Below are 72,089 nucleotides of genomic sequence, written 5' to 3' on the forward strand. Positions count from 1 at the left end.
TGTTCAATTCATAAGAAAAATACCACTAACAAGAAAATTGACAAGGTCAGCGTACCACGGGATTGCTGTGGCATATAAAATTTTCTCATCAGGGAAATTTTCTTTAATATAAAATATATCATGGCATTCTGAAATGTTCTCTACCCTAGATAAATGATATGCAACCTGATTCTCAGTACCTTTCCTATCGATTACCTCTAAGTCAAATTCCTGCAGCAATAATATCTACCTAATAAGTCTAGGCTTGGCATCTTTCTTGTTCACTAAGTATTTTATAGCTGAGTGATCAGTGTGAATTATGACTTTGGTACCTATCAAGTATGACCTAAACTTGTCAAATGCAAATACCACAGCAAGTAATTCTTTCTCAGTGGTAGTATAGTTCAGTTGTGCCTCATTCAAGGTACGACTAGCATAATATATAACATGGAAAATTTTACCTCTACGTTGCCCAAGCACAGCTCACACAGCAAAATCACTTGCATCACACATTAACTAGAACGATGATGTCCAAACTAGGGGAACCACGATCGGTACAGAGATAAGTCTTCACTTCAGCTCATTGAATATGCCATGGCCTTTCTGATCGAACACGAATGGTTGGTTCTGTTGCAGTAGGGTGTACAATGGCTTGGATATCGTGGAGAAGTCCATGATGATTCGTCTATAAAACCCGACATGTCTAAGGAAACTCCGAATGCCCTTGACAGAAGTTGGTGGGGGTAGCTTCTCGATCACCTCGATCTTGTCTTTGTCAACCTCACTACCATTTCCATAAATTTTATGGCCTACAACAATGCTTTCGGTCACCATGAAGTGGTAATTTTCCCAGTTCAGCACGAGATCGGCCTCCTCGAATCGCTTCAGTACCTTTGCCAAATTGCTGAGGCATTTTTGAAAGTCATATCGAGAAATAGAGAAATCATCTATAAAAATTTCCAGAAAATCCTCAACCATGTCTGAAAATATGGCTTGCATGCAGCGCTGAAAAGTTATCGGGGCATTTCAGAGTCCAAAAGGCATTCTTCGAAAAGCATAAGTGTCATAGGGACACATGAATGTTTTCTTCTCTTGGTCATCTGGTGCGATGACAATTTGATTATACCCCGAGTATCAGTCCAAGAAATAATAAAATGCCTTTCCAGCAAGTCGATCCAACATTTGATCGATGAACGGTAAAGGGAAGTGATCCTTCTTGGTAGCCTTGTTGAGTTTGCGGTAGTCCATGCATATTCGCCACCCGGTGACAATGTGTGTTGGTAGCAACTCGTTGTCTCCACTTGTCACCACCCAAGAACTATCAGAAATGGGGTAAATCACTCCAACGTCAAGCCACTTGAGAATATCTTTCATCATAACTTGCTTCATGTTTGGGTTTAATCTTCGCTATGGCTCGATGGATTTTCCATGACATTCTTCTAGTAGGATTTTGTGCATGCAAATAGTTGGACTTATTCCCTTCAGATTTGTCATCGTCCATCCTAATGCTCTTTTATGTTGTGACAAAACACTTAAAAAATTAGATTCTTGGTTAGGAGTAAGGGAAGAGGAAATAATTACAGGTAAAGTTTCATTACTATCCAGATAAGCATATTTAAGATGTTATGGCAAATTTTTTAGCTCTAGGGTAGGTGCATGCTGTAATGAGGGCTTAGAAGGAATAAACTCTTTGAAATTAAGAGGTTCAAAACGCGTAGCCAGGCTAGCTTTGAGGAAGCTAGCATGTTGTTCCTCGGATGAAAAATCATTAGGCTCTCCATCCTTTACGTCTTCAAATAGCCTCTCATCAGGTTCCAGCTGAAGGAAATTGTCATGGTGAAATTGATATGCTTCTCTTGTGATTATTGTATCCACTTCTAAAATGCTCTGGTATTCTTCAGAATCATCCATATATTTGAGAGATCGGAAGACATTTACAGTGACACATTGGTCGGCCACTCTTATGGTCAGCTCACACTTCTCGCAGTCGATAAGAATACAACTGGTAGCTAGGAAAGGTCTCCCCAGAATTATGGGTGTTAAGGCATCGACCTCACAGTCCAGAATCAGAAAATCGACTGGAAAAATGAATTTGTCAACCCGTACAATGACATCTTCGATTCGCCCTTCGGGACAAACATGTGAACGATCATCTAATTGCAAGATGACAGAGGTAGGTCTCGCATTTCCTATCCCAAGCTTTACAAAAATCGACTTAGGCATCAAGTTCACATAGCGCATTCCCAACAAATTTGTCTCCTATCGAACATGGGATGATAAAACTGCCTGGATCATATCTCTTATGTGGCAGCTTGCTTAAAGTAGAGAAAAATTCTTTTGCCATGGCAATTGTCTCGTACTGCCCAACCTTTCTTTTCTTGGTAACAATTTCTTGGAGGAATTTAGCATATGTAGGCATTTGTTCCATAGCCTCCAGAAAAGGAACATTGATTTAAAGTTGACTCAGAATGTCAACAAACTTCTTGAATTGAATATCCTCGTTGTGCTTCTTCAGTCTTTACGGGAAAAGATGTGGGGGTTTGACTTCTTGTACTGACGGGGTGTGAATAGAATTTGCTATGGCATATTTGTTTGCCCATTAAGTCACTTATGTTTCCTTTTCTACTGGTGCTTCTTCCAGCACTTCTTGCTCAGCTTGAACGGTCACAGGGGGTGAATCAACCTTCAATATTCCCCCAAACTTGTCTTCTATATTAATTTGTGTACCACTCCGTAGAGTTAGTACACTGCATTGTTCTTTTCCATGAGGTTTTGTGACTTTAATGTCACTCGGCAAATGTCATGGTCGTTATTCTTGTAATGATGCGGCAATTTAACCAACCTGACTCTCCAATGCCCTCAGCGACGAACTGTGGCTCTGAAGCAGGGCTCCTTGATTTTTTATGGAGGTCACATGATCTTGTAGTATTGTCTTTATTGTTTCTATGAACTCTTGCATTGTAGCTTCCAAAGAACTGGTGTTAGATGAAGATGGTCCTCCCTTGTGAGAATTATGCCATGGCAGATTCGTTTGAAAACCTTGGGAGTCATTGAAATTCTGCTTCCGAACTGGTTGATGACCATTGATGGTTCCTTGATTTCCCCATGAAAAGTTTGGATGTTGACGCCATTTAGGATTATATGTGTTAGAATAGGGGTTGTTGTTACATCAATTGAAGTTACCTACATAATTGATGGATTCCTGATTGGTCGGGCAGTCACTCTCATTGTGATTGTTGTGGCATAATAAACATGTTGAATTGGCTGCCTTTACTTCTCTCATCTCACTTGACCTTTGCAAATTCTTCAACATATTGGTGATAGTAGCAAGTTGGGCAGACACCGTATCCTTAAAATCTAGCTCAAAAGCTCTATATGATTTTCGGCCAAGTCCAAACCTTGTAGAGGGAAATTGGTAATCGTTGGTGGCAATCCTATCCAAAATGTCAAATGCCTCTACTGGTGATTTGTCAAGTAATGTCCCATTAACTCCATTATAGAACATCACCACTTGCGTCCAATCTTGAAAACCATGATTCAAACATTTGCGAAGCAATCCTTTGTATCGATCCCAACATTCATACATTGATTCATCATCAGTTTGACGAAAAGAGGTGATGTCATTCCTCAGTTGGGTGTTCATGTTCGGAGGAATATACCGCATCAAATGTTTTTTGCACAGATCAGTCCATGACTCCATTGAACCCGATGGAATGCCACTCAACCAAGCCCTTGCTCGGTCACACAGAGAATATGGAAATAACTTTAACTTCAAGAATCTTCGTGCACTCCTTGTTGACGAAAAGAATCGTATACCTCCAAGAAGTTATGAATATGTTGCCTGGCATCTTCATTTGGCATGCCCTTAAATTACCTTATAGAATTCAGCATATTAAACATGACAGGTTTGAGCTCGAAGTGGGTTGCTTAAATTTCTAGTGCCACAATTTCAAGATTTAAGTCATTCAATATAGGGTTTAAGTGATCACGAATAGCACAAGGTCTGCCTGCATTCCCAGCATTTGGAATTGCTTCGGCATCCTGATCTTCCTCATTATCAATGCCTTTATTTCCGATTTGATACATATTTGCACGTTGAGCACGTCTTCTTCTCTTAAAAAGCCTCTCGATCTCAAGTTCTAGTGGTCGTGAGAGTGTCCTCTGGTCATACACTAAGAAAAACCTGAAAAAGATAAGAAAAATAAAAAGTAAAACTATATATAAAAGAAAAATAAACATGTAAAATTAAAATGCTATGACAAAACAAATTAACTTCCAGTTGTGAATCCCCGGTAACGACTCCAAAAACTTGTCTGCTCTGTATGAGTATTATATATGGGTGCAGAAATATGTGCAATTATACACAATCGAACAAGTAATACAGTGATAAGTGAGTATCGTCTCCTCAGGGATTGGAGGAAATTTAATAGGTTCGGTCAAAGCACTTTACTCTGTCACCTAAGTAAAGTTAGTGATGGTATGTACAAATGATAATATTGTGGCAAAATGAAGTAGATATTGTAGAAATAAAATGGTGGTAATATGGTAGTTGATGGATATACTGTGGTAAAGTGGATGAAAATGTCTTGGCAAATTAAACTATGTTGAGTGCAAACAAATGGAAATGCAACGGAAAAATAAAATGTAAATGTTGGATTTAATTCTAGGACTTTGTCTTTCTCACACGACAAGCTACTATAGGAATGAGTGATAGGAGTCACTAAGGAAAACCTGAGTCTACTTTTCTGAATGGTCTTACTTCTATGCCTTACCTTCCTAACAGAGTCTACTAGGGTGCCCTATGCCATCTCTAGTAAGGGACTCGACAGATTAAAGATGTCTTGGCAAAACCGATTGGCGTCAGCCCCTGCAGTGATCTTATTGGTCCAGATAACAGGATATGTCTCAGCAATACCTTTTTGCGGCATCATTAACATCTAACCTATCGTTCATGCACAACTCCTTTTAGTCGAATGAAATCCTAGCCTTATATCTAAGGTGGATTAGGCCTAGTTACTGTTTAGAACCCCTTGCCTATGTGGTTCCTTCTTAGTTTCTCTCGAACACTAAGGATGTGCTACCTAGATATTCTCTCAAACCCTAAGTAATCTCCTAAGGAATGGCTACTCTCGTAGCTCCTACAACCTTAAGGCACTAAGCTTCATAAACAAAACAGATTATAGCATAGAAAAATAATCATTCATTAAAGTAAAACATAAATATCCAAAATGAACTCCCACCAAATAGAATTAGTTCATGGTGGGGTTCGAAATAAACAAACACAAAGCAAGTTAATCCATTCCTTACAACCCAAATGATAAAATATGGAAGCAAAGAGCAAAGGGAAGGAGGAAAAGCCTTCGACATGCACTGCCAGAGCTTCCCTCGACCACCAGGAACTGCCCCCAGCGAACTAACACCTCTCGAACGCCTAGAACACCACTCCCTCTAGCTTGTCAATGGAGAAATGCCACGACAAATAGGATTGACGGAGAAATAAGAGACTTTTTCCCTCTGACTTTTAAGCTCAAAACGACATGGAACCAAAGTCTTTTTCATTGTGGCTTCATCCTCTATTTATAGGGGAAGATTAACCCTAGAACTTGGTATTGAAATTTCTAGGGTACCCTAAACCATGTTTAATTCAAGTGAGGATCAGGCAGAGCTGGCAGTGGTCCAGATGGGCGGTTGGCATTGATCCAGCCTAGGTTGTTGGCTGAGTACTCGGCATGATCCTGCTGTAAAAGCTCAAGAACAGAAAAGATCAGCAGTAGGGCAGCGTGGTCCAGCTAATCGGTTGTAGCAGCGCTGATCCCTCTAGGCAGATCCTCGAGGTGAATTTCTCACTTTTGGTCAGAGATCACGAGAAAGTAGGGACAGTTGGCCCCAAAAATATCTTCTTTCATTTTGTTCTCTCTCGAAATGCCAATCCAACTCGACATTTTCATTCTGCTTAGCAGTCTCCTTATGTCACGACATTTCCCTTTCTCTTTTCCTTGCTCTCAATTCCTGCACATCACTAAACAAACACCTTCCCAATAAAGCAGCACTATTTACAAAATAAAATGCCGCGATAAACAGAATTCCACCACATGCAATTATATGCTCCTAAATGCATCTATATGGTCCTAAATGGGCTCTTAGACATTCAATAACTTAAGTGAAAAGGTCCCAAAATGTGATCTTTTTACGGAGTTATCAACAATCATGGCGTTAAATACCATAAGTTCATCACCATATTTCGAAGGTGCATCTCAAAGTGGAGTGATGTTTAGTACATCTCCTCTTCAAAATGCAAACGAAGATGAAGACGAAGACGATCAATGCGAACGACCCCGACATACTCGACAAGCCTGGCGCCATTATCATTCGACGACTCCTTGACATCATCAAGAACTTAGAAAATATACAAAAAATTTATTATCCATTGTATTAATTTGTAATAAACTTATTTATTTAATTTTTTATTTAATTATTTATTTATTTTTTTTACACAATTTTTTCAAAATAAATCTGATGAAACTTATCACCTCAACGTGACGAGTTTCAACGGTTTATTTTTTAATCTCAAAAGATGTTCGTTGCACAATGGATACTTTTCTCAAAATTCTCACCAAATTCATCACGTTGAGGTGACAATTTTAAGGGTTTTTTTAAGTTTCAAATTATTCAATAAAGGTTAAAAATTTTAATTTTTAACTAGACTCATCAAGTAGAAGTGACGAGTTCAGTTGGAAATAATAAAATATTGGCCCACATGAGGCCACGTACCTAGGACCATTAAAAATTTATTTTCAACAAAACTCTCCACCTCGAGATGTCGAGTTCCAGGTTCATTATCACAAATGTCGTAGATCCCTAATTAAACATCAATATTCCCTATTGGGCTAAATAATTAAAGTTTTGACCCTATTGTGCCAAAAATCCCTTATCATCCTCTAACGACAGGGTCATATTTGGGCTTGGGCAGAAGGGACACCTGCCCAATATCCATAATTTTTATGATGCACTATATTTATAAAAAAATATTTTATATCTTTAATTTTTTCAATACTTGTTACTATAGGTCTATTTTTTTCAGTTATTTTCTATTAGGGGTATATTTTTAAAATTTATTTTTTAATATTTATTTATTATTGTGAATCTATTTTTTCAATTATTTTATTAAAGGTTTAATCTTTTTTTCAATAATTATTATTAAGAGTATATTCTTAAAATTTATTTTTTATTTATTATTAAAAAAAATTAATATTTTATGGAATTATCTTTATAATTTATTTTTTCCAATACTTATTATTAATAATAATTACTTAAACAACTGTATAGAACTACATCAATGACTATTATATAATGATAACGATATATTTCGAAATTACGATATCCACCAACTTTATGTTTACGATAACATACGTGAATAAAAGCCTACGTAGAAGAACGAAGAATTGAAAAAAAAGAATGAGATATAGGCACGTAAGGAGAACAGGTGTTTGCATGGCCAGCCCAACGTGTCAGGCATAGGAGAACCCACCCCTTCGGGTCTTTTGCCGCCTTCATTTCCTTCGAAAAATCGAAGATTCAAAAAGCTATTTTTCTTCATTGATCAAAGCAAAAATAGCAAGAGATTGAAGAAGTCGAACAACATGATGATGGAGAGGAAGCATCTTTCTTCTATTGCCAACCATGTTCTTCAACGAACAGCAGAGTAATATAAATCTATATATACACACTTTTTTCTTATATGATATCTGTGTTGTTCGTAGTGTTATCACACTGTCAGTTTGATCTTTTTGATAGTGTTATATTCTAAATTGCGGTCGTGGTTGTAATGTAACGTAATTTATTTTTTAAAAGTAATTATATTATGCTATGGTTTGTGGTATTCTGGTGGTTACCTTGAAAAATTTTACAATGCGGCCACAATTTAATACTATGCGCTGGATATGAACAAGTGTGTTTATATATGTGTGTGTTGTATGCATTTTATCATTTTTTTCCCTATATTTATTTGCTTGCTCAAACAAGTTGCATGTACAGCATAATCAAAGAGCTTTCAATAATCTAAATTTGCACAGGGAACTTGGTTCTTCAGTGGATCATTTGGTAAAAGAATTTGAAGCTAAATGGAAACCTGAAGCAGGCGATTATTCGAAGAAATTAGTGGAATTTTGCAGCTTAAAGGCCCTGATTAATTTGTCAAGATATGAAAGAAAAGATAAGCAATGGATCATATAGCCGGTTTACATATGATATGATGCTTGCTTGGGAGAAACCTAGAGCTGTCAACGAAGAGCCACAATTGGTGGGCATATATTAACCTCTCAATCATAGTCTAAATTGGAATTTTCTTCAATTTTTAGTTGCAATCTTTTTGCCTGAATAATCCATTTTGGAAGAAATTTGTTGTGAAATTATGGTTTTTTCATGTTCATTGTAATATTTGCTTTAAAGTTGATCAAATTTATCTGTTGGTAACTTTACCCACAAGCATAGTTTTGATATAATTATGTTGAGTTAGCAGGAGTACTCTGGGAAGGGGAAAGAAGATCGAGCTATACGAGTAAAAGAACCGACGGAACAAGATGATATCTCTCCTTTCTATTCAGACCCAGATGTCACTCCTGGTAAGAAAATTTACTTCCCATCATTCAATTGCTTTAATTTGTTCACCAAGAATCGATTGGATAAACTGTTGCTTGTGTTATGTTTATCAAGAGTGTTTTGTCATTGTTAGACAGTTGATTTGTGCACTTTTCTTGGTAGGTTAATCATGATCCGAGTGTCGAAGGAGATGCTTTTGTGTGGTCGAGTTCATTAGTTCCATTAGCTGCTGATATCACTAATGGGAGATTCACGTTTGAACCGCTTATCGCACCAACCGGAAATCGCCTCTTTTTCCCTGCATATGATAGGTTCCTAAAAGAAATTCACAAGTATGCAATCCAAACTCTACTCGAAAGAAATGCTGCTTTCTAAGGACTTATCATTGCGGGATTAACTTGATTATATTATTGTCATAGATGGCACTTTCGGTTGTCAGTTTGCTTTCATTTAGTTTTAATTTTATCTTATCTGCATAAACATCAATTATCATATAGTAATAAACCAACACTATCGGTGAGACTTAAACTAATTATCAGGGTTTCAAATCGCGGTCGCGTTTTCGGTTATTTCGGATTTACCGTGATTGCGGCCATCGCGGACGCTATTGCGGCCGTCGCGGGTAACTCGGACAACGGCGAAACCGCTATATCGCGGCCGAAATCGCTGTCGCAGACCGTTTTTTAAAACCCTGCTAATTATCACAACTCTGTTAAAAAGTATAACAAAATACTGGCAGTGGTAGAATTGAACAATTAATTTCAGTCGTTTTAACTGCAATACTGCAAGTGTTTAATATCCCTAATATGCAAACTGTCGATCAACAGTTGCATGAAGCATTTGCAGAAACAAGCGAAACCGAAGGGTGTAGAGTTGGCTGATGGTGAATTCATATTACATGTTGAGGGAACAGCTAGCTCACAAAGAGTAGTTCGCCATATAGGAGGCACAAGTTGGCCTGGTTAGTTTTCTGTTTCTTTTTCTATCAAATAAATGTTTCATCTTATTACAATTTAAGTGATTGTTACCTTGTAATTACTCACTATGAACGGCACTTTTCTAGGTAGGTTTACACTGACTAATTACGCTCTCTACTTTGAGGCTTCTGAGGCGATAAACTATGAAGATGCACTGAAGATTGATCTTTCGAGGAAGATTCATCAGTGTTAAACCAGTTGCACTAGGCCCGTGGGGTGCTCCACTTTTCGACAAAGCCATAGTCTACGAGTCCCGTGACTTGTAAGTTATTCTTGGTCTAGCTAAATGGTACTACCGAAATTTCAAAGTAATGTTTTACCTTGTACTGACAAATGTGAAGAACTAGTTACTTCTGACTTCAGCTTTTGAGTTTTTCTAGGCCAGAAGGAGTTCTGCTGGTGTTTCCCGAGATTACAAGCTCCACAAGGCACGACCATTGGCTAGCACTTACGAGAGAGATTCTGCTAATGCACAAATTTTTATCAGATTTTGAGATGGAATGTCCCATACAAGCATGGGAGATGCATGCAAGGACCATTTTGAGCATAATAAGGCTTCATGCAGCAAGAGAAATGCTAAGAATTTGTCCACCAAATCCAACAAGTTTCTTGATTTTTGCTTTGTATGAAGAGTTACCTAAAGGGGATTATGTACTCGAACAGCTTGCTCAGAGTCTAAAGGAGGTAGATAGTGTGCAACCATGTAGTGCAAGCTTGATATTGAGGAAACTGAACCTTCCAGAGCACATCATATCAAGAATTGAAGCGAAAAGAGTGAGTGAGGTGAGTAAAACTATTGCAGTTGGAAAAGATGATGATGATAAGATTTCACTCGAGACTGCCATTAATCAAGCGAGGAAGGAAGGAAGAGGAGTTGCCAAAGCTAGAGCCACGGTCGAGGGGCCGAAAGAGGAAGGGATCAGTGAAAGTGCTATCTTTCTTATGGTAATTACTCACTCTTTCCACTCGAATGTCCATCATTCCGTTTGCAGGGTGAGAATAACATGCACACTCTGAATCATGGTAACAGGGTACATATCATATCATGATCCGGGACCTTGTAGCTTTGCTTTCGATGAGCCAAACGAACTTTTCATGGTGATTAAGAACTTGAACTTATGGGTTGCAATTATTCTTTTGGCATATGTAGGAGCTACTAAAGCCACTTAGAAGTATGTTCCCTTGGTTTCGAGACATCTTTTCATGGGAAAAACCAGTAACTTCTCTTCTGGCATTTGCCATAGTTGCACTGTTAGTATACAAGTAAGTCAGTGTCGATCTTGCTTTCTCTTTTCCACCTAGTATATGTAAAAAAAAATTCATAATCTTGATGCAAATTCAAAGCCAAAGGATAGTAAAGAAACTAGGCATGATGTTGTTATTGTTGGGAATGGATTTGCAAGGCGATATGTTTTGGCTTGCTTCTGGTGGTAGCGAATATGGCAAGCAGGGATTCTGATCGCGGTCACAGTGTTTTTGGTCATATCGCATTTACCGCAATTGCGGCCATAGCAGGCGCTACCGCTATTTTTGCTGGCGCTATTGCGGTCGCGAACCTCTATTTAAAAACCTGGCACGAGCAAGACAAGAAAGGCTTAAAGATAAACAAAAGGAGATAGTTGTGTACACTGGCTCCGACCCTAGTGCAAGTATGAGAGAAAATATAGTTTCTTCTCAATACAGATTTTTTACCCTTCGGGAGACGATAAAGGAGGCGAATGTGACGATACTGAAATTGCATTCAGTTCTGGTTTCGAGGGCTCACAAGGTATTCATGCAATTACATATTCTTTTAGTGTGAGAACTTTAAGATTAAGCAAAAGTAAATGCATTCCTCCCCAAGATTTCTGGTGAGACTTCTTTTTTTTTTTTCTTCTTTTGGAGAAATCTTTGGTTGCATAAAAGTACTTCTAATATATTATCCATTTCAGCATGCAAATACGGTGATGCTCACAATGACCGGATTGGCGATGTTGTTTGCTCTGATTCCCTTAAAGTATATCATAATAGCTGTTGTGTTTCATGCCATGGTCACGACATCACCGGTAGGGAAGTATATCGGAAACAACCAAGAAGATCGAGATCGAGATCGGCGGATGAAAGAATGGTGGGACTCAATCCCACCTACTCCTATTCGGGTCATTGACGAGGCCCCTATTAACCCGGAATAGGCATGCTTCACACTTTACTGCGCCCAAAACATAGTTGAATGTTGGTTTGAAATATGCATATATTATCGTCACAGGTTAGATTTTCTTCTCTATAGGAATGACTGTACAGTGTAATTAGTATTTACAAATGATTATAGCAATAAAACGAAGGAAAGTGTTCTCAGAAGTCACCATGATGAGCACATATATGCATGCATGCTTGGCCAATATATATATGCTATACCTATACATTCAATGGCAGTTTATTCTAAGAAGTCAAGTTTTGAAGAGATGAAGTTTCAAATGTGTTGAGATATTTTTTTTCTTTGATTAAAATAAAGAAATATTACATTTTTTAAAAAAGATGGTAATATTTTCTATTATTCAAAGAAAATTAAAAAGAAGAAATGTTCAGTTATTACTAATTACAGAGAGACTTTCTAATGTATTAAGCCAACTCTTTCACTCTAATCGACATTATCCAAGGAAAATAATTCCTCACTAAGGTAAAGGTCACCAAGCAAACAGTGATAAATTTCAAATCGCGTCATTGTGTGACACTTCCATAATTAGAAGAGGGGATAAGTGTTATTCCCTTGTCAATTTGTAAGAGATTTACACTCTTAATGTAGCTCTTAGATATTTAAAATACATATGGTAGCTTTCCTAGGAGAAAAGAAGACTCTTTCTATAAGTTTACTCCCTTTCTCATAGTCATATTAAAGAAAGATTTTTAAGATAAATTATAATCGATTAATGACTCTCTATTCAAATTAAAAGAGATAAACCATCAATCTCGGACAAATTTCTCTGCTCTACTAGTCAGCCGTCATTCTACGTATTCCTCAACAATAATTAATTTATAAACCAAATAATTAGAGAGACTAAATTAATAAATACTAAATTAATAATTTGAAGAATACAAGAATTGCATACAAATTAGACTTAATTATTTTTAAATAATTTCTGAAGGATAGTGTCATCCACTAATATTTGCTTATTTTTTTAGCTTTAAACTACACTATTGATTAAAGAATGCTTTTATTTCAGTAACCCTAACGCTAATGTCTTTAAATTATTAATAGAATTTATTTATCATATCTAAGGTTGTTTTTTATTGCAGTAAAATGTTCATTAGTTTATTTTCGCATTTTACAGTATTTGGTACAAGTCAACGCTTTAGTCAACGCATTTATTTTCCCAGTCAAAGTTTTTTTTTTTTTTTTTACAAACTCAGCAAAGTGTTTTATCGTTTTATTCTCGGTAAAACACTACCATTCTCTCCAGCTATTCTTTGTGTGAAAAATAGCCGTACTTTATCTTCTTTCTAACCGGCACCTACATCAACTTTTTTCTATCCACGACCAGTAACGAAGGTAAAAACATCTTCCATTGTTCCAGATTTCTAGCATCTTTGACCATTCTCTGTACTTTATCATCTTTTAGGTATGTTTTCTTTTCTCCATTGTTACATAAAACTCTTCAAATTTCTTGCATAATTTGTTTGGGTTTTTCCAAATCATCCTTTATTATTTCAAATTTTTACATAAAATCTTGTTAATTATTAATAATTTCAAGATTTACCTCATTATTACATGCATGCGTATATTGTTTGCTCCAGTGGGATGTGAAGGTTAATGATGTCGAATTTACTTGGCCAAAATTCTTTTCTTTATTAGTATGTAAGTTGGTATTTATTTAGAGTTTAAATTATTGATAAGACAAATACCCTATATATAATTTGTTGATAATATATGCTAATTGATTATGTTATTGGAGATGGAGAAGAGAAGAGCTTCAGCAGTGGAGTGGCATGATCGAGTCTCGAAATGGCATACTGTGTTTGTCAACAATGTGAGTAAAAGGATTCACTCTGAAACCCTCAAGGAGACGTTTCAGGCGTATGGAGTTGTGACTGACGTTTTCATAGCGTATAGAAGTAGAAGGAGAGAAACAGTCGGTTCTACCTTTGCTTTTGTTAGGTTCAGAAGTAAATCTGAAGCAGACACAGCGGTCCGTAGGGCTGATGGTAGGATCATGGATGGTTTTAAGATCAGAGTATTTCATGATAACAAGGGAGCAGCAAAGTCAAGAGGGCTGAGGAAGGTAGATCTTTTAAAAAAAAAGTGTAGAAGCCATCGTTAAGGGATTCCAAGTCGTTTAAGGAAGTACTTAGAGGGTTGCATACTATTAAAGGAAGGGCAGTAGAATATGTTGATAATATTCAACATTCTATGTCATCTGGACTGGATAACGTGATTCATGTTATGATTGAAGAAGGTAAAGATTCAAGACCAGAACCTAAAAATGGTGAGAAAAACATGATTATTTTCATTAAGGAGAAGGAGGTATAGTGGAGAAATACTTGTCTGGTGGGGAAAATAAAAAAAGATGTACAATGAAGATATTATTCAAACATCATTCAGTGTAGAAGGGTATGATGTGAAGGTTAGTATTTGGAATGAGTTACTGGTAGTCATTCAATTCAAAAATGAATCTGATCGACAGGGGTGTTGGTCTAATAAAGAGGCATGGGTTCATCGTTGGTTCAACGAGCTGGAAATGTTGGAGGGTTATGAGAATAAAGTCATAATTAAAGTCTGGATTCATTTGACGGATGTTCCTCTAGCAATGTGGATTAAGAATTTCTTCATGGATTTGGGAAGCCTGTAGGGCAAAGTATTACGGATTGATGAAGATATTTGTAATCGGATAAGCTTTGATGTAGAAAAGATTTTGATGGAAGTTCAGTACGTTTCAGACATTCCATAGAAAGTATCCATTGTCTTCAATGGAAGATTATACTCCATAAAAATCTCAACAGAAGTTCAGGAAGAAATTCGAGTGTTCATAGATGGCTCGATGGCTGGTGGCAGCGCGTGGTGCTCAGATGCTGAGGAAGCGGGTGAGTTTACATTGATCAAAGAAGAATATGTTGATGGAGTTGGTCCCGAGGCAGAAATGTTATGGGGCAGCTACGCATGCTTCGCTCTGTCAGAGGAGTGACAATGATAACGGATCGGTTGCAGCTAGTATGGGGCACGTGGATATTGAGGTGGAAATGAGTACTGCTGAAGAAGAGAATTTGCACGATGTCCCAATTTATTCTAACGTTGGGATTAAGAACTAATCTATTGATGTAAGTGTTGGGCTTATGTAAATAAATAGAGATGTTGATCAATTATGGCTGACCCAGTCTTCATCCAACAACTCAAGATTATTGGATATTCCCATTGAAGAGGTGTCTTCAATTATAGTAGTGGATGAGGGCTATGTAGCTAATTCTCGCGTATGGGATAATTCTCAATCCCTGACGCCTAACCAGGAAATTCCCAAATCACAAGAAAATGTTATTTTTTTCAAGAGCTGGTCAGGGGGCGATTTTGGTGGAGAATAGAAGTGTTATGAAAAACAACGCATTAAAAAGAAAGAACAAGAGTATGAGAAGGCAATATATGTTACAAAATGACAGAAGGGGTGTGGTTGATCGAGGATTTGCTGCGGGGGTGAACTCAATTGATCGTTCGGGGCATTAAAACGAAGTGGTGGCAACGTTTAGTGTTGGTGAGGCATTGGGCGTAGTCTTCTTAGCGTCGAGAGAGGTTGTGATTCAACGATTGGAGTTGAATGAGCTCTCAGGTAAGCATTGAATTGGGTCTGAGCAATGTAGAAACTCTCTCTTTTGTGTTAATGAACTATTATGGATTTGGGTTTCTCTGTATTAAGCTAGAATGTTAGAGGGTTGGGGAAAATTATTAAATTAAGAACAATCAGTCGGGTTTTAGAGTCTAATAAGCCAAGTATAGTGTTCTTATAGTAATCAAAAGTGGATGAGATTTATGTTTCTGTTGAGCAAAAGCTTAAAGGTAGAGTTAGTAGCGAGTTGGTTTTTGCGCCTGCAGAAGGCGCTTCAGGAGGTCTCATTACATTATAGGATCGCAATGCTTTTAAGATGATTAGCAATATTATTCTTAGGAGAAATGTAGCTATAAAAGGTAGATTGATTTTGAACAATTCTGAGATAGGTATTGTCAACGTTTATGGGTCGAACCTTCAAAGTGAGAACTGAGTTTTTTGAGAATCTAAGTAATGTCTTTTTAAACCCCAACTATCTTGTTATAGTGGGGGATTTTAATGTAGTAAGGTCTACCTCGGAAAGAATTGGGGCCCCTGATAACTCTGTTGCGATAAGATTGTTTGAAGAATTCATTTCAAGGTGGTAGCTGATTGAAGTTCCAATTTTGGGCAGTATTTTCACTTGGTTTAGTGGAGGGCCGAATGTGGCTGCAAGTAGTTGGATAGGTTTATGATCTCATTTGATATTGTCTGTGTATTTCCTGATTTCATGTAGTTCACTCTTCCAAGAAGTTTATCAGATCATAACCCGGTTGTGCTAAAAGAAATGAAGCATAGAAAATTCATTAGGCCTTTTAAATGGTTTAACCATTGGGCTGAAGATCCAATTCTTTTTTATAGAATTAAGGGCGTGTGGAAGACAAACAGAGGTAAAAGAATTATACAATCCTTGCTGCTAACTAAGGTTGTGACAAAAGAAAGAGAAAGATCAATTCGAGAAAGAAATCTAGACTATACTGAAAAAATTAGGAAATTTATTAATGATTTAGAAAAAAGGTGTATTTCGAACCCCAGTTTAGTTTATGCTCACTCCAAACTTGTTGCAATTAAGGCTCGTTTGTGGGCAATATTGAGGAAGGAAGAATGAGAGTGACTTCAAAAATCCAGACTCAGGTAGTTTAAAGAAGGGGATAGAAACACGAAGTTTTTTCATTTAACTGCTACAAAAAGAACAAGATTTAACCAGATTTCAAAGTTGAAGGTCAATAATTTGGTCTTTAAACATTAGGCAAGGATTCAACAAGCCTTTGTAAGTCACTTTCGGTGTAATTATAATGACGTGGAAACAATTCCAGTAAAAAAAGTGGATATTCCGGTCAAAAGATTATGTGCTGCCACTAGAAGGTTCATCGAGAGTCATTTTTTTGAAAAAGAGGTATGGCTCGTAATTAATTCGTCCGATGGTTCGAGAGCGTCGGGTCCGAATGGTTTCAGCTTGGATTTCTTCAAAAATTTCTGGAAGGTTATAAAGGATGATGTCATGTTGTTAATGGATATTTTTACTAGGGTATAGTTGAGGATCTTTCATTTAATAAATCTTATATCGCTCTTATCTCGAAGAATGTTGAGGTTGTTTATCCAGAGGACTACAGACCAATTTCCTTGGTGGGAGCTTGTACAGAATAGTGTCTCGGGTTTTGTCTAAGAGAATGACTAGTTGTCTCAAAGGAAGTGTTGAGGGAGAATCAGTTCGCTTTTATTTTCGGTAAGCAGATTGTGGACTTCATCCTGATTGCTAACGAAGTTATTGATGACCTTTCCAAAAGTAAGAAAGAAGATGTGCTATTTAAGGCAAATTTTAGTAAAGTGTATAACACAGTTAACTGGCAGTTTCTGAACCTGGTTCTAAAGAATATGGGTTTCGGAAAAATATGGAGAAAATGGGTCTATTTTTGTATTTCGACTCCGTCCATTGCTGTTCTAGTAAACGACTGCCCTTCGAACAATTTTTTAATTAAGAGGGGACTAAGGCAGGGCTTCCCATTATCGTCGCTACTATTTAATTGGAGAGGCCCTTAGTGGCATGTTTAAGAAAGCGATTACAATTGGGTTGTGTGGTGGTGTTGGAGTTGGGTTTGGAAGTGTAGAAATATCTTATATCCAATTTGTAAATGATCTTTTTTTATTTTTGGCAGCAAATGAATGTAGTTTAAAGAATTTCAATCGTGTTCTTAAAATTTTTGAGTTGGTTACAGGTCTGTAATTAAATATGAAGAAGTCCAAGATTTTTGGTATCAATGTTGATGAAAGTAGAATTAGAAGTTGGGCGGAATCAATAAATTGGGGATGGGCTTTGCTTTCTACGACATACTTGGGTCTTCTGTTAGGCCACAAAAAGAATTCAAAGTCTCTGTGGCAACCAGTGTTGGATAAGATAAAGTCTTGATTACATAGCTGGAAAGGTAAACTTTTATCCTTTGAGGCAGGCTTACTTTGATTAGATCTGTGTTAACTAATTTACCTATTTATTATATGTCTTTATTCCCTATTCCCAAGTCCATAACAGATACTATAAACATATTCATATCTTCATTCGTCTAGAAGGGGAATTCGGAGAGGGGAATTCATTAGATAAAGTGGAAATTGTATGTAGACCAAAATCTCATGGGGGTTTGGGTTTTTATGATGTTAAAACTAGGAATCAAGCTTTGCATAATAAGTGGATTTGTCGGTTTGGTGAGGAGAATGATAGTCTTTGGAAAAAAATTATAGTTGCTAAGTATAATTACGTTCATGGTTCTATTGTTCCAAAAGTAGTAAACAAGCGTAATTCTTCTTGGGTGTGGTGTAATATTGTCAACCCGGTCGTATCCAATGAGGGGAATTTGTTTGCTGACATTATTTGCATCATGGGTGATGGTGCTAAAATCGATTTTTGGAATGATCATTGGACTAAAATGAATTCTCTTAAAGCATCCTTCCCTAGAATTTTTGGTCTGGTGTTTAAAAAATCTGGACAAATTTATGAGTTTGGGACTTGGGAGAACGGAGCTTGGGAATGGAAGACTGAGTTGAGGAGAGATCTTTTTTAATGGGAAAAAGTTCTTTGGTCGGATTTTTTACTGGTCCTAAGTAGAGCTATAAGTTTAGCTCTCGCTCTTGATAGATTGAAATGGGTAGGCTCTACTGATGGTAGGTATACACCCAAATCTTTTTGTTCTAAGGTGGCATCTGCTGGAAAAATGGAAGATTCAATTTGGAAAGTGGTTTGGTGTAAATTCGTCCCTCCAAAAGTTTCTGGTTTTGTATGGAAAGCAGAGCATCAAAGGTTGCCGGTTACCACAGAGCTGGAAAAGCGAGGAGTTCTTTGTACTGATAATTCTTTTTGTTCTTTCTGCAATCGAGTTCCCGAAACTATTAATCATGTCCTGTGTCACTGCGAGTGTGTCTGGCAGGTTTGGCAACGCTGGTGTTCTGTGTGGCATATTAGTATTGTGTTTCCTTTGAATGTTAAGGATTTGTTGTAGGTTTGGGTTTCCTAGAAAATCAAAAAGAAATTTCGTGCACTATGGACTCTCGGGTTCTTCGGTATGATCTGGAAAATCTGGTTGTGCAGAAATAAAATCAGGTTTAAGGGAAGATCTTATTCGGTTGATCAGATTTTCTATTTAGCTAAGGTTTAGATAGGTTTTTGGGCTAATTTGATTTGGTCGTCGATGATTTCGAGCGTTCAAGACTTTGTTCGTTGCACCGAATCCTTAGTGATTGGTTGTTGCTGAAAGGGTAGTAAATAATTGTAAAGATCATTGTTGTATGTTCTTTTGTTTTTGTCTCCTACATTTACTGATATTTGTGGGTGGACGTTAGCATAGCAGGTTCTGTTTCTTTGTTCCTTGGTTTGGAATCTGTTTTCCAGTAGCTTGGCGGTTGGTTCCTTAAGCAATTTTTGGTTCTTGTTTGTGATAGTTTTTCTTAGTTGCACGGGTTGGGAGTTGATAATCTGTTGTATTTTAATTTTGTTCATAGATTGCTACCACTTCAATGTATACTCTTTTTCCTCCAAATTAGGTCTTAAGAAGGTTTTTTAATGAGATTCTTGTTGTGGTGTACTTTGTCACTATCTTAATACAAAGTACCATTTTTTTAAAAAAAAGAAAAAGACATACCCTATATACTCATCTGTTCAAATTCAAATCTTTTAAGGAGAAATGACTTTTACTTTTATAATTGAGATTATTCGATGGGTTTGGGTGCTTAAATTATTGAATAGCACAATTTGGTGTTCTATGATGATTTTTTCACAGGCTTGAAAATATGCTTAAATTGATTAAAGAAATATGTTGTGTGATTGTAAAGATTTGATTGTGCTGTTGATCTCTAAATTTTTTGGAAATTTTGTAATTATATAGTGTTGTCGGCCAATGATTATGGTGAAACAAATTTAATCTTTGATTTGATGTTGCTTATGTAGCTAAGAAGGACTGTTATCAAATGGTGTAACTTGATATTGAATATTTATAAGGGCATTACATGTTGCGTTCATCATGAGATTTTTTTATATACAAGTAAAATTCAACATTAACATATATACAATTTTGAGATATTGATCAAGCTAATACATTGTAATATTAATTTTAAATTTTATTACATATAATTAAGGTAATCAAATTAATAATAAAGTATATAATATGTTTCGTTTTACTAAAAATAGATTTTGAAAATTATTTTCAGGAAAACTATCATTCAAACAATAAAAAATAATTTTCAGAATTAATTTTTCAAAAAATGTAATTCATTTTCTAGAATTCATTTTCAACCTATCAAAAAAATGTAATTCATTTTCTAGAATTTATTTTCAACCTATCAAACAGACTTTAAATGTCATTTTCTTTAACAAATCAATATCTTCTAATAAAATAATGATACATGCCAGTTATTTTATTTGTAAAGAATGCATATATATATGGAGGTGATAAGACCAAAATAAGAAATTATTATATAGTTCACAAAATTAATATTTTAAAATAAATTATATTTATTTTTTCAAAAAAAATATTTATTTTATGAAAATTCATTAATTATAACATAAATTATTATATTAATTAAAATATGTTTATTTAATAAAAAATATTTATTATTTGTTTTATATAACTAAGGATTAATGGATAAAAGTAGAAAGTTAATAATAATAAAAATATATTGATTATAATATAAATTATAAAATTTTATAATAATATATTTACAATATAAATGACATTTGTTTTTATAGTCTATATTCCATATTTTTTTCGTTCTTCTCATAAATCAAATAACAGTTCATGTTATCATCTTAGTAGATGATATTAATTTATTAAAAAATGACACGTGAACATAACGATTCAGAAGAGTTTAGATTTTTTTCTCTACAAGTCGTCTGTTACTTTTTTTTTTCATCTTTGCTAGCAGGCGACACCGTCAACCTTGGTTTCACACCCTTAATTTTTTATTTAATTATTTTGATTAATTAAATATTGAGGACCAGAGTGTTAGATTCTAAAACATTTGGGTTACTTTTTAAATTTTTAGACAGTTCAGGGACCTAACCTTGAATTTAATCATCTCTTAACTATAGAAAGAAAATAGATTTGTGGTTGTTGGGCGGTGAACCCATGGCTTATAAGTGAGGGAGCCTATGCCTCTACCATCTAAACCAAGTTCTTGTTTTAGATTAAATAACCATATAATCTTTTATAATTATATGGACTAGATTCGCTTTTCCACAAAACCCTTTCCTCCCGTCTAAAAGTCAAATCGTGCCCATAAACCTTTAAATTTCTCGTCATCGTCGAGCTCCAATTGTCATCATCTGACAAGTTCTGTTAACCACTGCCATCACCCTCATGATCGTCGTCAACCCTCGATCAAAGTCGTACCAATCACTCATCGTGAATTGTCATTGTTCGTCATGGAGAGCGTTATAAAGCTTCGTTCAAAAATAACTCAATGCCATTGTTTTTCTTCATCGTCGATCAGTTGTCCTTTTGCCTCACCATCAACACCATCATGCTCTCCTTATAGTTTTGCTTCTTCCGGTACCGGAGGTGTTGTCCTCATCATTGCCTTCGTAAGGGGTGAGCGACTTGGGGTTCACAAACTAAACTAGGCACGAGGTTTAGAACCGCAAGAGGTTCACACAAATTTGACGTCTTTCCGATGATTGGAGAACCCGAACGTGCGCTCACACGCCACCCCTGCTTGTGGGCATCATTTGCAAGCTAGGGGAGTCTACTGAACCAACTAAACCAGTCTGAACTGGTTGAATTGGTCTGAACCAAGCCTTTTAAGCCGAATTACGCCTGGGTGAGCCCTTGATCGTTAATTAGCCTTTGATTAAAAAAAAGTCATATTTTGTGTTTCCCGACATCTTGAGTATGTTTTTTTATGTATATTTTGCCAAATTTGAACTCTGTAAGTTATTTTTCAGTGTTTTACCTTTCGATTCGATATGTTTTCCCAATTAATTTTTTTGATGTAATTTGTTTTTCTATGTGTCTGAGATATTATTAGACGTCAAATTCAAGTCCGAGAGTGATCGAATGAAGTTTTTATGGCTGATCGATATAGCTAAAAAATCGAGGTAATATTTTACTATCCTATGTCTGGTTAATGATACATGTTGGTAAATGATCAATGAATGAATGAACGTGTTTTGGAATTGAGTTATGCATGATTATTTTAAACCCAGTCTAATTACGGTAAAATATTAGTAAATTGAATAAAACTAGGATAATTTATATAAGGAAACTAGTAGATCGATAAGAAATAAATTCCAAATTTAGTGATTAATCAATAAAATAATTAACCATAGAATCCTTAAATTCTAATATTTCTCATTAAAAGGTTTAATGTCAGAAAAGTTGGGATAAGAAACTACAAAATTACCCTAGAGAGATAAAAATTATATGAATTAACCCTAATATTAGAATTGACCCGAGGACACGTTTTTTACCCGATAAACTTATTGTTTCACCTGTTATATCTCAAACATGTTTATGAAAATTTTAGTAATCGGTTTTTTACCTCTTAGAGGGTAAAAGACTCAAAATTTCTAATTTCTTGATTAAACACTCGAAGACCAAATTACTAGAAATATTGCATACAATTAGATCAAATGAAATTATTTAATTATCTCTAATCTCTGAAAACACTAAAATAACATCGAGTACTGAAATGACCCAAATAACCTCATGTTTTAGAATAAGTGAATGTCCTTAGATAAAGATTATGGAGCACAACCCAAGCATGTTGGTCATTCTTGATGCTTTTGTGATATTTTAACCACTAGAGCGACCCATGGTAAAAATCTGAGAAAAATAAAATTTTATCAAACAAATTCAAAATTGTAAAAAAAATCGATATAATTATATAAATTTTAAAAACGTTTAGACGTTAAACAAAATTAAAAAAATATACAATATCAAAATAAATTTCAAACATTGATATAAAAATGAAATGTGACCTACATGGCCCCTCATTGATATCGATAATTGAACAATATCAAATCCTTTAACCTGAATTAGTAACTAAATGAGCTTTGGGGAAGCTCTATAAGACAAAACTACCAAAATATGCTAAAGGCCAAATAATTATATGGTAAAGCATAAAACATTATTGGTGATCCAGAAACATACAAGTTCTAGTGATGAGTTGAGGTTTATTAATTAATTCTTCATGTAATAGTTAAGAAACCTATAGCTCAGAGGAAACATTCAGAGAGACAAATTCAAGAGATTGAATTGGGATGTATAATATGTTCCAATAAAACAAGAAATTATTGTACATATAGTTTAAAAATAGTAGTAGTTTATTTTTAGGAAAAACATATAAAATCATAATAATACCTCCAACTGAACATCGATATGCAGTTCCCATGAACCGAATCCATAAGGACTTACCCTAGGCTCATTGAGCATAGGTGTCAACTTGAGGGGATACCTCAAGTCCATAAGGAATTACCAGTTTTATCGGAGTTGAACCTACAAAGACTCCAAAAACAGATCCCATATGTATCCCAATATAAATAAGATTGAATAGTAAACAATAAAATCATAAATCATGAGCCAGTAAAATATCGTAAAAGTGATAGCAATGTTTCTTTAAATTACATAACTACCCTCTACCCATACATCGAAATGCAATCCCCTAGAACTGAGTCTATAATGACTTACCCTATACTCAATGGGTATAAGAGCTAACCTAAGGAAAAACCCTGAGGCCTAAAAGACTACCCAAGGGTCACCTTAGGTCCATAAGGAATTACCAGCTTGATCGAAGCTGAACCTACATAACTCCATAATATGTTCCAAAGAGTACCCCCAATAAAACAATTTTAGATGGTAAACAATAGTATCAGGATTCCATAAATCATACATATTTATATATTTTTTAATAAAATCGGTAACAAGAGAACAAGTATCATGCAAACATAGTTCATAATCAATAAATTAGGAATAAGGATTTTAATAAGATATTTCATTCATAAGCCAAAACATTTAATCCAATCATATTTCAAAATATATAAAACATTTATATAATAGACTGACAAGCATTAGAGGATCTAGTTATTTTTCAAAGGCATTTGGTAATTTTCAAGAAGAGGACAAATTAATCAGATTTTAGAAATGAGGTCCCTATTAAAAAGGGTTCACTTACTAACAAATCTAATCAAACATTCAGAAAATGATGCTTCAGGACCATTAAAGATTCGGGTGCATCAGGAAGATATTCATGAACCTTTACATTAGAATTATTTAAGATTTAGATATAACAAGAGTGATTTCATTACTCATACCATTAGGGCCATTAGGGATTTTGAGTCAAATCGAACTAAATGGATCCTAGTGCTACGCTACTTGCTAATAATTCAAACTGAGATACTTAATGAATATTCACTTTTTAATGTTGACAATACTATAAGGTCGGATTGATCACCTTTAAAATTATCATTGAAAAGATATTGATGAGATGAACATATTCCAATGATATTTATTTTAATGTGACACCTCAAATCAGATTGAGTGACCCATATCAATCTGAGAGTGTTATATTTAGTGGTATTAGAGTCTAGTATTGAGTCTTTCTGGATAGGTCGATCTATTGTCTATCATAGAATGTTTGATCAGTACATGCCCCTAGATTATAGTCATACTTCTTTGAGTCATAACTCTGATGTCAAGTCATTTCTGTGTAACAAAAGTACCTTAGTATTTTATCCATTAAGGCTCAATCAGTGCAAAAAAAAACAATAATATCATTAACATTCATATATATTCTGAAAAACACCTCACGAGTAACATACGAGTTATTTGTTTGAGAATTATAACATGTCTCCCGATATGGATTTATTTTTCCCAAAATTTTCTATAATAATAAGCTCGTAGCCAAGTTTTAATAAGCAAAATTTCAAGATTAAGAACTGCTACCCAAGTGGATTGAAGAGCAGGGTAATTTGTCCAAGCTTTGACAAGGTGATCCCCTTAAAGTAGAGTAATCATAGTCCCACAGAAGCTACATGAGAGATAGAGGAATCAATGAAGAATCAATTTTTCGCATCTATTTGATTTAGGTAAAATTTGAAGACGAAATTTCCCCAAATTTAACCACCTCTATTAACTATAAGAAAAAATAAATTTGCGTTTATTGGGTGTTGAACCCATGACTGGTAATAATAAGGGAGCCCATGTGATCGCGTGTAAATATATAGTATTGTGGCACACAAACCTGTGAAGTATACACAATCGATGCAAGTAATATAGTAATGAGTGAGTATCATCTCTACATGGATTGGAGGGCTTTTAAAAGATTGCTACAACTAGTAATAGGTGTCACTAACTAATCCTAAGTGTCTAAGTCTAATGGTATAAACAAGGAAATATATGCAGTGGCAAATGGTATGAACATATGGAAAAATTTGTCGAGGAAAGAAAAGCGTGAACTGAAGTAAGCCGATAAATTTTGTCATGACAAGAAAAATATGCAATAATAAACAAACAAAAGTTGCTAAGGCTAAAATTTGTCAAAAAAAAAAATAAAAAATAGACTGGCAACCTCACACAATCATACTTCTAACGAAGCACTTAGGTTGGATTTCCTATGACGAGAAATTATTTTATGGCTAAGATGATCTAAGTACAATATGCCTATGTTGCCCGACATGATTTACTTAAGTGTTCCAAGAGTATCTCTAGCACGAAACTTGATAAACTATTGCTAATCAATACTACTCAGTGTGAATTGCAGCTCTTGGTTTGTCAAACTCTTGTAGCGGCAATGCCCCTCAGTGTAAACTGTAATACTAGCTTATCTACTCAAACATTTATCCTTCTTAGTCCAATGAAACCCTCTCCTTATATCTAAGGTGGATTAGAACCTCACCATCCCGGATTAGTTCCCTAGTTCACGTAGATCTAACCTAACTCTCTCAATATTATGTATAAACACCAAGAAAAACAACTATCTTTCAAAAGTTCTTACAAATACTAGGAATATTTTGCCAATGCACCAGACAATCTTTCAAAAGCTCTTACAGTGCTAAGGCAAAAGATTAAAACAGTAAACAAAACAATATTTAACAAAAACATACTTAATCATTCATTAACTGTAAAATAAAATATCATCCAAGCATTTCCAACACCAAATAAAACAATTTATATTGTGGCTAACGTCATCCCAAAAATATTCGTTAACTACAAGCCCTAACAAAATAACAAATGAATAACAAGGGGAAGAAACACTCCCAGATCAGAGCTCTACCATGACGTCAGACCACCACCAAGACTACTCTAGCGTGCTAGCCTCTCTCGAGGGCTTAGCCTCTGCTTCGGCAAAGCCTACCTATGGAGGACACCAAGGACGGATGAGAGGGGGAACGATGAAAGAGAGGACATCGCGGTCGCCTTTATCCAATCTTTTTGGTTATATGGTATATATTTCTCAAATTATGAGCATCATGTCATATTTATAGTGAGAAATATTTAGGGTTTAAATTCCCTAAATTTCCCTTGAATTTCTGATGAGTGTTCAGAATCGTTAATATATGTTCGTTATTTCTTCGATTTTGTGAAGTTATTGCTGCTTATTTGGTTGTGTTATGTCTATTTTCATGCAGGTCCTTACTTTCCAGAATTGGTGATAAAACGGGCGAATTCTGCATTTTTTTTATTATTTGGTCATGGCTGGAGACATGGGCACGACTCTGGGCACGACACGGTCTGACATGGCAGTTTCTAGAAGGTCCAGTCAGCGGCGGTTTCTAGGAGACTTCGTCTGCACGCCTTCTGGAAGATTGACGAGCAGAGTTGCATTAGGAGACTAGTTTAAGTTTGAATTTAAATTTAAAAACAATTATCTTTTGTATTATTTTATTATTTTCTTTGTTTATCCTTTAGGCTTTGAGAGGCTATAAATACCCACTTGGGGTAAGCCTAAAATCATCATTCAGAATACATTCTTCTTTTCTCTCTAGTTTTTATTAAATCTTTTCTTTTTACTTTTCAAGTTTTGCTTTCATAAGCCGAGAGCTGTCGCAATGATTCAATTCCAACGGGAGAATTGAAACGATCCCTTAATATCTTCGGAATATCTCTCTCAATCTCTGCGCTTATTTTTCACAAATCAAAACAGTTTTCAAAATCAAAGATTGACTTTGGTCAAGAGGTTGTTGCGATTAAAACGTGTGGGAGGAAGATTCGGCTTATAGAAAGCAATTCGACTTCCTGGGAACACACTTGGCGAGATAGCTTCGCCAAGAGGGAATTGAGATCGGAATTGACGGTTATAGAAACAACAATCCGAGTCGGTCGCCACGAACTTAAACGGTATTTGATCTACGACAATAGATGTTGTTAGAATCAATTACCGAAGCCGGAATCAAAGATTGCCTTGGGTATCCAGTATACAAGATAGAGTCACAAGGATAGCCCTTGTAGACAAAGTAACCGACGTGAATCCCGAAGAGAAAATCTTATTCGATGATCTAAGGAAATTGAGTCAAAGCGAAACTCGAGGCTATTTTTACAGTATTTATTTACAGTCTTTTTTATCTTATTTTTACTTCAATTGTTTTTATTTATTTAATCGCTTTTATTACCTTTATACCAAACCCCCCCTTTTTATTACTTTTCACGCCTGGCATAAATAAATCAGACAGAAATTTATAATTTTCTAAGTCCCTGTGGATTCGACCCTACTTCTCTACGCTACGAATTTTCCTTTAATTATTATCCGAGAAGAAGGAATTTATTTTGACATCGAAACGACAGTTGTCAAATTGGCGCCGTTGCCGGGGACTTCGCCAAAGTTACTAATTTTTGTTTGTTTTTTATTTATGACCAGGACTAATCCGGGCACATTAGTGGAGTACAACCCGGAGATCGAAGCTGAAGCTAGGAGACTCCACGCACAGAAACTTCGGGAAAGAAGGAGACAACAATCTTCACCTTCTTATTTTTACTTTAATTACTTTTATTTAATCACTTTATTATCTTTTACTAAAATCCCCCCATTTTTACTGTTTCACGCCTGGCATAAATAATTCAGACAGAAATTTATAATTTTCTAAGTCCCTGTGGAATCGACCCTTACTTCTCCTTGCTACGCATTTCCTTAATTTATTGATTGAGGATAAGGAATTATTTTGACAACAAAACGACAATTGTCAAATTCCCTTAAATTCCCCTTGAATTCATGCCCAATTTGTGAAAATAAGACAACTAGCAGTGGTCCCAAATTAGCAGCATGGGCAGGGGTTCACGTGAGGTGCATTGGACAGCTGGCTACGCGGCGTCAGTAATTGTTTCTTGTACTGTGTTAGGCTTGCAAGATAAAAATTACCGTCACAAAAGTTATTCCTCACGATCATTGTATTTAGTTTCTTTTGCCCCTGGAACAGAATTTGTCTAGGCAAATAAATTCTTCCTCGACCATTTCCTATCACATGTATCATCACAACCAACACACAATCCTTCTCATTAACATCATCAATTTAATCAAATAATCTTTGCCGAGGCAAAACTTATCCATCACATGCAGAAATGTCCTAAATGAAACTATATGCAACTAAAATGCTATGTCAATGGCTTTTATACAATCAATAACTTGAGTAAAAAGACCTAAAATATAGTCTTTTTACGGAGTTATCGCACCCCCAAACTTAAGATATTACTTGTTCTCAAGCAATTGGTAATGAGCAATAGAAAAATGAAATGCTATGGTAGAGTCTAAATCAAGACAATCAACTGGTTTAAAATTTCAGCCCTCAACAACAAGTTTGGCCTCAACATGATAGACTAACCGAAACGTCAAGTACCTTTCCCTAGGCTAGGATCATTTGTCAGTGTGCGTGCGTGATTGTATTTAGTATATGCTTAACGAATTTTGAAAGCTCTTAAGTAAGTTCTTTTGTTTTATCCATGCATAAAATTATTCATTAAGCATAGTGTCACTCCTATTTATTCAACACTTAATTTCATAGATTTTTTCTTTTTTTAACACTGTTACGAATGGAGTCAGCCCATCACACCTACCATCCTACACTCTAGGTGAAAGGGAGCATACTTTCCACCCCCGAGCTAGTAAGGTAGACTCATCCCGTAACTACTTTCATTCACTCATGTGCTATGGCTGCCATTTATTCAAGGGGATTTCTAGGTAATGTCATCGCGCAGAGGAGTGTCCCTCTATAATTATGTTGAGGCATTTATTCACAAGTCACTACAATTCAAAACATTAAGGAGTTTAACTTAGCCTTTCAAACATTGATATAGTAGTTTAGTTCATTACTAGAATTTTATTCTATGACGAGCAAAAGTTCTTTCACAAAACTTTTCTAAGTTCCTTAAACATAGAAGATATATAATCGTGTTTAAAGATTCATAAATAATCAAGTTCTAGGGTTCGTTCTATCCTCCTAAACTGTCATGTACAATAATTTCTAGCCATGAAATTTTTTTATCATTATCGGGCATCATCAACTTATTCCAAGTAACTAACCTGATCATAACTAATGTCATAACAAAAAAAAAAATCTACTAAGCAATATCAATGCAAATAACTGAGTATGAACAATACATCCCCCAGACTTGAGGGATACATTGTCCTCAATGCATGAAGACTAAACTAAAGATGAAATACAATGCAAGGTACCTTGACTAACATCTACTTTGATGGTGGAGGGGTTGTTTTGCACAGATTCCTTAAGTGGAGAAGTTCAAACGTGATTAGTTGTCCTCTTCAGGCGATGTTTGATCAGAGGTGTTCAATTTGCCCTGGCATTTATATAGATGGGTGGACATCATCAACAATGTCATCGTTTGTCCCAACACCAATTAAGTCTTCTTTTTAAGTGAGTGCAATATCCATAAGAGTTTTACCCTTATCCACGTGCTTGGGAGCTTGTTCTTATAAAAGAACTAATAGTAAAAGTAAATAAAGCAAATAAAACAAACACACAACAAAAAAATAATTTTACCATAATAAAAAAAAGAAAGAGGGTTGAAGGGATACAAACTCTAAACATCCTGATTTGATATGACAGTTTTGTCGTGTTCGATCGGAGCACCAGTATAGACCAAAATTCCCCCCACATATAACAGTTCCACCTTCAAAATATTTTCTCTAACATTTCATGTCTTACACATCTGAATTGTAAGACCTTTGCGGTAGTTCTCTCTCCTTTAAATTTCTCTCCGTATGAAGATGAATGTTAGTGGAATAATATCTCTTTTCGATCCTCTTTACTGTGGCAACTTTTAATCGTTTGGGTAGCAAATTCATTGAAGAGCTAGGGGTCATCCTAATGACAGTAGCTCACATCGTGTATGACCTTGTTCTTTCCCTAACTATTCAAGTAAGGAAACAAATTACCACTAATGAGAAAATTGACAATGTAAGTATACCACGAAAATACCGCGACAAATAATATTTTCTCATCAGGGAATTTTTCCTTAATCTCTATTTCATTCCTTAATATTTTTCATAACTTCTAGTCTACACAGGTAAGAAACTACTTGGGGTTTAGGATAAGTAAATTTAATGAAATCCAAAGGTTCAAATTCCGTACATGGTCTAGCTATGATTAAACTAGATTGACTCATCTCTTTTGAAATATCCTCGAGTTCCTATTCGTCTTCTTCATCGAGCTTCAAGTGATCATCAGTGCATAAAAATTTACTACAGCAAAATTTTTCAGCTTTCTCTTCCATCATAAATTCCACATCTTGAAACGATTGACACGATTGACACTCCCTAGAATCATCAACATATTTGACAGTGTTGACGACATTGAAAGTTACCCTTTGCTCATTCACTCCTGTTGGTGTGATTTATCTTTTTTTGTGGTAACATTTTTCTTGTCTTCATTAGTTGCACTCTTCGAAATCTCATTCGTGTTCTCTATGGAATGTGAGTCTTTTAGCATCTCCGAATCTTCATGCATAATTTTATGGCTAGGTTCTTCGAGCGTCTCCCCCCAAACTTAGCTTCTTTGTAGATATAGGTACTACTCCTTAAGGTGAATGCACTATAATACTCATTGCCCTGAGCCTTAGTGACTTCAGTATCACTAGGTAGAATGCCATGTGGGCGAGAATGTAATATCGTGGCAATTTGGCCCACTTGGTTCTCCAACGCTCTCAAATATGAGCTATGACTTTGCAATAAAGTTGTTTGGCTTTGTAACAGAGTGCCTTGGTTATTGATTATTGATGAATATTCATTTAGTAGGGCCTTTGTTGAAGCCATAAAATCTTTTTTTTGAGGCCATAAATTCTTGCAGTAAAGCTTCAAGAAAGCTAAAATTTGAGGAAGATGTTGAACCTTGTTAATATTTTTCTAGTGCATCTATTGATGCTGAAAATTTAGAGGTTCGAAAATATTTTGATGTGGCCTATTAAGGTTGCTTGCATGGTTTTTGTTGGTCCCTTGATTACCCCAAGAAAAACTTGGATACTGACTCCATCTAAGGTTGTAGGTATTAGAGTAGGGGTTCTTGTTGTATTGAAATTGCCCACGAAATCGTTAGACTCCTAATTTTCTAGTCATTCACTTTCATGATGGTTATCGTGGAAAAAAATGAATGTTGAGCTATTACCTTGACTTCCTTCACCTTGCTGGAACGCTGTAAATTTTTTAACATATTTGTTATGGCAAAAAGTTGGGCAGACACTAAATCCTTGGCGTCAAGTTCAAACACCCCAGACACTTTCCTTTCAGTTCCAAGCCTTGTAGATAGAAATCTATAATCGTTGTTGACTATCCTTTCAAGGATATCAAAGGCTTTCTTCAGGTGATTTGTCAAGTAGAGTACCATTCGTCGAGGCATCCAACATCATGTGAATGGATGCGTTGACTCCATTGTAGAACATCACAACTTGAGTCCAGTCATGGAATTCATGATTGGTGCACTTGCGAAGAAAACTTTTGTATCGGTCTCAACACTTATACATAAACTCTTCATCGCCTTGGTGAAAAGATTTTATGACATTCCTAAGATGTTTGTTCATGTTGGGTGGATTATGCCATTGCAAAACGGTTTTGCACAAGTCTACCCAAAACCTTATCCAGCCGGAAGATACTCCATTAAGTCATGCCCATGCGTGATCTTTCAAAGAATATGGAAATAACTTCAATTTAAACACATCCTCATGCACACCTTTTTGTCAATTGAAGTCACATACCTTCAAAAATGCTCGAACATGTTGCCTTGCATCCTCATGAGGAGTACCACCAAACTATCCAATCAAGTCCAACATATCACATAATCAGTTTGAGCTCGAAGTATGATTCCTGAATCTTGGGAGCTACAAAAGCAGGTTTTAGGTCGTCCAATATGGGAGCTAAGTGATCTCTAATAGTTTGTGGTCTTGCAACATTTTTTGTATTTTAATTTTTCGCGACATTTAATTCTTCAAGTTACTCCACTTCATTTTGAACTTCTTATATAGTTTTTTATGCTCCTTGAACACATCTTCTTTGACATAAAATTTTTTCGATCTCAGGTTCAAATTGAGATAATGGTTCATTGGAACTTCTACAAGTCATGCAACAACACAACACCTGAAAAGGGTAAACAAAAATAGTGTATAAATCAATAAAGAAAATAATAAAGAAACAAGAAAATGGTATAAAAACACTAATTGCCAATCCACGGCAACCGCACCAAAAACTTGATCGAGTGTAAATTTATAGTGTTGTGGCACGTAAACCTGTGCAAGTATACACAATCGATACAAGTAAAATAGTAGTGATTGAGTATTATCTCCACATGGATTGGAGGGCTTTTAAAAGATTGCTACATCTAGGAATATGTGTTTATCTAAGTCTAATGATATAAACAAGGAAAATATACAGTGACAAATGATATGAACAGATGGAAAAAGTTTACCGAGGCAAGAAAAACATGAAGTGAAGTAAGAAGATGAATTTTTTTGTGGCCCAAAAAATATGCAATAGTAAACAAACAAAAGTTGTGAAGGCTAAAATTTATTAAAAAAATGGAAATAGACTAACAACCTCACACAATAAAACTTCTAATGAAGCACTTGGGTTGGATTTGCTACGGCAATAAATTATTCTATGGCTAGGATGATCTAAGTACACTATGCATATGTTACCCGACAGGATTTACTAAAGTTTTCCAAGAGTATCCCTAGCACAGAACATGATAAACTATTGCTACGACAATACTACTCAGCGTGAACTGCAACCCTTGGTTTGTCAAACTGTTGTTGTGACAATCCCCTCAATGTAAATTGCAGTGCTAGTATGTAATATGAACTTCAGCTAGGAATATATATCACTAACTAATCCTAAGTATCTAAGTCTAATGATATAAACAAGGAAAATAAATAGTATCAAATGGTATGAACAGATGGAAAATGTCACCGAGGCAAGTAAAACGTGAAGTGAAGTAAGCAGATAAATTTTGTCGTGGCAAGAAAAATATGCAATAGTAAACAAACAAAAGTTTTGAAGGCTAAAATTTATAAAAAAAAAATGGAAATAGACTGACAACCTCACAAAATCCGACTTTTAATGAAGCACTTAGGTTTGATTTGCTACGGCGAGAAATTATTATATGGTTAGGATGATCTATGTACACTATGCATATGTTACCCGACATGATTTACTAAAGTTTTCCAAGAGTATCTCTAGCACATAACAAGATAAACTATTACTGCGACAATACTACTCAGCGTGAACTGCAACCCTTGGTTTGGCAAAACAGTAAACAAAACAACATTTAACAAAACATACTTAATTATTCATTAACCGTAAAATAAAATATAATCCAAGCATTTCCAACACCATATAAAACAACTTATGGTGTGGCTAACATTCTCAAAAAATATTCGTTAAGTACAAGCCCTAAAAAATAAGAAATAAAGAAAAACATGAAGAAAAACTCACATATCAGAGATCTGTCGTGACGTCAGACCACCACTAAGACTGATCTAGCGCGCTAGCCTCTCTCGAGGGCCTAGCCGCTGCTTCGACGAAGTCTGGCTATGGAGAGCACCAAGGACAGACGATAGGGGGAAAGATGGAAAAGTGGATGTCGCATCCATTTTTATCCAAGATTTTTGGGTATGTGGTATATATTTCGCAAATGGTGGGCATCATGTCCTATTTATAATGGGGACGTTTTAGGGTTTAGTGCCCTTGAAATTCCCCAAATTTCCCTTGAATTCATGTCCAATTCATGAAAACAAGACGGCTGACTATGGTCCCAAATTAGAAGTAGGGGCAAGGGTTCACGTGAGGTGCATTAGACAGCTAGCTATGCGACGTCGGCAATTTTATCTCGTACTACGTCATGCTTACAAAATAAAAATTGTCGCGGCAAAAGTTATTCCTCACGGTCATCATTTTCTGTTCTTTTAGCCCTAACACAAAATTTGTCTTGACAAATAAATTATTCCTCGGTCATTTCATATCACCTGGATCATCACAGCCAACACACAACCCTTCTCATCAGTAGTATCAGTTTAATCAAATAAACTTTTTCGAGGCAAAACTTATCCACTACATGCAGAAATGTCCTAAATGAAACTATATGCAACTAAATTTCTATGTCAATGGCTTTTAGACAATCAATAACTTGAGTAAAAAGACCTAAAATATAGTCTTTTTACGTAGTTATCACCGTGCCTCCACCATCATATCATCTTTTATAATTATATGGACTAGATTTATTTTTCCATAAAACCCTTTCCTCCTCATCAGAAATTCAAATCGTACCCACAAACCTTTAAACTTCCTGTCATCGTCGAGCTCAAATTTGTATTGTCTAACTAGTCGTGTTGAGCACTGTTATCACCTTCATAATCATCATCGACCCTCGATCAAAACTGTATCGATCACTCACCGTAAATCACCTTCATTCACCATGGAGAACATTATAAAGATTTCTCAGAAAATAACTCACTGCCACTGTTTTTATTTTATTTGTTATCGATTAGTCATCAATTTATCTCATTATCAGTGTCATCTTGCTCCCCTTGTAGTTTTGTTTCTTTTGGTATTAGAGGTGTTGTCTTCGTCATCGTCATCATCATGAAGGATGAGTGACGAGGAGTTTCAGCTGTTTACGAGACCATATTTTCGTCGTTCACCATCACAAACCAAGTTTGGAACGAGGTTTAAAATCGTACGATTTTTTAATCTAGAAAATTTTGCATTGTTTGGATGACTAGAGACACCGCACGTGCCCCACATGTCACCCTTGTGCGTGGGATTATCTACAACCAGGAACCGTTTGAACTTATTTGAACCAGCTGGATCAGTCTGATTCAATCCGTTTGAATTGAGTTGAGCCGCGTCTAGGTGAGGCATTAACCGTTGACCTATGTTGATCGTTGATCGGAGTTGAATGTTTATCAACGTTGATTTTTTTTTTGAAAAGTCTTATTTTGAATTTTTCAACGTCCTAAGTCCATTTCATCTTTTCACCTACTAATTCGATTTGTTTTTCACGATTAAGTTTTGTTTATAATGTGATTTGTTTTAATATGTATATGGGATTTTATTAGACATCAAATTCAAGTTTGAGAGTGATCGAATAAAGTTTTTATGGTTGACCAATATAGCTCAGAAACCGATGTAATACTTTACTAAGTTATGCATGATTTGATGTACATGTTGGTGAGTGGTTAATGCATGGATGAATGTGTTTAAAAATTGAGTTACGAATGATTATTTTAAATTCAATCTAATTATAGTAAAATATTAGTAACATGAATAAGACTCGGATGACTCGTATAAGTAAACTAATATATCGATAAGAAATAATTTTCAAGTTCAATGATTAATCGATAAAGTAATTAACCACAAAATTATTAAATTCCTATATTTCTCGTTAGAAATTTTAATGTCAGAAGGATTGGAATAAAAAATTACTAAATTACCTCGGAGATGTAAAAATGACTTGAATTGACTCTAATAGTGAAATTGTCTTGAATACTCATTTTTTATTTGATAAACTTATTGATTCACTTATTAAATTCCTGGCACATTTATAAAAAGTTTAGTACTCAGTTTCTGACCTCCAAGAAAGTAGAAAACTCAAAATTTCTATTTCTTTTATTAAACACCCAAAGACCAAATTACTTAAAATAATACATATAATTAGATCAAATGAAATGATCGAAATACCCTCGAACTCTGAAAAAACCAAAATAACCATGAGTACAAAAAATGAACGGAATATGCTCGTGTTTTAGAATAAGTGATTACCCTTAGATAAATTCTGAAAATAGAAATAAACCTAAATGTTATACCACCGCTAAAGGTTATAGAGCATGACCCAAGCATGTTGGCCATTCTTGATATTGTTGTAATATAGAAATAAATTAAATGTCACCGGAATACTTGTTTGTCTCATCGAAATTCATCTAATGATGATTCTGAAGGTGGCCAGTTTAACTATATAGTACAGTCAATATTAAGAAGTGAATATTTGTGAAGCATCTCAGTCTGAATGATTGGGAAATAGCGTAGAACTAGGATCTATTTAAATCTATTTGACTCAAAATCTTGATAATTCGATATAAATCCTAAATATTGAAAATAATTATTTTACCCTTATTGGGTTAATTTACTAAGAATTATTCATGAATAAAAAAATGTTTAAAATGCCCATGATGGCATGAGTATTGGAATCACTTTTGTTATGTCTGAATCTTAAATAATTCTGATGTAAAAGTTCTTAAATACCTTCTTGATGCACCTGAACCCTAAATGGTCCTAAAGCATCAATTTTTAAATGTTTGATTAGATCTATTAGTAATCGAACCCTTTTAATAGGAACCTCATTTTTTTAAATATGATCAATTTACAGAAGCTCTATGTTTTCCCTTCCTGATAACTACTAAGTATCTCTGAAAAATAATTAGATCCTCTAGTGTGTTCCAATGTACTTTATGAATGTTTTGTAGGTTTTGAAATGTGATTGGTTTATCTGTTTTAGCTTATGAATAAAATATTTGATTGAAATCATGATTCCTGACTTATTGATTACAAACTATGTTTGCCTGATACATGTTCTCTTATTACTGATTTTACTAAAAAGTATAAATGTGCCTGATTTATGGAATCTTGATACTATTGTTTATCATTGAAAATGTTTTATTGGGGGTACTTTTTGGGACGCATTATGGAGTTCTACAGGTTCAAATTTGATCAAGCTGGTAATTCCTTATAGACCTAAGGTGACCTTTGGGTAGACTCTTAGGCCCCAAAGTACTACCTTAGGTTGGCTCCTATACCTATTAGGTATAAGGTAAGTCTTTATGGAAGGAGTTCTAGGGGACTATATTTCGGTGTACGGGTAAAGGATAGTTATGTAATTTAAATAAACATCACTATCACTTTTATGATAATTTACTAGCTCACGATTTCTAATATTATTTTTTACTATTTAATCTAATTTATATTGGAGTACAACCCGAGATATGTTCTGGAGTCTCTGCAGGTTCAGGTCCGATCAAGTTGGTAATTTCTTATAGACCTGAGGTATCCCTTCAGGTTGGCACCTACGCCCAATGGGCCTAGGGTAAGTCCTTAAGAATGCAGTTCTGGGAAACTACATATCAATGTTCAGTTGGAGGGTATTACTGTGATTTTAGAATATGTTTTTCCTAAAAATAAACTACTATTATTTTTAAACTATATGTACACTTGTTTCTGGTTTTGTTGGAACACACCAGGCACCCTAATTCGATCTCCTAATCCTATCTCCTTGAATGTTTCCTCTAAACTATAGGTTTCTTGATTGCTACATGAAAAATTAATTAATAGAACCTCAACTCATCACGAGAACTTGTTTATGTCTAGATCACTAAGAATGTTTCATGCTTTATCATAGATTTGCTTGGCTTTTAGCATCTTTTGGTAGTTTTGTATTACTGAGCTTCCCCAAAGCTCATTTTATTACTTATCATTTCAAGTTAAAAGATTTGATCATGTTCTATTATCAACATCAATGATGGGAGTTCCTTCAATGTCACTTACAAAGTACAGTGTAAGGTAATTAGGGTCATGCAGTTCACCTTTTTTATATCAGTGTCTGAAACTTATTTTGATATTTTATATTATTGAATTTTTTAACATCTAAACGATTTTTGAATTTTATATGGTTATGTTGAAATTATTTTACGATCTTGAATTTGTTTGATAAAATTTTATTTTTCCCCAAATTTTTACTGAGGGTCACTCTAGTGGCCTTAACACCTCATATTGGATCGGGTGACCCGTATAACTATAAGGGTGTTACACTTGGAGTTGGTCATTAACCACCTATAGTCCTTGTTTTCATGTATTTTTGTATATCTCATCTTTGTTTTTCTTTTGTTGTTTTTTAGTTTTTAATAATTTTGTCTTTATGACACGTTTTTATATACCTTTATGACATATTTTCCTATGTCTTTTGGTATATTTTTAGTCATTTGACCAATATTTTTGTTTATCTTTTTTCAAGGTTGAATTTAACATCACATCGACTAATCAAGATAACATTATTAATATTCATACTGATATTTTCTACTTTGAACCCTGATATTGGATTTGAATATGTAGTTTGCGTTCGTTGATAGTTTTCACATGGCATTTGTCTCTGATTTATGATTTTATCGATAGTCTTTCAATAGTTTGGAATCTCTTTGTGGTTTGTTTTCCAATTCAGTTAGATATGCTTGTATATATCTTTTGTTAAAGTTTTTTTTTTTGTGTTTTAATATTTTTCATTATATGATCTAATGTGGTTAGTTTTGTGTCAGTGTTTATAAGAAAATATCATAATTATGTGTTTAGTTTATGATTATGGTATACCATTTCATTGTAACTTTTAATTTTTTTCTCTTGTTAATAAAACTAACGGTTCCAATAAAAAAAGAATGATCAAAACGAATGCATTCGATAATGATAATGACTAAAATGTAACATTTTCTATTTTATTATCAAAGTGAAACTACTCTAAAACTTAAGTGACCATTATTTGTATTTTACCCTATCAACGTTTTTTTGGATTAATCGTCTTCTTTGGAGATAAAATGAAAAACAACCTACAATTCTCAAAAGAGAAAATAACCTCAGTGAACAAAAATGCCTTATAATATACGATTTTAACCAACTTTTTTTGGATTTACCAAAAAGACCAACTAAATCGCAATGCGATCGATAATTCGCAACGCGATCTCCGGTATCGCAAATCAGTTTCCATATTCACAACGCGAACTTCGACTATCGCATTGCGATTTACATATTCGCATTGCGATAGTCCAAGTTCGCGTTGCGATAGTCCAAGTTAACGTTGCGAATCTGGAAACTGATTTGCGATAGTCGAAGTTCACGTTGCGATTTATTTCAAATTCGTTGCGATAGTCGAAGTTCGCGTTGCGATTTATTCCAAATTCGTTGCGATTTATTCCAAGTTCGCGTTGCGATTTATTCCAAGTTCATTGCAATTTATTCCAAATTCGTTGCGATAGTCCAAAATCGCAACGACTGGTGGTATTGCATTTGTTTCTTAAGAATTTTCTCTAAAAAGATAGTATTCGCGCGGACATGTCGAAGACACGTATTACCACGACCCGAGACGAGACGAGACGAGACGGACGGCGGTGGCGCGCAATAGTCCCCATTGTTCTCTATCACTCAACAAGGAAGTGGGAAAGCCAAGCCTTAAATACCATTCCCAATAGTGTTTCCAATACTATGTGGGATTGAGCATTACCAACACTTGTTTCCAATACTATGTGATTATTCAGGAAACAATTAACAATCATGCACCTTAAAACAACTGAATCAACAACCAATTGCATTAGTATTATACGATTAAATATGTCATAATTAAAAGTCAATCTACAATCAATCGCGATTATTGCAATTTTAAACAAAACATTCAAAAAAAAATTGCATCACTCGCGAGAATAAAAAAAATTATTATCGTGCAATTACAATCAATTGAAAATAAATTAGAATTGCATGAAAACTAAACGAACCACAAATATTTTTCATACAAATATTAAAGTCATTAACTATAATTCACAAATAATATCACTATTTAAGGCTCAATCCCACATAGTATTAGGAACAAGTGTTGGCAATGCTCAATCCCACATAGTATTGGAAACACTATTGGGAATGGTATTTAAGGCTTGGCTTTCCATTTCCTTATTGAGTGATAGAGAACAAGGGGACTCTCGCGCGCCGTCGCCATCGCCGTCCGTCTCGTCTCGGGCCGTGGCCGTGGTCGTGGTCATACATGTCTTCGACACGTCCGCGCGAATACTATCTTTTTAGAGAAAATTCTTAAGAAACAAATGCAATACCACCAGTCGTTGCGATTTTGGACTATCGCAACGAACTTGGAATAAGTCGCAACTTGAACTTCGACCATCGCAACGAACTTGGAATAAATCGCAACGCGAACTTCGACTATCGCAACGCGAATTTGAAATAAATCGCAACGCGAACTTGGACTATTGCAACGAATTTGAAAAATCGCATTGCGATAGTCGAAGTTCGCGTTGCGATAGTCGATGTTCGCGTAGCGAATCTGGAAACTGATCAAACATTAGCTTCAGGTCCTCTCTCTTCCTCTCTTTCTTCACTCTCTTCTTCTTCTCGAACCCTCCCTTCCAATCAAGACTTCCATTTCTTCAACAACTTCAACGATTTCAAGCTTCCTATCGATCAAATCGCCAAAATATCAGATTCGTTGCTTGAATCCATTGGCGCATCGGCTAAAACCTGGGGCGCTAACAAGGTGATCAATTTCCGTAACAATATTGAAAGTATGGTCGATGATGAAGCTTATGATTGGCTCGTTGATATCAATGATGAAATTTGGGATCGATTCGACTTTTCCATGGACGAGTTTCAAAAGATTCGAAAGAAGGAAGAGGTAATGGGTCGGCTCATAGGGACGGATCCGGATAATATTGGGTTTCAGCTGGTTTATGGGAAGAATAAGAAGAAGGTGGATGGTGGGTTAATGAGTGACTCGGCTGGAGTGTCAGTGAGTGGGATCGGAGGTGGGGGTTCAAGTTCTTCTGGAGTAAAGTTGAAGCAAGGGGCGTTGGCTACAGGGACGACAAGGAAAGCGAAGGTTCCATTTCATATTCCAACCATACGAAAGCCCCAAGAAGAGTATAACATAGTTGTAAATAATTCGAATCAGCCTTTCGAACATGTTTGGTTGCAGAGGAGGGAGGATGTGCAGCGTTTTGTTCATCCACTGGTTGGTTTTTTTCTTTTTTTTAATTTGTCTTCTATGGTTTTTCTTCTTTTTTCTCTTTTTGGGTACAAATATGTTGTAGTTGATTTATAAATGCTTACGTAATATTTCTGATTTTAGTTGGTTACTTATGTTATAGGATAACCGCACAATGTTTCGTTTTTGTTTGGTTAATTCAATGAGTGTTGAATTTTGTATGTTGTAGGATGATATTATAATCTTTCTGTACTGAGGTGAAAAGGGTAAAAAAGCTCTCGCTTGACTAAACGAAGGAGCAATTCATTTGTGTGCTTTTGTCTCCCCCCCCCTCTCTCTCTCTCTCTCTCTCTCTCTCTCTCTCTGTGTGTGTGTTTGTGTATTTGTGTGTATAAGCTTAAGAAATATAATTATGATAATGAAACTTCAAAAGTGGTCTAATTTATCTTACAAAACATGCAACTTTTTCTTCTATGGACCAATACACTCGTTTCTTATGTTCTCGTGTTTGTTGTTGATGGTTTAAACACTGAGACCTAGAAATTTTGATATTGTTCCATTTTTACAATTAAAGATGCATTTAATAAAAAAATAAAGAAATTGGAGAGAATTTCAATGAGAAGCTTTATTTTTTTGCTTTAAACTCCTTACAAAGAGGTGTCCCTACACTCACCAAGTGTGAGTCTGATCAATGGGCCTTGGCCTAAAGGGTTTAAGGGTTTATGAAACCTTTTCTTCTGGTGCTAAGGCTCACTCCTTAATGACACTGGTTTGGAAGTTTTGATGCTTGTGGTCGGGAATAGTACAGTAGGACAATGTGATATTCTCTTATTGGCATTGCTAGGGCATTGTGCTTGGTGCTTTTATTTGCTTTTGAGTGATAATGCACTTGCATATATTCCTAGCCACGAATTTCTGTGCAAGAAGTAGCAAGAGTAATTAATTTAGTTATTTTGATTGTTTTCACAGCAAAGAAATCTTTTCCATGGAGTCAAAATAGATGATTAAGGAGAGCATAGTTGTTTTTTAAAAGTTTTCTAGAGTTAAGAGGCACCTTGCACGGTTAAAAGGAAGGGGGGAGGGGGATTTCAATAAAATATGTCATTGAAGTGATAGTATTTCTGTTTGAGTTGGTTTGTAGGAACATATCTTGTAATCAAGGTCATTATTTATTTATTGGGGCAAATTGCGACGTTGATAATAGGAACTAGAAGATGGGAAGGATACAATTATTTTTAAGAATGTTACCATGTTCATAATAGTACCTCAGTAACAATAATTAGATATGGATGTGATAAAGTTCACTTTTTGTCTTGTTCATATAGATTATAATCTCACACATACAACTATGTTCAACAATAGATTCTAAAATTTACTGGTTTATCTAATGTTAATTTGTGGTGCTTGCCAAAATAAGAGAAAAAAAACAATTTTGTTTCTCTTTTACAGGAGAAGCTCTCTGTTATGGATTTTGTCGATAAAGATATAGTAGATATTGAGCCTGTTAAATCCCCATCAATCGAGTCTACCTCATTCAAGCTGGTTGAGGAAGTAAAAGATTTGAAGGATTTAGCAGCAAAGTTGCGCAGTGTGCAGGAGTTTGCGGTAAAAATCTAGCTTTTAATATGCTTTATCTTAGTGCATGTTTTGCTATAGGTTTATAGTAAGTTATAGAATGAAGTGTTTGCCTGATCTGAAGAAAGGTGTGTGTATCTCTAATATCAGGGCTACCAGTTACCCTGGTCTTTGTATGAATAAATATCGGATTAGTTTCTTTATTCTCACAATATGTTCCTCTTTGTATTTAGTTTATTTTCTCTGTATTATTCTCAGGTTGATTTGGAGCATAACCAATATCGATCTTTTCAAGGACTAACTTGCTTGATACAAATTTCTACCAGAATTGAGGATTTTATTGTAGATACTTTAAAGCTTCGAATTCATGTTGGCCCATATCTTAGGGAAGTTTTCAAGGACCCCACCAAGAAAAAGGTTTGTCTTCTGATAGTTTTTTGTTTTTGGAGTTCACTGCATTGTTTGATATCCTTAATTCAAATAGGTTATGCACGGAGCAGACAGGGATATTGTGTGGCTTCAACGAGACTTTGGCATATATGTATGCAATCTTTTTGACACTAGACAGGTTTTATACTATTGACCCACTTCTATGAACTTGATGATTTAATTTTAGAATTTTTTTTGATAAATGCTTCTTTTTGTTGATATATGTTAAGAAGCTAAGTTTATGTGGACCACGATAACTTTTTATGAAATTATTTGTTAGCTAATTAGCAGTGGGACAATGAATTAAGGGAAAGGAAATTGGTACAACGTTTATATATGAACACTCTTTACTTGTGGTTTAGATTATTAAACTACCTTAACTGATTTTATGGATGATTACAAGGATGCTAAGCTCATAGGAACTTATTGATAAAGTTACCATCTACTTAACTACTTTTAAGTGCAATTACTATACACATGAATTGATTGTTTTGAATTTGAAGTTAAAAGTTGTGTTGGACTTCTGTCAATATGTTGCCTTATGATTTTGCATGTTTCCCAGGCCTCAAGGGTCTTGAAATTGGAAAGAAATAGTTTGGAGCATCTTCTGCAACATTTTTGTGGAGTTACAGCCAACAAAGAGTGGGTTTTGGTCTAAATTTGAACTTCTTGTTTATGGTTTTTACTTTCTAGTTCTCTCCTCTTTGATCATCATCTGTGCCGTCTTCGTTACAGTTGATTAGCCAACTCAATGCAGGTACCAGAATGCAGATTGGAGATTGCGTCCTCTTCCTGATGAAATGCTCGGGTAACACTGCGTTTTCACTCTTCAGTTGACTCTCTTACTCCCTCGCTAGTTAAATAATATATAATTCTGCACTTGCATTTGTCCTTAAAGTAGATGGTTGATTGCTATTGACCACTTTTTTTAAAAAAGAACAAGAGAGACAAAATAAAGCATTACTTCACCTATGAATTTGACATAGTTTATGCATCAAACTTTTGTTGTTTTCTAGGTTTTCTACACCGTTGTCTCTTTTGAACAATTTTACGCCAACTGTGACATCTTTAATTTTCCTGTTCTCAAAGTAGTGGTTGTGGTTGAGCGTTAGCCCTGTCAAACTTATCAGAAAAGGAAAAAACTTAACCATCAAATCTATGAATACCATTTTATGTTTTATGAGAAGAAAAAAATCAAAGACAGATGTAAATAGTAGTTAAATTTGACTTTTTAACCAATATGGGGTTAAAACACATTGCTCTCTTTTTATGACTGTACTTTTTGTACTAAAATATTACTCTCCAAGCTTGAAGAAAGTTTCATGGTCCTATCACTGTGATTGCAATTATTGAAGAGGAAACTTCCGTTGTTGTCTGTCTCTCAAGTGTTCCTTTTTATTACCATTTTTATGACAGATATGCTAGAGAAGACACTCACTACTTGCTCTACATTTATGATTTAATGAGAATCGAATTGCTATCAATGCCCAAGGAAGGTGAACATTTAGATGCTCCTTTGGTAGAGGTACAATGCTTTAAATCATGGCTGGCAGCATTTTCTACATTGACAAAGCATGCCATGTCATATATTAGCTCTTCTAGAATAACACTAGCTAAGAGATTTTGATAGTCTTAATTTTTACTTGCATTCATGTAAGAGCTGTGTTTGTTTCCACATTCCGCTGGCTTCTGACATGTTATTTTGTTCATTCTTCAATGTATAACTTAAAGACGAGGCTGTGTTGAAATTCTTTTTGTTCTTTTTTCAAAATAAGTTTAAATGGATGCATGAATCTGTGAACTTGATTGCTTCTTGTTATTTATTCTTGACTATTATCTTAGTAGAAAATGTTCTCTTGTTTGCAGGTCTACAAGCGAAGTTTTGACGTATGTATGCAACTGTATGAGAAAGATATCCTGACAGAGAATTCATATCTCCATATATATGGGTTTGTTACTTGCTCAGGCTATAAAATTTAAATGTATTCCGTAAACTTCAACTAAATAATTAATCTTCTATTTAATATAGGTTGCAGGTGGCTGGTTTCAATGCTGAGCAGCTAGCAATTGTTGCTGTAAGTTTTTGTTGTTTTGATATCTATATGTGGCCCTTTGTTTACTTTTAAAATAACATACAGATTGGTTGTTAAATCATAAGAAATGTATAATTTCAACTCAGATAAACGTATTTGATGTACAATAGTCTTACTAGCAAAAATAGATGATTTCCATTTATTGTGCTTATATGTCTCAACTATATGGCTTATAGGGGCTTTGCGAATGGCGAGACAATATTGCCCGTGTAGAGGATGAAAGTACTGGTTACGTATTGCCAAACAAAACACTTCTTGAAATCGGAAGGAACTTTAACGTTTTTATCAAATTCTAGTATATATGTAGTTTCTTATTGGTGTTTTTACTTGCGTTCTTATTTTTCTTACCACTAAAAGCCAAGTAGATGCCTATAACTGCTCATAAGTTGCGTCGATTGTTGAAATCTAAACACCCATATGTGGAACGAAATCTTGGTGTGCTTGTTAGCATCATAAGGCAATCTATGCAGAATGCTGTTGCATTTGAAGCTGCTGCTCAACAACTTAAAATGGGACGTACACTAAATGTAAGATTCAATACAGTGATTTGATAGTCCTAATATATTATAGTAATATTTTGTTAGGATGTTTGTGTGACTCGGAAAACAAAGTCCACCAAGTGATACCTAATGTTAATATATTAAAGCTACAAAAGCGAAGTGTGCCAATTGATTTGATTCAGTTACATGAAGTCTGATAAAAAAATGTTATGCTTATTAGAAACCATTTTAGTCCAAAGAATGGGTTGAAAATTGCTGATTTCATACCATTCTTTGCGCCGCTTCCTCATTACTGTTTGTTTCATTGAACTGGCCATGGGTAGGGAAAATGTTAATTTTATAATTACTGTTTGTCGAGATAACTGTAAGATTTCTACTGCGTAGGCAAAAGAACAAATAGCATCGAACGAGGGAGCCAAGGTCTTACATCCTGAGGTTCCAACAGACTTGAAAATTGCGAATGACGGAAAAAAATCGTAGATGGTGCTATGGTGGGACCTGATGGGATAACTGCACAATCTGCTTTTACCGATGTTTTCAAAATCGGACCGGACATTGAATCGGTGAATGTATTGGTTCACTGGTTCAATCGCGGTTGAACCGAATTTTATATAAAATAATATATTTTTTTAATTTTATATAATATTCAAAGCAATATTAATATATATGTAAAACTTTTTTTAAGTTTACAATATTAAAAGGTATACAAATATCACAAGTCATAACATTTATAAATGAAAAACCATAAAATCAAGTGAAACAAAAATGATTCAAATCAACTACAACATAATATTTAAGGCAAAACATATTAAATAATAAATATAATTATATAACTATAATCAAAAAAATAAAATTGGGGTTTAAAAAAATCATAACAAATGATGTCATTTGGTTTAATTGTTTTAAAAAAAAACAATCACACATGGCTAAGAAACATAGAAGAGTATCCCAAAAGTTTAAAGAGTAAAAATATGAGAACAAAACAATCCCACATAGCTAAGAAACATAAAAGAGCATCTCAACTTACTTCTATAAATAATAGAGGTAATTTGACATTCAAAATCATGGAGCCTTTTGGTGAGCACAAAGCGAACTATTCTTTCGCTTCAATTGAGCTCAAATTTTAGACTTTAATTGAGCTTAAATTTTAGGCTTCAATCGAACTTCTAATTTTTTTTTTTTGAGTTCAAGCCTTTTTGATTTCAAGTTTTAATATTATATTTGGAGTTGATAATTTTTAGCTCGTGAGTTTTTGAGTGAGTTGAGCTTACTTTTAAAGTTTTCGAGTTCGAGTCGAACTCAGCAATACACGAATTTGACTCGGCTCATTGAACAAACGACGTCGTTTGGTTTAATTTTTTTTTAAAGAAAAAAAGTGAACCAGCGGTTCAAACCGGTTTTGCCGGTTTTCAGCCGGTTCACCCCGATTTTCCCGATTTTCAGTCGATTCTTCCGGTTATGTGCTAATCCGGTTTTTGGAGTTAACCGGACCGGATAGGCCACCGGTTCACAGTTCAACCGGTCGAATCGGCCGGTCCGATCCGGTTTTAATAACATTGGCTTCTACACGACATAAACAGGAATCGAACAAGATTGGAAGCAGTGTCACTGAACTTGACACAGGCAAAAAACAAGAAGGTTTCTCTTTTGAGCCACATGTGAATGGTAGCTTAGTGCATGTTAGAGGAAATCTTGCCATCTCGGGGGAGAGTGGAGATGCAAATGCTTCTACAGTTATTCCACCTTCTGCAAAGGTAGTAAGTTGCTAATCCTTTTATAGATGTGTGATTATCTGTTTTCAGACAAGTAGCCGTGATAAAATATTTGTTTCCTGTAGGCAACTGGAGAAACTATTCAGATTCTAAAGAAACCGAGCCGTGGCCTCGGAGCACTTTTGGGGAATGCTTCCACGAAGAAAAAAGTTGGTATTGAGAAAATGCTAAGTTTATGTTTTTCCTCTTGCTATTCTAGCTTTTGATTTTGTTGCAATAATGAAGCTAATTTGTTTAATTGTCATTTAGGAGAAGGAAGAGAGTAAGTTGGCGCAGATAAGATCTTCAGTGAATCTTTCATTTCATTCATTTTCGGGCACAGAGGAGCTGTCGGAAACCCCAGCGATTGAGCCAAGTAAACTTCCAGAAGTTCCACAACCCGAGGAACCTCCTGATGTGATAGCTACCAAATCGTCGACAGCAGAAGATATTATCATGTTGGAAGATAATTCGAATAAAGATGAACAAATTGATGCCAGCGATAATGTGGAAGTAACTGATAGACCTGAGGAGAGTTCCACGACACCTTCCTCTGAAATCGAGAAAGAAGACGAGACCATGTCTTTATCCGATTTATCTACGAGCTTCCAACAGTGCTTTGAGTCTGAATCAAAACAGAAAAACAGTTAAAGTCAAGAAATCGAAAGAACGAGTGGTCTTCTGCAAATAAAGCCGTTTGATTATGAAGCAGCCAGGAAAGAGGTTAAGTTTGGAGAAGATGCAGAGGAAGAATCAGGAAGCCATGCAAATTATGCAGGTAAGAAAAAAGGTTCAGCAGTCGGGCGACTTGAAATAGATGATGGATCTAAACAATTTCTGCAAGCTAGACGGCGACAAGCTTTCCCGGCATCTGGGAACAGAAGTGCAACTTTCCGACGAGCCTCCGATTGTGAATCCTAATGCCATATCCCGTAAGACAAATGCTTAAACATCGTTGCGTTTAAAATCCTAACAGAAAAGATGATCTTGCCAGGCTAATCTGTTTAGGCTTAAACAAAGCAAATGCATACTAAAACCAATACCGAAGGTAAGAATTTTTGCTATGTTATAAGATTGGAATAACTTTTGCTTGCTAATTTTATGCACTTACATAGTATTTGCTCTCTCCTAAATAATTCCTTCTGTTCTTTTTCATATTTTTTTTTTCTTTTTGAGAAAAAATAATAATGAGAAAGGAAAAATGTTTTATTTTTATTAAATATCATATTTTTAAGGTAAATGTCGATATTCAAATTCTCATAAGAGGGTGAGATATAAGGAATATTTTTATCATTTGGTCAATTAATGAATTTCGAACCTTTCGTTCTATTGTTTGGCGAAAAATATATAAAATTAATTAATCGGTAAATTAAATTCTCTGAGTTTTACCTTTTGGGTGAAGTATATAAATATATATATAAATTATTCAATAATTTTTATTAGCTGTTATTACTTCCTTTTAAAGGATAAGATGATGTGTTACATTAATGTGTAATATCTCATTTGGTCTATCAATTATAATTAATATTTTATTTTAATTTTTTTTTTTAAATATTTTTAAGAAATGATTTTGAAAAATAATAAAAATATGAATACTCTTAAAAGTATATAAAAAATTATAATTTTTTTAAAATTACAAAAATATATTTTAAATTATAATTTTTATAATTCATAAAGTTTAATAAAATCCTTCATATTTTTTATTACTTGTACTCTTACGGTCTTACCCTTCTATCATCCATCTAACTTGTAATAAAATTTAATGATTAATATTATGTATTTCTTATGATCATAACAAATATGTTCTTGTTTTCTTTGAAGTTTTTATAAAACTTTCGGTACTTTTAAAATAATATTTTATTTAATACTGTAACAATTAGTAAAATTTAACATATCAAATTAATTATAATAATTTTGAATTATAAACTTTCAGTTGTACTATTTTTTTAAAAAAAATCTAAAATAAAGTGTTATTTATCGTTATATCTAAAATATGGTGGAAATGATGAATATTATTTTCATACATAGAATATTTTTTTTAAAAAATTTGACCTAAATATCGAATGTCACATTAATCACCAAAATGATTCGATACGAATTCGCTATTAATGATTACTATTGAGTATGATTAAAACTAAATATTTCCATCCATCGTAACAATAAATCATATAGAGAAAGATCATACATCATTACTAACTGAGAGATACAAAAATTTCACGAAATTGACCATGCATACTTAGGGGTATTTTATACCTTTCACACACCTCACATAATTTCATGCCAAAATTTGGATCTTAAGCTCCAACACATCAATAAAACATGCTTACGAGAGTCATGCGAAATTGCAGCTCAAACAAACTTTAAAATAAGACTTTAAGTGCACAAATAAGATATTTTAGCGATTAAATTGTAAATTGTTGTTTAATTTCTTTACTATCATACATTTCCTAAATTTCTTTAGTATAGAAATTTTAGCTCGATTCAATTTAAGATTCATCCTTAATTTCAAATCTATATTTTAGGAACCAATTTATACAATATTGTGCATTTGAAAGTCAAAGGCTAAAAACCAACTTTAGAGATTTAAAAAGTCAATTTAGGAAGAGTTTTCACGAATTAAAACCCGAGGGATCAATATATTTTTAGAGGAAACAATATTTTTTTGTAAAAGAATCGATCCCTCGTACAAAAGCATTGTCGTTTTCATTATAGTAGTCATTAAATCAGTTTAATTCTTCAAAGAATCGATCCTTTTATAGAGAGATCATAAAATTGAGTTTAGACATACAAAATTAAGCTAACCAAAAATTCATAATTGATTCTAAGGAACATGCTTGTAACATTAAAAATAAGGTAGATTACATCCTTACTCACTGACTCTCTTTTATATTTTACTAATTATACTTTTAATTTTTTTAATTTGTTCACTGAACTTTATACATTGAATCTTTTTTATCACTCATTGATGATAAGAATTATTTTATTATTTTATTATTTTCACATATGGCATGCCATATTTTTATTAATATTTTAATATTATTTAAGATTATAATAAAAATTAAATTTTAAAATATAAAAATATACATCCAAACCCTAAAATTAAAACTCCCACCTTCACATTCAAGTTTCAACGATAGTATTGGGTTAGCCCCATCAGTGGCTACGATCGTGGTGGCTACCACGATGGTCTTTGGTGCTCGTTGAGCTCCAAACTTTTCAGTCCAAACATTTTTATCTCCTGAGCAAGAATCCACCCTTAGTTTCGTCGAAAAATGCCCAAATGTTAACGAATCAATATTGAAATCGTTCAACTTCCTACTTTTGATCTCCATCGACCACCATGGATGGAGCTCAAATAGAGATATATTGGTCTCTCTGTCACAGTGTCACTTCTCACCGTTCGAATCTATCGTTTGATCGCCGGAGTCATCCATTTTGAAAACCCAAAGGTAAGGTTCTCTATTTTCTCTTTTTGATTTCTTTGCTAAATTGTTAATTCTTTGTTTTTTTTTTTTTGGAATTTTTTAGTGTTGAATCATTGATTAAGTCCGAGTAATTTATTTTCCCCTTTGGTCTTGAATCATTGATTTCTTTGTTGGAATTTTTGAAATTTTTGTTGTGCTTGGGGTTTGGTTTTGAATCAACAAAGGTTAATTCTATGGTTGTGTTGATTGGTTGGGTTGAGGGTTGTAAGAGAAACAAGATAGTGAGGGACAGAGGTGAGCTTGATCGTTCACCGGTGGAGGGTGAACTTTTCAAAGGTGATGGTGGGTTGGGGTTGTATTTTAGAGTTTAGGGTTTAGGGTTTGGGATATAATTTGAGAATTTAGGTATAATTTAAAGGTATAATCGTAATTTCCAAAGTTAAGTGACCAAATTGAAAGAATTAAAAGTACGTGAGTAAAATAAGAGAGAGTAAAATTCAGTAAGTAAACGTGTAATTTACCCTTAAATATACCCCGATTCACAAGCAATCCATGCTTTATATCACCAAATCAACAAACAATCATGCTTTAGAAATCAAATTTGTACATCAAATCCTAATGATAAATATTAAGCATTTCATTGATGATACAAGGAAAATAAATGTATTCACCTATTCTAACATACCATCCACTTGCCAACTATGTTATTTAGACTCCAATCGAACATCATACAAAACATAGCATACCACAACACATCTAAGTATACATACTGCATGCTTGAACACAACCTAATTATAAACTAACATCATGCATTCAAATCAAATTGTAACCCATCCAACCAATACACTTCATCATATAAACTTCAAATGTCATTTCAAGTTTCACATCAATCTCGTTTGGTTCAATAGATTAAATTCATGATAGTGTAGATCTTGAAAATCTAGAGTTAAAATTGACACAAACTTAAATTTTTAATTTTTTAAAACCATATATAATATTTAGTTTTGTTTTATTTTAGTACCCACAATTAAAAATTTAACGTGTTTGGTACCTAAACTATTGATTTTTATCCGTTTTAGTACCTAAACTTTTATTTTTTAAAAAAAAATTAACGTTAAATTTTGAACGATATACTAAAATAAAATAAAATAAAAACTAAATTTTAAATATAATTTAAAAAGATAAAAGTTTAGATATTAAAACAAAATAAAACTGATAATTTAGATAAAACCTAATACCGGAAGGCACAGAATAACAAAACCGGGGTGGCTGTTTTCTGATGTGGCATAACATGATAGGCTAAAATGATGTGTTCTTGGCCATGGAGCCGTGTGACATCTGAAAAACAAAAATCGAAACAATCACCGTTTATTTACCTGCCATCGCCATCGGTTTTTCGCCCATTTATACTATACTATAATTCAAGAACACTCTTCGTTTGGAATTTGAACCATGGCGGGGATCGAAGGAGGAGGGACATTATCGGAAGTCTATCAGAGCGCCAGGAAGCTACTTCTTCGAGCAAGGGACGGGATCGAACGGTTGGAGAGGTTCGAGAGCTCCGTCTCCGGGGCAGATTCACCCGAACTCTCCTTCGCCGTTAAAAAAGATATCTCTCAGATCCACTCCCTATGCGCCGATATGGATCGCCTCTGGCGTTCCATCCCCGCCAAATCCCAACGCGATCTCTGGAAAAGGTATCACCGCGAAAACGCCTAACATTTAATATCACGTTTCTCACTTGTTTATGAATATTCTGGTTTTTTTGCTATTTGCTTCCTTGCATTTCTCCATATTTGATTTTATTATTTAGCTTTATTTTCTCAATTTGATCCAATAGTGCCTTTAATCTTCGAAAGATTTAGGTCTTGGATAATTGATTGGCAATGATCGTTTCTTTCCTCATTGTTTCATTGAACTATTTATTAATGAAAGTTTAATTTTAGTTCTGGAGTGTTTTAGCTATAGTTGTATTACTCATTTTATGTCTATCCATGAGAATTATGAACAAGAGAGGGGAGTGGGCATGCTTAACTTGTTTTCAATTTGTCAATTATCCTTACTAATACAAGTCGATGATTGTGAGAAGTCCCCATGATTAAGTTTAATTTTCTTTCAATTGATTTGATGGTGGGTTCTAAGTGACTTCAAGCAAATTTTAGTAAGAAAATTGTGTGCAACTTTCAGTTGATTCTAAGTTTAATAAATTACTACGGACGGTAGCTTTGCTGGTTAACTGGAAATCAAATTTCATGCTTGAATAAATCATAGACTCAAATATCAAGCATTAGGTTGTGAGCCAACTAAAACATCTAAAAGAGAGTGAGTATTTAAAAGTTTTGTCCTGTAAAACGACAGCAACAGGTTTTATCTTTTTGATGGAAAATTATTTTGAGCTCAAGGCTTGATTGACAAAGCTTCTTTACGAGTAGTCTAACTGCTCTATCAAATTGTCAAATAAGTTTTAGTAAACGAAAAAACTTTCCTTAGTTGTATTCGTTGTTAGAATTTTTCTTTACTTGGTTAAGAGGTGTGCCTTGCTTTGGTGAAATTTGAAAGAGGTAGAGCTGCTTTGTTGATTTTCGATTACCATGCTCGATGTTATTGTAAATCATATTAGTTTTATTGTCTTACACCTTGCGGTTATTTATATTTGGCAAGCAGAAAAGTTGAACAAGTAGCTGAAGAGGCCGACTCTTTGAAAGATAGTCTAGACAAGTACTCTATGAGGAATCAGAAACGGATGCTGGAAGCGAAAGAGAGAGCTGAATTGCTTGGAAGAGCTGTATGTAAATCTTTCTGTTTTGTTGGCAAATGGAACTGATTTTAGCCCGTCTTGTATTCATTTTACTTTATTTTCTTAGAATGGAGAGTCAGCTCATGTCCTGAGAATTTTTGATGAGGAAGCACAAGCAATGCAATCAGTTCGAAACTCATCTAGAATGTTGAAAGAATCTTTTGAAACTGGAACAGCTATCCTTTCCAAATATGCAGAACAAAGAGATCGCCTCAAGGTACAAACAAATGAGGCCCTGATGCATTTCTAGTTAAACATTTTAAATTAAAAATGAGCACATGCAGTTAACATCACAGCAGATCTAGCAGCTTTAATGTATGTTATAGTCACAATTGGTTTTATTAATCGTAGTGGTTTTCTGCCAGCTGTCGTGCCGAGTAGTTAGTGGATACTGCATTAATATTTTAATCTATAGTTGAGTGCACTAGATTGTGAATTGTGAATTGTTTAATTTTTTTTAACAATATAGATTCTCAGGTGCCGCAGCTGAAGTGATTACTCGTAAATTGTTGATAGCTCAAGTAATATTCTTGAAACAAGAAAATGATGGTTGTCAATGCATTTTTATGTTACTGCAAGTTGTGATCACTAATAAGTTCTTGAACCAACATCTTGTTTTTTATCAGAGAGCACAACGAAAGGCCTTGGATATACTTAACACAGTGGGGCTCTCCAACACCGTCCTGAGGCTCATCGAGAGGAGGAACCGGGTTGATTCATGGATCAAATATGTGGGGATGGTTTCGACAGTTTTCATTGTGTATTTCTTCTGGAAATGGACCCGGTGATTTGCCCTTTTTTTCCTCCTCGGCACGAAGGTTTGTTTTTCTGGATTCTGTGATCATGTTAAGAAGGATCGCAAGTTTTAACTAGAAGCGCTTTGATATAAGAACAGATGACAAAAATGGATGGTGTCATTTCAAACTTGCATTGAAGAGGAAGTTGTTGATTCGGAATACAAGTGAAAAGAATTGGAAGAACTATGGCCGAAGTTATTATAGTTTGTGTACTTGATCTGTATCCATTCGCTGATATAAATGCAGAGTTCCGGATTATAGATTGTTAATTTGATGTTTTGAGCTGATCAGATTGTTAATATGAAGATTTTAATCTCTTTTCTTTCTTCTGGAAACGGCGCCTGTAAGCCCTTCAATCAAAATGTCCGTTGTTTGCTTGAGATGAAATTAGAAAATCTGTCGAAAGTTGCTTGTTATCATCCGAGACTGCAAATTCAGTTATATCTGTTGAACGGTTAGTATATTCATTTGTTTAGAAAGTTCATCACAATCAGGGATGGAACGAGGGGCGGTTGAGATTACCCCTAAAAGTATTAAAATTTTATACTTTTTTATATATATTTTTTATTGATAATCTGTTTTTATTTCTCTTAAAATTTTATAATTTTGTTATACAATAAAATTTTATAAATTCGCCCCTTAACATAAAATTATTTGTTTGGGTCATAATTTAAATCAAAATTGAGATGAGATTTCTCTATTTGAATAGTTTAAAATAAATTACAAAATCTATATTTAATGTAATATTTTTATGTACGTTCAAACAGGAATGAGACTTGTTGAAATGAAAATCAATGTTCATTTGCATTTTGCATGTAACAACACAAGTAACTTGAAATTAGATGTAAATTTATCAGAAGATGACAAAAAATAAATAAATTCAAATTCAAACCCTAAAGTTTATAATGTATTTTATGCTTTCTTAGTGTTAGGTTTGACAACGTTATAACAAACAAAGATGATGTTTATTTGTAATTATGTTGATTTTTTTTAATTCTGAATTTGATCGAATTTAAATACACAATATTGTATTCGTGAATAATTTCTCATGATGTTCGGCTCTGATTTGCAATTCTCAGTAGTATTTCAATAGTTCAATCCTCTTTTGTGGTTCATTTGCTTATGTAATTAAATTTATTCGCATTTATTTTTCATTCAAGTCTTTAAATTGAGTTTTTAACTTTTTCTATGCATAGTCCTTATAGGATCTAAAGAGGCTAGTTTCTTGTATCAATGTTATAAGAAAATACCGAAATTATATATTTAGTTTGCAATGATAGTTGTCAACCTTTTAAAGTTGGCTATTATAGGTAGCAAGTTGAGCGACTGCTTAGAGCCCCATTTTTTTATAGATCCCAAAATTTTCAATTATACATTTTATTTTTAAAATTGATATATTTAAATTTTTTAATTTGTTTTATGATTGAGATCCCTAATTTTTTTAATCTATTTTTTTTACTTTTATAATTGAGGCTCCCAATTTTTTCAATCTCACTTTTTATATTTATAATTGAGGCCCATAATTTTTTCAATCCCACTTTTTAACTTTATAATTGAGACACATAATTTTTTATTCTCACTTTCTACCTTTATAATTGAAGCCCTTAATTTTTTTTATCTCACTTTTTACCTTTATAATTGAGGCCTCTAATTTTTTTAATCCCACTTTTTACCTTTATAATTGAGGCCCCTAATTATTTCAATCTCACATTCTACCTTTATAATTGAGGCCCCTAATTATTTCAATCTCACATTCTACCTTTATAATTAAAGCCTCTATTTTTTTTAATCTAACTTTTTACATTTATAATTGAGGACTTTAATTTTTTTCAATCCCACTTTTTACCTTTATAATTAAAGCTCCTAATTTTTTTTCAATATCACTTTTTACTTTTATAATTAAAGTCATTATTTTTTAATCTCACTTTCTACCTTTATAAATTGACCCCTATTTTTTTAATCTCACTTTTATCTTTATAATTGAGGCCTCTAATTTTTTCAATCTAATTTTTTTACTTTTATAATTTAGGCCCCTAATTTAATCATTTTTCTAAGATTTATTAATGTGATATTAAATTAATTTTCAAAGTAATAGAATATACTTTTTTCTATAAAGATCTATTTTTAATTTCGCTCGTGGCTCCGAAAATATTTGAGACGGCTCTAATACTCTTAGTGTATTTTTGAGTATTTTCGTTTTCAATAAAGCTAACTGTTTATATTAAAAAGTTATATATAAAAATGTAATTTTATTATCTTTAAAGAAATAGTTACCGTATTGGAAAATAACTGAATTATTTTTATTCACAAAGGCCAAACCCTAAACAATCTTACGTTGGAGAAATCCCAACAGTTAAAGGCATACTTTTTTTTATAGATATTTTCTAGTCTTTTTGTTTGACTTGAATTCTTGGATTTTACTTATTTTAAAATAGGTGTTAAGATTGGTTTACACTATATAACATTAAAAGTTTTACATTATTTTACAATCATTAGTTTTGACCCGGTTAGTATCTTAACTTTCAATTTTTCAAAACTATACTTAACGTTTAGTTTTTATTTTCATTTTAGTACCCCCATCGTTAAAATTAACACATTTAATACCTAAACTATCAGTTTTGGTTAGTTTTAGTACCTAAACTTTCGTTTTTTTTCAAAACTTAATTTTAAATTTTGAACGGGGTACTAAAATGAAACAAAAATTGAACTTTAGACATGATTCACATAAACCTTTATCACACCTGATCCTCAAGGAAGAAGGCCCTGCAACATGACATGCAGTTTGGAACTCATAAAATCAATCTATGATTTTCTAAAGGCGCTACCTATGCCAAACCATTAACAAACTTTGAGAAGCCCAAGGTTAAAGAATCTCATTCTTGAAGAACTTAGGTAACTCGTCATGCTACACGTCAAGGTATTACGGGAACTTGCCAATACGATCTCGCTGTTGACTACTAAAGACATGATGACAATTCTTGACTTCCTAGCGTTGATCTTTACACTTCTGCAGCGCAACTCTAATTCAATACTCATCCACACTACCTGAATTTTTCTCATTTGCCTTATAGTTTACTTACGTGCCACTCTCCTGATCGAGCATCTAAGGTGTTCACAACTAGAAATCGGCGACTTGTCGAGCGAAACTAGCAACATCTGGCTTTCCTGGAGGGCACACCTCACAAAGCTGAGATCTCTCGCCACCACATTCTGACTTAAGGTTCTTGATACTCTACATATTGCACTCATTATCACTTACCACTACTGAGCTATTTGATAACGGATAACGCTAGTCAAACGACGCTTAACGCACTTAATCTCTTTTAGTCTGCAGCACTAAAATTCACTGTACTACACAATGCTACATACTGCTATGTGTTGTATATAGCTCGTGCTCATATACAAACACGATGATATCACTGATGAAACTTGGATCACTAATCTAATTCATTTATTGTTCTTGCAATAAGACATCCTAGTTATGTCAGAGGGTTCATTGCACCTTGAGACTCACAACTCACTATCATACCTATAGTTCCCTTAGTACCTAGGGTGAAATTTCAGAACTACTGCATCAAAAAGTACAAATGGATAACTTATTCTTCGCGAGTACTTGGGGCATCTGCACCCAGTTAGTAACTAAAGTGCCTTGGCACTAGCTGAGATATATCTTAATGTCAAGAAACGTTTGTGCTAATAACTTCCTTTAAGTCAACTATCGAGTTTGACCCAAGTCCTAAAAGAATTTATAAGGTGCACCTGGTTTATTCCATTAAAGCCAAACAACTAGTCATTTAGACACTCGCCCCTGGATCCTCTACACATATACTTTTCCTACCTAGTTCGCTTGACCCAGAAAAAGAATGCATCCACTTACACCTTCTGGAACAACTTAAAAAATTGAGGTAGCTGAGAACATACCTGGTATATCATCTACAACATCAATATCCTGACCTTGTCTCTCTGCGATCTGACAATCTAAATCGCATATCTTCAAATGGAGAACTAGTTGATCCGCTCCTCTAATCTTATGTGTGAGCATACAACTAACAACTCTTTGGGTAGGTTCTCTACTAAACCATTGGAATCGCTCCCCTAGGTTGAGCTTAGACATCGACATCTAAACTATGGTAATCCCTTACCATATGCACTAAGGAACCACATCTATATCATTTCATGGAGATTTTAAAGAACCTTCCTCGATGATTTTTTCTACAATGCTCGCACACTGGATACTCACAACTCTATCAGAGCCTCTAAAGCTCACCACAGACGGTGAAGCTGGAAGTCTCCTTTGAGACCCTACGTTTAACACCTGACTAGATTGGAATACCTTTAGCCCTCTTTACTACCAATTGAGATAGATCTAATAGTACACGATTCCTCTTACTTGGGGTGCATGACTAATCCAAAATAACTCTTCCTCATACTTTGTACCCTCTCCACAGGATTAATATATTGTGCCAATTCTGAAAAATACCATAAGCAGGTCTACTCCCAATTACGTATGGATATCAATATGAAGCCCATCGAGGAAGGTCTTGTACCTCAAGGAATCGATCACAACTAACTCTGGAGGATAACGACTCAACCGTAGAAAATTTCTCTCATTCTCGTACACCAAGGGATCTCCCTAAACTAGCTGAGAGAATTTCAACCTCAACATATCTATGTTTGCCTCGTCGATATACTTTCCTTTAAACTCGCTCAAGAAACGATCCCACATAGGCACCTCTGGCTATAGATCGATCTCTATAGTCTCCCACCAGTCGATATGATGAAGGCAGTGATGCACTATAACTTACCCTTTAGGTAAGGTGAATCTGTCTCAAAGTCCTCATGGTCTCCTTCAACCATTGATCAACCAAAATCAGATCATCATCTCTTGAACTTAAGAAGTCAGCTGTCTTGTACCTCCTCAGTCTCTCTACTGGGGACTCTAACGGCTCTAACGTACTCTGGGTAGTTGGCTGAGTAGTCTGCGCTCTAGGAATGACATCTACTATTTCCTTGAGAGTGAAAGTCAAACCACTGAAGAAGGTCGTTTCTACAAATCCCGCACCTAACAGGATCCCATGATCCTCTATCCTAGGCATGAACTCCTCACTGACGCTATCAGGATAAGAGTCTCGCCTCTCTATTCTATCATCGAGACCACACTTGAAACTATCTGTTATCTAATTTTCCTACAACACAGGTTAAGAAATAGAGCATCATTAGGATTCCAGACTTATACAAGTAAGGGCATATATTCACTGACATCTTACTAAAACGGACCACTAAGTCCTAAGACTGACTTAACCTGAATTTGATACCACTAAATGCAACACCCTAAACTTGATTGGGCCTAAAGTACGATATTGGGCTACCTAAGCAACCCTTAATTTTCAAAACTTGTTCATTTTCTTTTCAAATATACTGAATGGTATCATAATATACATAAATAATAGTTACAAAATCACTTTATAAAAATCAGAGATCCGTGAGACATAATTTAAAACCAAAATAATACAAACTCAGAGTTATAAATCTAAATACATGAGTAAGGTTCTATGAATATATATGCCCACTAAAGTTACATTATAGTCCTCTAAAGAAGATGTTGGAAGTCCTACTACGATAGTGCTCCATGAACGCGACTCTGACTACTAACCTGCGAATATAAAACATCCGAACACTGAGCTTACAAAGCCCAGTAGTATAATCGCTAATCTAGAGTAGCATTATGAGTTTCATAAACATAAACATGCTAAAGACATGGTACTAAGTAGTAGGTACATGCTTGATTTTATTTAAGTGCTACCTACTTAAGGTTTAGCTGTTCTATCACTAAAGTAGTAGTATACGCTTTCCTAAATCCTCTACAAAGGGTGTCGCCATGAGTACACCTCTAAAGGGTCTTTAACCCTAATAACTCTAATTGATACACATTATCTAAATGTGACATTAACACTCATTTGCATTATATGAATGTAACACTGACTCTGTTGTACATTATCTGAATGGCACACTAACTAGTATCTGGTCTCATATAGCCATCAAACACCAGTTAACTGCGGAAACCTAGTGGCACACAACATCAGTGAAATTCCCACTAAGCTGTTGAATGATCGTTTAGTCCTTACATAACCATTAGGTAGATCATGGAGGAGAACCCTATGTCGCATAACATTAATACAATTCTTGTTCAACTGAAACATTCGATCAGTCTCACATAGTCCTCAAGCCAAGCTTTAAGGATATTTGTTGAACTGGATTGATGCAATTATACATATATATCTAAGGGCCCAAATGCCTCACAACATTGACATCGCTAACTCACTCCTCATGAGTGTTCGGACCTTGCACTTTAGTTAGCCCCTAAAGTGTATTGTGAACTAAAAATACCCCAGTAAGGCAAATAAATTAGCCTAACTACACCCTAGTGTAGCTGGACACACTAAAGTGAAGTCATCATCTCACTAGCTGTTATCTTTCTTGTTCTCTCATCTAGAATATTATGTAATATTTTATTAATTTATTAAATCTTTTAGTTTATTAAGTTTCTATGTAATATCCTAAAATTAGGATTAGTGAATAAAATGAAAATTTTTAAAATTTTTAAAATTTGGGGATCAATTTAGGAAAAAATTAAAAGTTCAAGGACTTAAATATGAATATCTTAGTTTTGGATTAAATGGTAGTTATGGAATGATTGAAAGGGTATTATGGTTTTTTTCCCTTAAAGGATATTTTCCTCCTTATTAAGAGATAACATGTGGGTTTTCGGGGAGAATTATCTGGAACTCTTTTCTTCTTGCTTTCTTCTTCACGTTTGCTCTAGCTCCAAAGGTGAATTTAAATTTTGTTGTTTAATTCTTGGATTTCTAAGTTGGTTTTGATTCTTTGGGTGTTATATAAGCTTAAGGAATGCTTATATAAGCTTAAAACATCAAGAAGAGAGAATTAAAAATGAAATTATATTAATGGTGTAAAAATGAATTATTTGTATAAAGAGGTTTTTGAAGTTCTATTGATAAATTTGACTTGTCATAAAAAAGATTAAGAAGTTTAAACCATTAGAAATGAATTTAGAATACATGGAAAGTTTAGTAAAATTCTTTGATTCAAGAGATATAGCGAGAGATTGAAGATAATAAAGTGTTATAGTGTTAAAAGAGGGTTTAATTATGTATAGTTGAGTTTAAAGGCTTTATGAAAGAGTAAAAAGGAAATATAGCAAAGTTTTGGGGAATTTTCGGGTTTAAGAAATGAATTCTGGGTTGGTAGTATCGGTACTAGTTGAGTAGGTACCGATACTACAAGGCCATTTATGAGAAATTTATGCAAGGGGTATCGATACTACATAAACAATATTGATACCATAAGGAACAAGAGTAAGAATCATCAGGAAGTATTGGTAATGAAGTGATAGTATCGATACTAGGAGTATCGATACCAATGTGGAGGGTAATGATACTAGGGTACATCGAAGCTAATTTTGGTATCGATATCAGGGAGGGGCATCGGTACCCTAGTATAGAAGTATCGGTACTGTGCTGATAGTACCGATGCTACTTAAGCTGGAAAGTGAAAATTAGTGTTTTATTTAGTTTGCTTTGATATGAATTTTGTCAAGTAATTCAATCCCGATATTCATTGGATTATATTTGTGTAGATAGCGATCGAAGGCAAAGTTCGAATAGGTCATCGGAGTAAGAATTTTGAAAAAGGAACAAGAGATTTGTATTGGCAAGTAAACCAAGGTGAGTACATTATATTAGGATTAAGTTATGTAAGGGAATTAAGACTTGTGATGAGTCTAATTCCAATATTAGGTTATATGGATACCGGAACATAAACATATAGTGATAAAATGCTAAATGTATACGATTAAATACATATGTTTAGATGTTAAGTGCATATCCATATGTGATCTATATGAATACATGTATATATGATTACATGTCTATATGAATATCACAAATGTGACTCTATGAGAATGTTACATGATATATATATGAAATGAACAAGTGATATGTGATTATAAGAGATTAAGTGACATGAGTTATGTGACCATATGAAAACAAGAACATGTGATATGAGATACATGATAAGAAGCTATGAGTTATATGCCTATGTGATATGAATATGAGAATGTGTGATAAATATAATTAATAATGCCCATGTTATGTGTTATGAGAGCTAGGGGTATAGTTGGCATGCCAAGAGTCGAGGGTTCTACGTGGTCCTTCGGGACATATATGTAATCCCTTGGAACATATATGCGGTACTTTGGCACACTTATTTGGTCCATTAGAATATGTATATAGTTCTTAAGGAGTGGTCATTCGGGAAATATGTGTTATATGTGTCCTTATGGACAAATTCTACGCGTCCCTAGTGGGAATTATATGATTTGTGGTGACATAATATGTGCACAACCTCTATGTACTCACATACCTTAAGTTCTCAGAAGTATACATGGGCTTTAAAGAGAATAAATAAATCAATTGGTATGATATTATGTGTTCTCTTTTGTGAAATGACATATGTGTTCGATGATGTGTATATAAATGTTAAGTATATGCTCATATGATAAAAAGGAATCAGTGACAATAATATAAGTAATGATAAACATAATAAAGATGATTTATGTATATATACAAGCATTGTTTTCATGATATGTACATGCATTTGTTAATTAGTTATAGTTTACATTATGTATTTACATGTCTCACTAAGTCTATAACTTAGTGTGTGAGTGTTTCACACGTAGGATCCGAGAAGTTTCAAAGCGAAGATAGGTAGCGGGAGACAGCATAACGTCATCAAAGATCATATCAGAAGAAAATTTTCAGTATGTTATTTGCTATATTGTATAATGTTGGCATGTGTTTAAAGAGTTAAAAAGGATTGAAGCTCTGAACAGTTTATAAAAAGTGTTTGAGTTAATATATATAAATTATTTAGTGTGTTTAAATTAAATTTGAATTTTCCCCTATTTTGTATAAGAAAATGATTTGAAAGGTTGATGTGACATCTCAGACTTGTATCCGGGTCAGGTACGGGTTGGGGTGTTATATTTAATGGTATCAAAGCTAAGATTTAGCCGATTCTAGGCCTAAACCAAAGTCAAAAGTGTTTTAAAAAATATACATGCCAACAAAAAGTGAAAGCTTCTGATCTGATATAGAGTCATGAGTATGTTGTCTTCTAATAGATTTATATGGTTATGTCTTATATGTTTGATCGTGAGAGTTCCCAAAGTGAAAGAAGAAGTAATAGACCTGAAGGTAGTAGTAATTCACCTGCCCTAGCCAGGCAGGGTGAAGAGCGAACACCTCCAGTAGTGCCAGGGAGAGATCAAGGGTTGCTTTTAGGGACGTTAAACGCTATTTTGTCACGTTTTCAACCTCCTGTTCCCTTATCTCCTCGAATGAATATAGCTAAGGAATTGAAAGGTTTAGGAGCACCCGAGTTCAAGGGTGAATCTGAGTAAGATCATGTTGCTGCGGATCTTTGGTTAAATGATGTTAAGATAATGTTAGATGACTCCACTGTTCTGAAGTGGAGATATTAGATGGAATAGTTTCTCTGTTATGTGGTCAAGCTAGAATATGGTGGAAAAATGTCACAATGAGATTGAGAAGTGATCAAGTGACAAGGTTATTTTTCTTGGAAGAATTCAAGCATAAGCACATTAGTGACCAATTTATTAGACAGATGAAGCAATAATTTTTGAATTTGAAACAAAGGGAATATACAGTGTATGAATATGAATGTGAATTTAACAAGTTAAGTCGTTTCACTGTTTATCTTATTCCGACTAAAAATGATGTATGTGATTGGTTTGTGGAGGGCTTACGCCCTAGGCTAAAAGAGTTGTTGCTAGCCTTGAATTTGTCATTGTTTTAAGAGGTGGTCAATCGAGCTAATGCTCTAGAAAGAGCTCATAATAAGCTATGTAAATATATTTGATTTCCTTTTGGTTTAAGGGGAAAATGGTATGTTCGGTTGATTAAGGGAGATTTTCGCTATGGAAATGTGAGGAAAGGTAATTAGGGTTCTAAATAGGGTTAAACGACATTGAGAACGACAAGATTTTAGGTCGTTCAAGTTGAACGGCGGTGAGGCTCGAGGGGGTTCTCTCCCTTTTAGACTGAGAGAGGCGACAGATGGGAAACAAAATGAAATAGGGTTTTGGTGTAAACCCTTAAAGCATGTTATATATTAACTTGTATACGGCGTCATTTTGGGCAAAGAGGGGAGACCGAGATCATGGGTTTAAAGGATAATAGCAGCCTTGGTCCCTGTTGCTTTGTAATTTCACCCGTGTTTTTTAATTTTTGGGGGTTAATAGCAGTTTAGGTCCCTACTTCTTTGTAATCTCATGATTTGGTCATCAAATGAAAAAATGATATTTGTTTCAAGCATTTGTTTTTCAATACTTACATTTAAGTCACCAATTCATATGTTATATTACATTTGCTTATTTTTTGAATCTGACCCTGTGATTTATGCATCTTTTGTTTTGGTCACTTTGTGTTTGTTATTTATTTTCGGATAAACACTTATTGCGATTGCTAACTTTTAGTTTAGTGCATTTTAGTCCCTATTTGTTGTTGATATATGTATTGGCTAATTACTGATTTTATTTGGCAATTTACGCTATGAATCATTTTGGTCCCTTATGCCTACTGAATTAATATGTATATTTAGTCATGATGTATGATTATTTTTTTTTGTTCTCATTTTAATTATTTTCTTTTATATGAAGTTGCATGATTGGTCGCATATGTAGATATTATTTTTCTTTTTATTTTTTGTGCGATTCAACATTTATTTATTTATTTATTTATTTTAATGCTAATCGTTATTTGTTTATATGATATGGTTTATCGCAATTTTATTAATATCTTTCCATTTTCTAATGAAAATATTATTAAGTATTTTTATTACTATTATATGTGTTTGACTTTGCTATATCATGTATATGTATATTTACTAGGGTGACCAACATCTTTAATATTATTTTAGAGACTGCCAAGATGCCAGAGGAGTGGAGAGAGTCTACGGTGATACCAATTTATAAGAATAAAGGAGATCCCCAACGTTGTGGCAACTACAGAGGTATTAAACTACTCATCCATACCATTAAGCTATGGGAAAGGGTAATAGAGGCTAGGTTGAGATAGGTTACTAGGGTTTCAGAAAACCAATTTGGCTTTATGCGAGGCAGGTCTACTACGGAGGTGATTCATCTACTTTGACGACTTATGGAGAAATATAGGGAAAAAATAATGATCTTCACATGGCGTTCATTGACCTTGAGAAGGCGTATGATAGCGTTCCCCACGATATGATCTGGAAGACCTTGGAAACGAGACGGATCTCAACTGCTTATATTCGGGTGATTCGTGATATGTACTGTAGATCTACTACTACCGTCAGGACTACAGTTGGCGACACCAAGGTATTCCCGGTGGAAATCGGACTCCACCAGGGGTCGGCTCTTAGCCCTTACATCATCGCCTTGATTATGGACGACATCTATTGGGCGACACCAGACGGTGTTCCATGGTGTATGCTTTTCGCTGACGACATTGTCCTAATTGCTTAAACAAAAACTGAGCTGAATAGTAGACTTGCTACCTGGAAGACTGCTTTGGAAGAAAAAGGTCTAAGGATCAATATTGAAAAGACAAATTATGTATGTTCTAACTTCAGTGGAAACCAAAACGATGAAGATGTAGAAGTATGCATAGAAGGACACATTATCCCCTCAAATGATTGTTTCAAGTACCTAGGGTCTATGATACATAAAGATGGAGGTGTAGATGAAGACGTTACACACCATATAAAGGCGGGATGGCTAAAGTGGAGGGCTGCTACTGGAGTTTTGTGTGACAAGAAGGTGCCTCTAAAACTAAAGGGAAAATTTTATAGAATGGCAATAAGACCAGCGCTGCTGTATGGATCAGAATGTTGGGCAATCAAGAAGGATCACGTAAGGAGGATGGAGGCCGCATAAATGAGAATGCTTCGATGGACATGTGGTAGGACTCTGTGGGACATGACACCTAACTCTGCTATTAGGATGTACTTGGGGGTGGTGCCTGTATCCGAAAAATTGAGGGAGGGAAGACTACGATGGTTTGGGCATGTCCTTAGGCGACAACCGTCGGATGCGGTCAGGAGGGTAGAGTCGATTACAGTCGACGGTGTCAGAAGGAGAGGACGACCAAGACGGAAGTGGGAAGACTGCTTGATATCTGATTTGAAGGAATTAGCCCTTACCGAGGACATGACCTCTGATAGGAAAGTATGGAGACTTAAGACCAGGGTAGTTGAGTAGTGCGGTTCACAGCCATAGGGTGTAACATCTCTGTCTTCTTTTTAATGTCTTTGTAGTACTTTCCATGACTTCTACTTTATACATGTTTCTGTCATTGAAATGTATGAAGGCTTAGAACTAGGGTATCAGAGTAGTGTTGCCTTAGTTTAAGAATTAACTCATTTGAATTTATTCCTTCTCGTAGCTTGCTATTATTAACTTCTGTGTATCGTTTCTATTCATGTTTCCTCTTTTTAAATTTAGCGGGGTCTTACATTTTCAGTCTATATGCAGAGATTTCTATGTAGGGAATTATTTGCAGGGAATTATTTACAGGGATTACTCCCCATTACAGACGCACATATCAAGACTGCATATGAAGACTGTTCATCTATGTATTTATTTATATATTTATACACGCATTTGCATTTTATCTTTGCTTTTAATTTTCTGACTGCCGGAGGTCTTCCACGGAAGTTGCTCTCAACATGGCGTTGGGGTCAGCCTACTACCCTACCTCCCCCTTACCCCATTGCATATGGGAATCAGGGTTTTGTTGTTGTTGTTGTTATCAACCTTGAATGCTTGTATAATGTTCACCTTTATGTATGTATCATATTTGTTTTATTTTGTTTCATGAAATTTTCTTTTGTCAATATTATGTGTATTCCTTATTTGATATTAAAGTGTTTTAGTGGTTTATTCGAACATTTTCGAGAACATCAATTTGTAAAATGGGCATGGAAAGCATTGCTTGATCGAAGTAGTGCAATCTGATATGACATTCGAACAAAATATGAACTTGAAATAAATCGATTTTATTTTGTTAATTCATTTATTTTTATTTTAAGTTTAACAATGCAATGCATATTTCTAAATAGTAATTTATTTTATTTTATGCAAATTGTCGATATTCAATTTATATGCGGTTTACATTTTTCGAGGAGGGAATATCTTTTTTAGTTAAGAAATAGGAGATAACCTTCTCGTCGTAGGATGAGCAAATCTCAATATTTCTTTTTGAATTAAAAGATTTTTCCTAATAAATAATTCGGAATAAATTAATCAATGTTCGATAAATTGATCATATCCTAACTTTATATTTAATTTATGATTTCCACCATTTTACGACAACGTGTAAGCAATTAAATACCAATTTTTGGGTGTTGTGGGGGTGCTTATCATTCTCCACGCATAATCGACTCCCGAACCCGTTAAATCAAACTTTTGGTAAACGCAAACCAATTTTTGTCTTAAAAATAATTTTTCATAAAATCGTTTTAAAAAATGTTTTAGGTTCTCGACCTACCTAATCTAAAAGTCGATGACAACTCCCATTCAATTTATTTCAAATTAATTCAAAATCGACAAAATTTTCAAATAAAAATCATAATTGTTTTTTTTAAAAAACTTTATTGTTTTTTTTCAAAAAAAAATGGTTATGACAACATGAACTAGTGATTTTACCAGAATATTTAACGACAATTACGTGACCATGCATGGACTCAACCATTGAACTAAGACCAATGCTTAAGTTATACTTTTAATAAATTTATTAAAAGTATGACCAAACATAAAAGTATGACTAAATTAAAACGAAATTGACCATATATCATTTTTTAACTCCGTGAGGAAAAGTAGACAAAACACAAATATAACTATATAAGTGATCAATCATATAATTAACTCTTTTTATTTCTCTTAAAAATTAAATAAATTTACGAAATTTTTAAAATAAAGATTTAATTATTTAATTTTTTTTGAAAAAATTACCTATCACGTCATGACTGATACCTTGATTATAATCATGTTAATAAGATTAGTGATTATTTTTACAATGAAAATCGTTGATTAAAAAGTTCAACCGATAAGGTTTATTAATTAAAAGTTTAAATATATAAAAGAAAATGAAGAATATTAGTTGATTTTTTCCTAAAAGATCGAAAATTTCTTATACTCTCAAACCTAAAAACAAATAACCTGTTAGCTTTTAAATAGTAATTCAAATTACATAAAGAATGTAGTGAAATGATCATGTTACTTAAACACACATTATGGATAAACAGGGTTATAAATTAGACGATAAAACTTGAATCAAATGTCTAACTCAGCTTACAAACAAATAAATATGTGAATTAGACCAAAACTATTGATAAATTTAAAGCATTAGACCAAAACACATGCCTATAAGAAAATCATATATTATTTACGCAGAACACTACAAGCAGTAAATCGTAAATCTGAAACTGCTTTGTGGAAACATTAACATCACAGTTTGTGGAAACATTGACATCACAGTTTGTGGAAACATTGACATCACAGTTTGTGGAAACATTGCTCTTCTTTGTCTTTCAAATCCAGTTTCTCTCTTTAACACCCTTTTTAAGGAAATAAATATATAAAAGTAATTGAACAACAGTGACGAAAGCTATAGGAAGATGGAAGAAGAAACTTGTTTCTGACCTAAACTGTCGGTTTGTGGGATTTACAAGTTTTCTTAGCTAACAGGTCAGCTTTGGTTTTCAAACATTTGCCATATTTTTTACAAGTTTTCTTCTTTGAACCTGCGTCGCTTGATTGTCTTGGCTTGCATCATCAACCCAAAACTCACACAGCTCTATAGGGTCTAGAGGTTCATCACTGATTGTGTTGTTGTGGTAGTTCTGATAAGGCTAATTAACAGACGTTTTTACCGAACGTTTTAGATTACTATCAGAATAATTATGTAATTTACCTTATTTATTACGAGAATGCAATATTTTCGATGTAATTTACCTTATTTAGTATGAAAATGTAATATTTTCGATTTAAACTTAAAATGAGTCATATATTTGTAAGTTTTTCGGTTATAACCAATTGTAATATTATATTATTCGGTTTTATTTTAGACTCCTATATGGTTGATATGGTTTTTTCCCCTCTTGCTGGCAATGGTGATTAAAAAGTGTTAAAAAGGACAGTTCAAAAAAAAAAAAAAAAACAAACTGAAGTGGGCGCCATATGCAAGTGGGAGTCCATAATCTGAATCTGGTTTAAGTTACTTTTTGAGAGGTTTCCTGTTTTTGGTTTGGGAGTTTCTTCATTTTCAAGTCGCAATTATTGGTTTCTTTGATCTTATGTTTCTGACTTGTTAACTGTCTCTTGAATGCTTTCCAGCAGGAAGTTCAAGGTCCAAATTTGTCTATATTTACCATTTTCAGTTTTGTATCTGATTTAAGCTACTGTAATGTTAAATTTTCAGTTCTCTATCTGTTTGAGTTTATTCGTTTTCCTAATTTTCATGACTATGATAATGTTTGCAGATGTTTCCTTAATGTGATCTTTGTGAATATGCGCATCAGTGATAGACTGTGACAAACTACCACACCCCATTTTGCTGGTTTTTCTGCATAATTTTGTACACTATTTCAAGATTGCTGCATATTTTGAGTTGATGGTATATCTGCAACTTATGCTCAGTTTCTAGTCCTTTAAAGCTGCTTGATTCGGTTCCGAATTTCGCCTAATGCTGCTGCTGTATATGCTTCCAAATTCCAATGGCAAAGAGATTCAACCATCAGATGGATCTAGTTCTCGCTGTAATCTTACTGTTAATCAATAAGGTAGAGCAGAAAGAATCGTCGCAGACTCGAAACCTTTTACGAATTCGATCGCTATTGAGCAATCCAGACATTTTGAGTAATTGGAATAGCTCGATTGACATCTGCAACACCGAACCGAATCCCAAGTAACTGTGGCGTGCTATGAGGAAAGCATAACTTAGCTGCATATAATTGGAAGTAAAGGGACTCCTTTTCTGCCAAGAAACTTTTCCATGGATTCCTTTGTCAAAACACTTGTTAAGCTTTGTTACATTGGTTTCTCTTTGTGTAGACACTAATTTTTCCATTATTATTATTATTATTATAAGTATTATTATTATTATATTATTATTAATAAATAATTACAAGGCCCATATCTGGAAGCCCAATAGACGACCCAAGTCAAAACCTGGCCCAACAGAACCAGATACAGAGGAAACCCTAGGGTTTCACACTTCTCAGCCTCCAGCCGCCAACGATCTCAGCCGTTGGATCTGGCAAGATCCAACGGCCCATACACATCTAGAATAAACCCTAGGGTTATGATACCCTAGGGACCACGCGGCTTCGCCTCTGCTGCCACCGCCACTGCCAACGCCTCCACTGCCAGCTGCTCCACTCCGACAATGCCACGACGCCACCGCCTCGCCGAAGACTCTAGAAGCGCCACAAAGCCATCCACGTCGAAGATCTATGGTGAGTCACCACATAGTTTGGTGAGTCACCGAAATCCACTCTTGGGACCGATCCGAGAGCCACATCGACGAGGCCAATAAATGGCCATCCCCTGCAGAGAAGAAAAAGAACCGAGAGATATTGAACATAATAGAGGAGGTAAGAAGGGAAACAACACAGCAACACCAAACCGAAAAACAACCAGTAAAACGACCAAAATAAGAGGAATAGAGAAGAGAACTTACCCTACCCGTCGGAATCGCTGTAAAACCGAAGGTAACACCTACGGTTTCTTTTAGATCTAGAGAAATCTAGAGGGTTTTAAGACGAGAGAAGGTCATATTCGGTCTTAGGTTTAAAAAAGGAAAATTCGGAACTATTTTCCCAAATTCCGACCACCGCGGTGCCGGCGCCGGAGCAAGGTGGCCGGCCAGTCCCCGGGCTCCCTCCGGGCGGAGGCTTTAAGAGAGAGATGAGAGAAAAAAAATTTCTCTCTTCTAGAGAGAGAGAAGAAAGTGAAAAATGTGAAGAATGAAGGATTTCAGGCTTAATAAAGGGTATTTATACCCTCACCAAAACGACGTAGTTTTGGTGAGGGTCGTCCATGTAATTTCCTTCTTGGGCAAACCATATGTGCAATCCCTTATAGTTTATAAACTTTTATTTTAGTCACTTAATTAATAGTTATTGCGTTTTTAATTTTGTCTTTACATTTTAATTTATTTTATTTTAGTCACTGCATATATATATATATATATATATATATATATATTATATTTAGGATAAATACTCGATTTAGTACCTTATCATTTAATTAATATTTTTTAACCCGATTAATTAATTAAGGCTAAATTACACTGTTGGCATCTATATTTAATGATAATTTGAATTAGGCCATTAATTTATATATTGTACATTTTAATCCCTAATAGTTTGATAATTTTTATATATTTTACAATTTAATTTTATAATTTTAATTTCTTTTATTTTTATCATTATTTAATTGCAATTTTATTTTGTTTTTATTATTACTTTCGATATGTTTAAATTGTTACTTTAATTATTGTTTTATTATTATTTTCATATTAGTCATATATATATATATATATATATATATATATAT

The 72,089-nt window shown here is 34.4% G+C and overlaps 2 protein-coding genes and 2 pseudogenes across 2 annotated transcripts; all 4 read left to right on the forward strand.

Annotated features, from left to right (window-relative positions):
* Positions 1 to 7,625: 7,625 nt before the first annotated feature.
* LOC120133679 lies at positions 7,626 to 11,725 on the forward strand (annotated as a pseudogene).
* Positions 11,726 to 13,483: 1,758 nt separating this feature from the next.
* On the forward strand, positions 13,484 to 14,710 carry LOC120133680. The gene is made up of 2 exons (XM_039150215.1): positions 13,484 to 13,810; positions 14,477 to 14,710. The coding sequence occupies exons 1-2, from the start codon at positions 13,484 to 13,486 to the stop codon at positions 14,708 to 14,710; spliced, it is 561 nt and encodes a 186-aa protein (XP_039006146.1).
* A 3,812-nt stretch (positions 14,711 to 18,522) lies between these two features.
* Positions 18,523 to 48,413, forward strand: LOC120133681 (annotated as a pseudogene).
* A 3,748-nt stretch (positions 48,414 to 52,161) lies between these two features.
* LOC120133585 (membrin-11-like) lies at positions 52,162 to 54,679 on the forward strand. Its single transcript, XM_039150148.1, has 4 exons — positions 52,162 to 52,497; positions 53,465 to 53,585; positions 53,665 to 53,814; positions 54,224 to 54,679. Exons 1-4 carry the CDS (start codon positions 52,253 to 52,255, stop codon positions 54,383 to 54,385), a joined length of 678 nt encoding a protein of 225 aa, XP_039006079.1. The 5' UTR covers positions 52,162 to 52,252; the 3' UTR covers positions 54,386 to 54,679.
* Positions 54,680 to 72,089: the final 17,410 nt, after the last annotated feature.

Source organism: Hibiscus syriacus, unplaced genomic scaffold (genome assembly GCF_006381635.1).
Source record: "Hibiscus syriacus cultivar Baekdansim isolate YM2019G1 unplaced genomic scaffold, ASM638163v2 tig00110584_pilon, whole genome shotgun sequence".
NCBI classification, from domain to species: domain Eukaryota; kingdom Viridiplantae; phylum Streptophyta; class Magnoliopsida; order Malvales; family Malvaceae; genus Hibiscus; species Hibiscus syriacus.

Excerpts from the sequence above, each read along its gene's own strand:
- LOC120133585 (XM_039150148.1), top strand. The coding sequence starts at position 52,253 with ATGGCGGGGATCGAAGGAGGAGGGACATTATCGGAAGTCTATCAGAGC. Across the intron at positions 52,498-53,464 it reads CAACGCGATCTCTGGAAAAG|AAAAGTTGAACAAGTAGCTG; the intron begins GTATCACCGCGA and ends TTTGGCAAGCAG. Across the intron at positions 53,586-53,664 it reads CTGAATTGCTTGGAAGAGCT|AATGGAGAGTCAGCTCATGT; the intron begins GTATGTAAATCT and ends TTATTTTCTTAG.
- LOC120133680 (XM_039150215.1), top strand. The coding sequence starts at position 13,484 with ATGGAGAAGAGAAGAGCTTCAGCAGTGGAGTGGCATGATCGAGTCTCG. Across the intron at positions 13,811-14,476 it reads AGTCAAGAGGGCTGAGGAAG|AAAGTATCCATTGTCTTCAA; the intron begins GTAGATCTTTTA and ends GACATTCCATAG.